The following is a 72,089-nucleotide window of genomic DNA, read 5'->3' on the forward strand; positions in this document are numbered from 1 at the left end:
TTGACATGCAAGGTATCTGCAAAGTTGGTCACGATTCACTTAATTTATCATGTTTATGCATTTTAAGGGTAGACGAGGTATTGTTGGTCGAAGCAACCTAAAAATCGATTTTCATTATCTATATCAATATATTTTTGAAAATTGACACCTTGATGTTTTGCAAAAGTTCATTCTACAAATCGTATACTTTGCAAACTTGCTTAATTTATTGTTTTTAATGAGTTATGTACATTTTACAAAAGTGTTGTTGTTTCAGCCCTCTTTACAACGTAACTCAAGAACCGCAGCACCTATAAAAGTATATCTGTGATATTTTAATTCTTCAACACGCTCGCTATGAATTGAGCAATGCAGTTTTTGCCAAAGCTCACTACCATTCATAAGATGCTGTGAACTACCAAATCACAACAGTTTAAAATAATGAATAACCTTAAATAATTCAATAAAAATCAATGCATGATTGCAAAATATTCATTTAGTGTCGTACCCAAAAGATTGTTGGTAGGCCTAGTTATGAATCTGAGATAACAATCGGTCGGTAGCGTGATTTATTTGGCCCAAACACATAATATTTTCTTGAAACGTTACTGCGTAATTTTAAGGTTAGGCCTACTATTAAAGCGGAACGTATGAGTATATAAAAAACGTATACTGAACTGTATAAAAATGAAGTTGTTTCAACAATAATAAACCCAGTGAGAACAGTTTTGGCATTAGGCAATTGTACATTTATATTTGCATGTGTATAATTTTCTCTTACAGCATTTTTATTCGTCATGTTTATGCATTAAAAGAGCTTGTGACGACTTTGTTCAAACGTGTGCCATGTAATCACGTCGTCGAGAGATTGCTTTCTCCGTTTACATCTAATTGTTACCCCTCTCCCCATACACATTTCAAGCAGTCAGTTTTCATTTTACAGTGGCATTGCCATTTCTAGAAAGGAACTCAAGTAACTTTTTGTGTTTCTTCTTATTTCTGTTTCAAAAAAATAAAGATTAAAAGAAATAAAAGTAATTATTTTCATAGAAAAATACCTTAGTAAATTTTGCGAAAATGAAACATGGTATATTTCTCGAAATGACTATAAATAGGATTATACAACAACAACTAAGGCATTTTTCTTTCAAGCTTTTGATCCGTGAACAACGAACATATACCTACAATTATACACCGACGTGTCGAAATTATAGGTATATATAATGACTGTCGAATATAATGACTGCACGTGACGATAGTAAGGCCAAAAAAAAATTGTTGTGTTGCCACCGCCCTACCCTAAATCCTGAAAAATCAGGGTCGGCATTTTTTAAAATTTTTATGAATGATGATTTTTACAGATTTGTTCAAAAAATCAATGTTTTTCACTTGAAATTAATATTTTATTGAAAGACTAGTCTTTAATTGATGTCTAACAGGTGTCCAGAAGTCAAAATTGACAAAAGTCCCTAATTGAAGAAGCATTATTTAATATTTGAGGGATTTTGAAAAAAAAAAAAGAAGGTTTTGGGAAAAAATGTCGATGATCAGAGTACCCAAAGTCATGTAGGCCTATTGAAGGTGGACGATGGGCAGATTGAATAGTTCATAATTATTGTGTACCTCACATTAACACCTGTACAAACATAATCTGATCCTGGGTCTGATAATTCCAAAGTTTCGAGTTGAATTATTGCACTAGCGATTTTGATATAGAATCACAAACGTGTTTCAAAACGGCCCAAACGGTCCGGTTCTAATAATCATCTCCCCTTTTCTCAAATGGAATTGATAGGCATAACAGTGCGTTAAAATAAATGTATCTTAATATAAAAAATATATGACGGCGTTATTACTCAGTCCGACATGAAATAACCCGAGGAAATAACAAATTTAAAGGAATGAACATGATAAATGGAAATAAAAAATTGTATCACGCGCCCTCGGAATTAATGTCGATAGATTTAACATATCTGACATGTCTGATGGGGCTCAACCCAAATTGGATTTTGCAAGGATGTTCGGAACAAGGAAAGTTCACTTTAATCATGTTAATGTCAGTGTTTACAGTATGGCTAGACATGATTAAAGTAATATTCGTGAGTGCGAGAATGCATCACAGAAAATATTAGTCATGAAAAGTGTTTTATTTGACTATTAATTAAAATATAATTAGAATTCACTATCATGGATGAGTTTGTAATGCAATTGAGATTACTAGTTAGTTATACATGTTATTTTTCATAGAAAAATACCTTAGTAAATTTTGCGAAAATGAAACATGGTATATTTCTCGAAATGACTATGAATAGGACTATACAACAACAACTAAGGCGTTTTTCTTTCAAGCTTTTGATCCGTGAACAATGAACATGTACCTACAGTTATACACCTATACGTGTCGAAATTATAGGAATAATGACTGTCGAATATAATGACTGCACATGACGATAGTAAGGCAAAAAAAATTGTTGTGTTGCCACCGCCCTACCCTAAATCCTGAAAAATCAGGGTCGGCATTTGTGTTTTTTATGAATGATGATTTTTACAGATTTGTTCAAAAAATCAATGTTTTTCACTTGAAATTAATATTTTATTGAAAGACTAGTCTTTAATTGATGTCTAACAGGTGTCCAGAAGTCAAAATTGACAAATGTCCCCTAATTGAAGAAGCATTATTTAATATTTGAGGAGATTTTGAAAAAAATGAAGGTTTGGGGAAAAAAAATGTCGCGATGATCAGAGTACCCCAAGTCATGTAGGCCTATTGAAGGTGGACGATGGGCAGATTGAATAGTTCATAATATATTGTGTTTTGTACCTCACATTAACGCCTGTACAAACATAACCTGATCCTGGGTCTGATTTCAAAGTTTCGAGTTGAATTATTGCACTAGCGATTTTGATATCACAAACGTGTTTCACAACGGCCCAAACGGTCCGGGTCTAATAATCATCTCCACTTTTCTCAAATGGAATTGATAGGCATAACAGTGCGTTAAAATAAATGTATCTTAATATAAAAAAATATATGATGGCGTTATTACCCAGTTCGACATGAAATACCCGAGGAAATAACAAATTTAAAGGAATGAACATGATTAATGGAAAGAAAAAAGTGTATCAAGCGCCCTCGGAATTAATGTCGATGGATTTAACATCTCTGACATGTCTGGTGGCGCTCAACCCAAATTGGATTTTGCAAGGATGTTCGGAACAAGGAAAGTTCACTTTAGTCATGTTAATGTCAGTGTTTACAGTATGGCTAGACATGATTAAAGTAATATTCGTGAGTGCGAGAATGCATCACAGAAAATATTAGTCATGAAAAGTGTTTTATTTGACTAATTAAAATAGAATTAGAATTCACTATCATGGATGAGTTTGTAATGCAATTGAGATTACTTGTTAACTATACAAATTAGGCTTTTTCAGACCCATTTGTTCACTACCATCGGTCGGTGACACATGAGACAAGATTATAATTTAATTTTTAAATTTTTGTCACTAGCACAATTTTGTAATATCTATGAATGAATGTATGAGTCATCTACTGTAGATAGCACTTAACTCTGTCATTTACTAGCATAATTGTATCACTTCTTGTATAGCATAAGGGTCATCTACTGTAGATTCTATAGCATGTTCATATGCGTAACTCGCAAACTTAACTAAATGTCCGAATGAACTGATATTTTGGAAGACTGTTATTTTCATTGGTATGAACAGATCTATTGAACCATACCCTAAAAAGAGGAGGCTAAAATCACTAAATTTTGTGGCCCTATAAGTTGTGTCATCTATAGAATAATAATTACAGTTGTCATGTATACCGAAGGAAGCACACAATTGTACTATATTGTATAGATATTATCTACCGTCGATAAATGTAGCATTTATTAATAATCATCTACTGATCTTTAAAATAAAACATACTTTGCATTTGGTTTTCCTCTATAAGTTCATTTTGCTCTGTCACATCAGAGAAGATGAGAATTCTAGCCTTCTCTGGTCACGCTGCAGCGAACTTACTTTCATTGAGTTAAGGGATCTAAAATGAGCGTTTATTGCGTTTCGACAGTATTTTCTGTGGGACATGAAAGCACCTCAGACCTATCGAATTGCATTCTGAATACGAAGCATGTCTTTTTGATATCAAATAATTTTCATTTTTTTTTAATCACAATATAATACAAATTTTATGACAAATTATAAAAATTTGATATTTTTCAAATTTTGATATATAACAGTCCTCGAAGTAAATTATATAAATCTAATGATATATTCTTAAAGTGTATGTAGCAGGAGGAAAAGCCGACGGTCAATTGAAAATTTTGACCTTTCATATTGAAGATATGGATTTTTTTCCCAAAAAAACCTTATTTTTTTTTTGGTGTTTTGAGAAAAAAATCCATATCTTCAATATCAAAGGTCAAAATTTTCAATTGATCGTCGGCTTTTCATCCCACCTACATACACTTTAAGTATAAATCATCAGATTTATAAAGTTTCAAGTACTGTTAAATATCAAAATATCAATTTTAATGATTTGCCATAAAATGTGTATTAAATTGCGAATTTCAAAAATCAAAATTATTTGATATCAGAATGACATTCTTCGTATTTAGAATGCAATTCGATATGTCTGATGTGCTCTAATGTCCCAAATTAAATACTGTCCAAACGTTCATACCCCAGCCCTTAAGACACAGCTTATTTTGCTCTGAGCTTGTTGTCTTGTGTGCTACTGAGTTCCCCGGGCTGAGTTCTATTGGAATTTGAATATGTTTTTTGATCTATACAACATGTATTTTTTGCTGTTTGATTTTAGATGTTGTTGTATGTCCCTGAACATGCTGAAGAAGAAGTTTATCTGCTCGAAACGTCGGTTGTCGGTTTTTTTTCGCTCAGGTACACCTGAGTGAACATCCAGTTTAGACCTTGGAATAAAATTCAACCTTTAAACCTAAGTAGCTCCAAGTCGAGCTTCTTTTGCAAATGCTCTTGCTTTGTAATCACTAAAAATATTTTGTAGAATAATGCATGGTATCTCAGTAATAGAAATGCACTAATGCAGACTACTGACAGCTCCTAAAATAACCTCACTCTTCATGACATGCAGCAGTGAGATTTCTAGTTTGAGGTGGGGATAGGATATTAGCCTCATTCCACATGAAATTATTTATAAGACTGTGTTCTGTAGCCCATAGTGGAGGGTTTTGTTACCTGGGAATGATAATCAGTTTCAATATTATGGGTGTTGACAGATTGATAGTGTGGTGGTCTGGAAGTTGAAGTTGAAGTTAACAACAAGTTAGAAACTGTCCATGAACAGATTTTGTTTTATGGACAAAGTCAGCTAGCTAGGTCAGCGTGCATGGTCAATAATATACCAAGTTACCAAATGTCCATGAACTTCTTAAATTTGCATTGAGAGATAAGTAAGGTGTTCTGACTGTTCTGGATTTGCCAGCAGTGGTCATCTCATCCACACTATATACACAGTAGTCATCTCATTCACACTCTACACAACAGCCTTCCACAGCATCATCTTCAAGAATCAAGACCAACAGAAATTGGAATATTCCGCAGATACAAATTTTATATCCAGCAGCATCTTCAACGCCAAGAGATTGGAATATCCCACAAACACAAATTTATCAAGTTTAAAACATTTTGGGTAAAATAGCATCTGAAATAGAACATAGCACATTGGAGCTAAGGGCTTAAATTTTATTTTTTTTTGTAAAAATGATGCATTGGTGGTAAAGTGGTGTAATATTTAAATTGAATTGTATTATTTCAATCGTTAACATGTACAACTTAAAATTTACTTTTTATTTTCATGGGTAACATTCAAGTGCATAAGCCTACATGTCTGTTCCGAATCACTAAATGTGACATAAATGTTAAAGGAGTATTTCACAATCCTAGCATCCACTTTTTATGACATTTGTCAGTAGATATCCAGGAGCAAAAGCTTAAATCTCACAACTTCAGTTGATCAGATTGTTTGTTTGCAAGAATAAAATAAGCATGTAGGCCTACGCTTATCAATTAACATCAAAATTGATGAGTACTGGTATCATTTTGATACAGCCTCTATGTGTATTTATATGCCCCATATGCCACTTGCTGTGTTGTAATTTGGCGAACAAGTTTGACGATATGCTTGCTAAACGAATTAATCGGCAAGAATTATTTTATACAGAAACAGTTCTGCCAGAGTTTTCCAGTGGTATAAAAATGATAAAAATCTGAATATTTCTGTACCAGTGTGGATCACGGAATGCCCCTTTCAAATTGTGTTGAATTGATGTCCAAATTAGTGCACATCGTTGAAATTCCATACATGTTTGCAAGTTACTTTAGTATAACTTTGGGTTTACTTTTCATTACCATTTGTATATTACATGTACATGTTGAAGTATTAAAAAAAATCCAATATGGGGTGGGGCCTATACGTATACACAAAATAGACCTACGTACACCATCGAAACCTGTTTCTTACTTCATGTATGTTGTGTTATACTCTGATCAGCTCATAATAGGCGGGACTCATAACATTGTGGATGACATGTAGAATGGCGTACACACACAGCTGGGCGCAGCACCAGAGAAAATAAAGGTAGAGAAGCGACACTCTCTGCAAACTGCCTATACCGTGCTATACCGCAGCTGAAGACATCTAATACAGCAGAGTGAGCAGACAGTACATGTACAATGTGATTCTCTCATTTATAATTAGGATTACGTCATTGCCAGAGCTTTGTTTTGTGAGCGGTACAAAGCGTATAAGTCCGCCCACCGCTGTCAATCATTCTAAGGCCGTATAAAATTAATGTTTTGGTTCTCGTCCAGAGGATTTTCATGAATTGATGAGGGAGGGAGGTTTTTTTTTTTTTTTTTTTTTTTTTCAATGTAAAATTAGCATTGTCAGTAGTTTTCGTTTTTCTCCAACAGTGCTCGAGGAAACGATGAGGCCCTTTTTTTTTTTTTTTCAAATGTGAGATTCTGAGGGATAAACCCCTAGAGTACCACAAAAAGACTTGGAAGTGATGCTTGTTCTCTAATAAACTTATTTATATGTATGAAGATTTCATAAATCATTCCAAAGTCTAAAAAATTGAAAAATCTAAAAAAAAAAAAAAATCTGACAAATCCCAGAAATTGAGGAGGAGGGGACGAGAACCAAAATATTAATTTTACACGGCCTAATGAACAAATAAACAAGCTCTGGCAATGACGTAATCCTAATTATAAATGAAAGAATCACATTGTACATGTACCGTCTGTTGTACTAGATGTCTTCCAACAAGTGCCGAAGTGTCGCGGTCCTGGCAGCACCAACGCGAACTGTGCTTTGCATATTGCATGAATGACACATGCTTTTGTGAATTTACCCGCGGCGTAATTTGGAACTTTATTGACTTGCGCAGTAACAAAAAACGAATAAATCCGCCTATTAAGAGCTGATCATAGGCCTAGTATAAATATATAGAATAACATTAAAGCTATGGTACACTAGGACTACATTTTTTATAATAAGAAGTACATGAATTACCACCGACCTATATTGGACAATCATGTTTTCCAATCATGCCTGAGTACTCCCTTTTAAAGGGTTTTTTTTTATTTCTGTAGTTTAGTTTAGTTTGTCTGTATACGCGTCACCTGTTCCAGTGTACTTTTGGTCTGTTTTGCTGACCCTTGTGTGGGTTCTGGAATTGGTAATTTGTGGCCGGCATTGCCTTTTTTGTTTCTTCATTTGTTTGGTTTATCATGTCTGCTTCACAGTGATTTTCATCACTTGTTCCAGTACACTTTGGTATTCCCATTGACCCTGTTATTTTTGCAGGTTTAACACTTCTGTGGACCTTGGAATAGGTAATTTTTGGCTGTCGAACTTCACCTACTTCTGTACCTACATTTATTGTTGTTTTTGTCCCCTCTGTGTATAGGCTACCGTCGTCTGTATTTTACTTGCTTCCCCACGTCAAGTTGGTATACATTCTTCAGTATATTTGCTTCGTTAGCCGTTTTATGTTTGGTTATCACTATTAGAATTATATGACGGTTTTCTTACTCAGTCCGACGAGAAAAACACAAAGTAAAAAATTAAGATAGGCCTATATCATAAGCTATCATATATAAAAGACACGAATGAAAAAAATAAAAATAAAGCTCTACGGTAAAGTATTTGCGCCCTCGGAATTAAGATTTTCAATAAAATAAAGTTGGTGGTTACATCTGTTGGCGTTCTACCCACACATCAGGTTTTATCGCGGGGGGGTAAATAGTTGTGAGGTGTAGGATCATATTCAGGTACTATTTTTGCTTACATTATTTTTGCAACAAACCAAATGGACCCACCCAACCACACACCGTACATACGTCAGTCATAAAGGCTATAATGTTAATGTGTCTTTACTGTCAATACCCGGCACTAAAGTTAAGTTTCCTTGTTCTGGACCTCCGTGCAAAATTTCCAACCTGAAGTAATGTGATTGGATTTTAAAAATAAACGTACAGGCCTACACACCCCTACATATGTGACCATCCAGCACAACTGAGCCCTGAAGTCGCCAATCATCATTTATGAGATATTCAACCAAAATATTCTGCTTGAAATCAGCTTTAAAATGATGTATAGAGAGTTCCCGTGTTTTCAAGCGGAACGGACTACAATAGTGTTTATAACGTGATTCGAACCGCCGTATTCCTCATTCCTTTGATTTGGTCAATGACCCTATTGGTGCTACATTCTACAAAATAACATTTGCTAATTATTGCGCGAGTGTTGGTATTCTGAAAATTACGGAGTTTAGGTTTCCCTCCAAGATGGCGGGTAACCCAAAACACGGGAACTCTCTATATCATGTCTATTTTTGCTTGACATTTAAGAAGTGAAAAATCAATAAAACAGTCAATAAATCCTTTGTTTCCTATTGTTTATTGTTAAGTTCAATGGAGCATATCTCAATAGTGGCACTGGAGACATCCGGGCTCAGTTGTGGTGGATGGTCACATATATGCTGTAGGCCTATACATCCTAAACACACCCCGCATACACTACACGCCCTCCTATAAATACACCCCTGCTCACTCTTAGATGAAAAGAATTTCCAAGAATATGTAGCACAAGATACCACTCGCTCAGTAATAGGCCTATTACCCCACAGTTGAAAGGTACCAATAATAATTTGAAAACAATATGACACCATAGGAGAAGTCATCGGTGGCGTAGATTTTTTGACATGGGGTGGGGGGAATGGCGGTGAGATTGAAAAAAAAAACTCGGACATGTTATTATACATGCAACACGATATTAAATTCAACCATGTGATAAATTAAAAACAGTTGTGAAATTAATATTATAATTATACCCGATTACCTGTCAAAATCTGACGCTTAAGTTAACTTTCTCGGATCATTACATTGCAAAATTTTCTTATCAATCTTATATAGTTTGATAATTGCAAACAATCACCTCACACAAATCACTAATACGCACACAAAACCAAAGACAAACACTCACTCACTCACCCACGCCAATAACCCCTTGGAATTCTATAATAAGCTCGGAGTGGGCAAAAACTTGAAACAAAAACTATAGCTCAAAATAAGAACAATAAGCTAGTCATTTATTTTTAACTTTTTTTTATTATTATATAAATAGATAATAGTATTCAATGAACTGACTTGACTTTTTTAACATTTGCATTATGCTACTTCAACTATTGACTTTAATATACTTCCTGCTCTTCAAAAACACTTGTACTAAATGTCAAGAATATAATGAGCAACACCCCCAAGTAGCTCTATGTTTTCTGCATCAAAATGTTCATTTTTGTATTATTAGTGTAAAGCCCATATTCAGGCCAAGAGCAGGATTTATTGGGGGGGGGGGGTGATTTTGAAAAAGTGGACTTATTTTCAAAATTTGGACCTTTTTTTGACTAAAAAGGGCTAAAAACCTCAAGTGTCGATCGGTACGATCGCAAATGGGACTTTTGGGGTGAAAAGGTGACCTTTTGGCGTTTGGCGAGGGGAAGGGCGTCCCTCTGGTTACGTGCCTATATTACTCCATAAGGCCAAAAAAAAAAAGGTTTGTCTCAAAGCTGACGAGTGATCTGAAAACAAATGCGAAATGCGATTTTTTTTTTCCAACTTGATATTTTTATGGTGTGTCAAAATTGAAAATTAGTGTGGTGGCTGTCGAATTCAGCAGTGCCAGTGTTGTCTAACTTGTCTATACCCATCATTTCCAACACACAAGCTATCGGAGCACATGGATTCTCGCCGTTAAGTATTTCTAAAGCAACGTCTTTTAGTGTGTTCGTAGTTTTGGTTTTGTGTAAAACCATCCTTTCTCTTTATTTTTCCCGGATAATTTGATTTTCAAGATCACAAACTCGGATGCTGCTGCCGCTGAATCCATGATGACTTCGGGTGGGAGGATTAATACTCGCCATGTATTTAATATTTAAATTAAACAAACGTCATCGTGCGTCATAGTCATTCATATTGCCACGCACGTAAAATGACAACATTAAAAATGTTGATGAATATTCAGCGAGTACTCGAGTACATGGTGTACAATTAAGATTTTTTATAGTAGGATCGGTCTTAAAAAAATAGTATGATTTAAATACGCATGCAGGTGTGTCGTTCAGACTACAACAGTGTCATCGTAGGTGACTTTTTAGTTAGGCTGTTTTAAATTCTTGATCCAGGAGACGCACTGTGCGATGTTCGATGTTTTTGATATTTTATTTTGAGAAAAAAATCTGATTTTCGCCGACTTTTTCGGGAAAAAAAAAAAAAAAAAAAAATTTTGAAATAAAAAAAATTTCCGCATTTCTTTTTTTTCAAATCGCGCGATTTTACAAATGCGCGCGTCAGCTTTGAGACGAACCATTTTTTTTTGGCCTAATCCATATTTCTCTTATTATAGGCCGGCAGTGGGTCAATGTTATGCAACCAATCGGTTCATTCTCCTTTAAAGGGTTGAAAATAAAGCAGCGAATAAGGAACTAGAAAATGCACGAGTTTCTTACACCGGAAACAAAAACATCATGCAATTCTAGTGTTTCATACTTGTTTTTTTTGTATGAGCTGATGTATTAATAGGCGGCATACATGTAATTATACAAGTAAGGAAAACATGAACTTCCTTGTTACTGTGAATGTGTCTATTGAGTCGGCGACGTTTCAAGTGAATGACATGCATTCGTGTTTACATTGTTTTGGTAGTTACCTCTTACATGTCTTATAATAAAATAATACAGTTGAAAAATATCATTGCTAACCATATTATCGATACTGTATTAAAGTGAAGGCTGCACTTACTAAATATTTTACACATTTTGCTCTTAATCATAATTATGAAGATCTAACTAAATTATACAATTATTGGAATATTTCTTATTACACTGACATATTAAAATAGTGCTATAAATGGCCTTTACTACATTGCTACAAGAACAACAAACACCAGTGTCAATTGTACAGGTGATTCGAGATACATGAGATGTATAATAACAATATATCAATGTCATTATCAAAATAATAATAAGTCAAATAAGATTATAAACGTAATGGGCCCGCCCATTGAAAAGTTATAAACACCTACGCAACATCGCCATGTAATATTGCATTGTAAAACAAAAGAAAACGGTGATAATAACATGATACATTCAAAAATATTGTATTATAGAATACAGTACTGTAAAGACTAATACCCAATAATAAAGATGAATAGCTAAACGAATTATTGTACAAATATTGCAAGATAAATAATTAAAAAAAGAATTGCGTAATAAAATAAAGGGTGCTGTCAACTGTATAAAACCTTAACACGTACCCTTGGTAAAATACCATTTGGTAATAGGGGGCCTATTGGTCTATTTTTCACATGCTCTAATTCAATGTCCGTAAACGTTCGCTATGGCGCTATGGACTAGCTTGGCATAAGTGGAATTTTAGGCACAACCTGAATGTGCCCTCCCGTAAAATTCCCACCAGCAAATAAGGGCACGGACCCCCCGGGCACGGAACCTTAATTCTTGTTGGGATTCCAGAGGAGGTACCTCTCATTTGCACATGAAATTTACCCCAAAGCAAAGGAGCCCAGGTGAGCCATTAGGCGAACGTTGACGGTATAATCCTAACTATACTAACGAGGGTATAGGTCCACAGTATTTTGCGGCTGCGACAATATTTATATACATGATAAAACATTTGGTACGACCACTTAAAGGAACACTTCGTGATCCACAGTCACAGACCCCCCAACCTAATTAAAAAATGTTGACATTTTTATACCATAAACTTAGGGTTACATATTATTTGTGTGCATGACTTTTCTTGCAGACATTTCTGTCAACAGCCTGAAACCATACAACCTTATTGTAAAACCTAATCCAAAATCTGGTCCAAAATTGACCAAATTAGTTATGTCTATCCCTTTGTGGCCTGTTTTAGACCAAAATTAAGCCAAACCTCATTATTGGTCCATTGTAGTATTAAAATTACATTACGTTTCACTACCTGAAGAGAATTGATCAAAAATTGAATTTCCTCCTACATCACCAGGCTATGCAATATTATATATGGCACACATGGGTCAATGAGTTCGTGAGTTACATAAAAATGACCTTGTGTGGTATTTCGTTCCCAGGAAGTGAGTTTTGCCTGAGGCAATTTGTGGTTAAAAATGTTGATCCCTCACTACAAGAGTTGGTTGAAAAAGGAGGTGAGACATGATCAAATCTCTTCAGGTAACAAAACGTAATGATTCGCATGCAATTGTCATTCTAGTAATGGTTCTAGAACAACTTTGTAATTTTACCCGCTTGCAAATTTCGCCCAATATGCTACTGATTTTCAACATCATTAACTTTACTCGTCATTTTCGAAGGACCACTTCCCCATCCCCAACAATTTTTCCTGCGGGCAATGCAGTAGAAAAACGTGAGTATTGTTGATTGGTTCTTTGTTTTCCACTAACACTAAAAGAGCAATCAATCATATTTCGTGAGTAATTGCAGAGTTATTACAAAACGAATCCAAATATTACATGAAAGTCTATTATTATAGGAACTACAACTTTATGTGTAGGCCTACGATGATGACATGCGAACATGTTCGTGGGCATGTATACGTTATGTGAGGGGTGCATGCGTGGAGGGGTGTCTTTGGGATGTGGACGGGTGGTATACGGGTGCGTGGGGGTGTGTGGGCCTGCGTGGTCCAGTAACTTTAAATATCATTTTGGCACATCTAATAAAATGTCTAGTACTAAATAAACCATAGGTCTAAATTATCTGCAAAATTGAAGACGTTTCTGTGGGCCAACATAGTAGCTTCTATGATAATGCCGGCCGTATGAACAATTCGGCGGGTTGTCCAAACCTCATCATTTTGAGCGTGCAATGTGTCAGTCATTGAGACCCGTACCGTAATTGTTCCTTAGATGCCTTTGGTGGTCGACGGCGCTGCTTCAGTCTTTCGGACACCCAATCAGGGGCAATAGTGAACTGTCCAGTCGCAGATTTCTTAGTGAAGTTAAAAAAGCTGTTGTCATGGCGATAATCGTCAAGGATTTTAGGACGAGGCTGGTGTCGTGCCAAAGGTCGTGATCCACGGGGTAACACTTGAATTGTTGTTCGATCAAATTCTTGGGGTGTCACTCGGCTGAAAAAAGGTCATACAACATAGATTATTATGTTTCTATGAATTCAGTTGAAAAATTAACCGTGCTTTTTACTTCCAACCCAACGTGGGCGCAATAGGCGGGTGGATCAGCAGGGGGGGGCTATCAGCAACAAGGTAGATCACTTAACTATATACTCTGCGGTACCGGACGTAGCCTATTCTATACAGGTTTCTGACTTTGTAAGCCTGAACCTTGTAAGCCTATCCATTTTGCCTCGATCAAAGGCATGAGGCAAGGCATATATGTCTAACTGCAACGAAAAGGTTTACAGATTCAAATAGGGGCACAAATTTTGCCAAGATAGCTCAGAAAAAGCCCCGACGGCATCAATAATCCATGTATCAGAGGGGATCAGAAACGTGCATAAGATGTATGGTATGCATGGCCATTAGAAAGGAGTACAATATAGACCACTTCGGTAAATCCCGAAAGCCCTTGCAAAAGAAACTGAATCTATGTCATCGTGTGACGCGAGCATCGTTACTACGCAGCTCAATTTGCGCACAGCGGGACGATGTGCGCATCGACTAAGATGTACCGTTGCAAAGGTTTCTGTTCTGGGAATTACTGAAAAGGTGCATTAGGTGCAGGGAACGGATAAACGAAGAATATAGTATAAGCAGATTTCAAACTTGGGAAACATAGAAAAGACAAAAAAAATGAATCATTTGCTCATAAATCCAACTTACTCGTTAATGGTGTCCTCAATTTTCTTCATCCATTCCTTAGTTGTGTGGTCCCCTTTACCATGTCTGTTTGGTACAGCTTTTACCGGGGCGGGTGAGGGTGGTATGTACGCATTAAAAGTGTGGGTTGTTGGTGGGATGGTAGGTTTGTTCACGGGAGCTGCCCAAGTCTTGCGTGTTTTGCTGGCTGCTTGTCCCGCTTTTGGTTTAGTGGGTGTACAGTTGAGTTTTGCTTCAAGCTTTTGAAATTCTTCATCTGTTGGTTTTCTGCCACTGAGTGTGCTAAGCATGCTTAGTGCTACTTCCTTCTCTGTGTATATAATAAAGATGTGATTCGAATGTGAGTTATTAGTGTTTCAATATACGCCTTGACATGGTTAATTGACATGGTGCTCACAGGAGGGTCAGAGTTCATAAGAGCAATGTCAGGACCTTGGGTCACAGGAAGTGGGAAGAGATGATATACCACCACCACCATGACCACGGCGATAACGTTTCTAGTACATTTCGATTTAGACTTATGTTAATGTTCAACCCACAATGCAAAAGAAGTCACTATTGTTCTAAACAATGGAACGCGGTTCAACCGGTAATCGCCAGTCAACCGGCCGTCGAGTTTTGATTTCATCCCTAATGGTATGCATATAATAGCTTACTCATGTTGTGGTTATTTTGTGAACCATTGACCATGAATAGGAGCATTCAGACAACGATAGTTTAACATTTACCCCTACGTATTCTATCCATTCGTATAAAAAGATAAGAATTTCCATTTTCGATTTAGTCATTTGACATAACTTCTTGTACAATCGAGTTGCATTATGGGTTATAGATGTGATCCTTACCGTAACTTGTTGCACTCTCTATCCATGCCTGCATTCTCGGATGCATCGCCATACTTTTGGCCAGTTGCGGTCCTGCTGTCTTCGGGCGCTACACAGAAGAAAAATATGAAACAATATTACTTTCAAAAACAAAACAAATTCTCAAGCTACATGTATCTAAGCTATTAATTTACAAAAATTAAAATACAGTTTTAAAATAAAATTTAAAAGGGCGAACTTTTCTCAATTAATTTATATCAATTGAATGTTGATAGTTACGGACCTAATGCTTATTATTTACTTTGTCAGAACAAATGCTCATTGGAGCGTGATTTGAGTTCACTGGCATGTCATTAACGGAAATATCAACTTTAATGATCGCTAATAGTATCTATTCGATTATCGTTGCCATGACAATTTATCATATTAATTTACCATCAATAAATGAATCGATTTTACCTTTTGAAAGACGGTATTCACCCAACACTAAATTCAAGTGTTTAAGTTTCTGTAACACTTATTAAACATTGCTAGGTATTTCATTTTACGCAATAAAGGTATAGGATACCTAAACACCAAAGTAAACACATACACAAAGAGTAAACACATGAGTATTTAGATCTAAACATTCCACATGTATACTTTCATATTGTTCAGAAAGTAAATTCATTTGTAAACATTTGATGTTTTTACTTTCTAAACAATTTTGAAAGCAAACACGTTGAATATTTTACTCGGGGTGTGTACGTTGGTGTTTAGGTGTCCTATACCTTTACTGTGTAAATTAAAAATTAAACGTCTAGCAGTATTTAAAAAGTGTTACAGAAACTATAAACACTTAGATTTACAGTAAATACAAAATACTAACAACTGCTTCTTCTTCGAAAGGGAGTCTTATTACTACTAAAAATATGCGTCTTTTGAGCTTTGATGAACCACTTTCTTTTTGTTATGAAGATGGAATTATTATTGTAAATGGAAAAGTTTATATTATCAGATTAGCAAATTAGGTTAAGGTGCGATATTTAGACATATAACAATGTTATGGTTAGGATACAACGCTAAGTTATACGGTTTCTAAAGGAAATTCAAAGGTCAACAGATATTGTTGGAAAATATTCAGCATAACATAACTAAATATGATCTTGAAAAACTGATCATGTATTGAGGAATAATACCAAAATCATCGTGCTTTTCGGTCACGGTAAACATATAATTATTGGGATCGATGCATCTACATGTATTTTGATTATACCTGATTGTCATCTCCTCTCTCAGTAGTCATTGGAGGTATGTTTCCAGCAGATGTCGATGATGCGTGGTCACCGCCACAATGTTGCATTTCGTCCTAAGGATTGAGTTAGTTACAAACACAAGTGCAAGTATTATGTTAAGTGCAAGTAAATTAGTACTAAATTGAAAAGGCTGTTAACTAAGCTCAGTGAAGGTTTATACTATTTTGAATTCACGATTCATCTTCATATCTTTGGTATTTACATGTGACTGATCAAAGTGACCATTTGAAAGATCTGCTCTTCACTTATTAACAAAGATGTCCAGCTACAAATGCAGATTCGGTCTTCCAATTAGTTCAAAAAGTACCGTTGTACGGAAGTAACGTTGTAGTTAAGCAAGTATAAGTAAGTGCATGTTAAGTATTAGTAGTCACATGCAAGGTTAATCATGTTAATACTAATATAATAGAAAGATATCAACTTTGAATAATTCGCCCGAGTCTCCACTGACAAAAAGAAAGCATAACACAACCATGACAAGTTCAAGCAAACAAGCAAATGAAAATATTCTAATAAATACGTTCTTGTTCTGAATAATCAAATGGCAAATGGGGATCTGCCCCCACATACTAAATCTTGACCAAAACCCCAGATCCTAAAAAATAGAAAAGACCTATAGGCAGGCCATAACTATATTTTCTGTTGCTTGTTTTATTGTGAGTTGAGCACAACAATTGACAAAAGACTAGAAGCTTCTTAAACAAACCTTTTCCAAAAGAGGAGGTGACGCGGACTTGGACCTTGGTGTTGGTGGCAACGATTGTGCTCTTCTCATGTTGTTATGGACCTCTGCACTATATATTGCCGATTTGACTCGTCGACTGCTCCTATCAGGCGGCGTTGGTGGAGTGTGAACCCTCTTTGCAGATCCACTGGTGGCAGCGGTGGGATACGACTTCCGAACACTTGCCATCAACGCCGACTTCGGTTGAGTGTACTTGACTTGACAGGGAGCTGTTAGGTTTTCATGAAGGCCTCGTTTACCTGGTGTTGGTGGGTGAGCACGAGGCCAATGTAACCAGTGAGCTTTGTGATTATCACTCCCTAATTGAGGTGTGCGACTAATTCTTTGATACAAAGGGTTATAGTGCTCTCGTGAATCACTGCGAAGTATTTCTAAATGTTCTTTCTGGTCTGCGATGTCATGGTACACCTTTCCTGCCTGCTTGTCGCTGTTTCCCTCTGCATGAAAAATATAAAGTCATTTGAGGATTGTGCTCGCATTGTATGGACATTAATTTTGTGACAGCTCATCATAGATGCTTGATTTTAGACAAGTGATTTAAACAGACAAGAAAATGTAGTTTTACGCCCGGTACAAAAATAAATCAAATTTCTGTTTGAGACCCCACTACATTCACAAGGCGTGTACTCAGCCATGAAAAATGTTATTGTTTCAAATGGGTACGTGTCATTGTAAAGTGGAGTATTGTAGCTATCCATTGATATGCAACACGATATGAATATGTCACAAATAATTTGAGATACATATGCTTGAAAAAACTTTCCAAACTTTTGTTGAGGGGTTTATAAGCTTATAAATGATATATATAACATTTATTGAGAACTTGTTGCAAAACATTCTAACAAAATGTTATTTAAGTGTTGGCAAAATATTTTGCAAGAATGTTTGCCAAAAATATATTTTACAATCATATTTTGACAACATTTTAAAAATGTTGTTGTAGTGTTTTTCCATGTAAATGTTTTTAAAACGTTTTCATGACCTTCGTATAATTCGACATTTAAATGTTCAAAATGTCTTGTCCAAAACCAAAATATGTTTATATCATTTAAAAAATTGTGGTTGCCGGTCAGTATTTATTGATTATGGACAAGATGATAAGATCCACCAATATTTGTTAGATTAATGTGATAAAAGACTATAAACTAAGACAAGTCCTGGTTATTCCATTAGAATCCTATTATTTTATGTTGCTTTGAAAGAAGTAGGCTTTTCAATAAACACCAAAACCAAATAAATGGGTACCAATCATATTGATACAGTCTGTATATCGAAGAAAACGAGGTTTATGCTTACGTTCTCTTTTCAGAAGTGCCTGGTCGTCTTTTATGATTTTCTCCAATGCGTCTTCAGTAGGGTTGACATAATTCTCCATCATTTCTGATTCCCCCATGGTAGGTGTGTTGACATCAGGTGGTTGGATTGCACTCTGTCGAAGTGCACCTTCCCCGAGTGTTTTCCTGACTATCTCTGATAGTTGTGGACTGGTGTAATGGCCATTCTGGTAAAGTTTACCTAAATAGTCTTTTACGGCACTTTGGACATGGCTCTGAAACTTTTGTTGTTCGTCCATCTTGACGATATTTGTGGGTAGTAGAAAGTCCTGGAAAACGAACAAAATCATACTTGATTAATCAATGAGGAAAGATGATAGATATCTGTGTTCCAGGAATATATTCCATAATGTTATATTATATGCCGAACTTCAGCCGAAGTGGTTTTCCCTCTTAAGGGTAGACGAGGTATTGTTGGTCGAAGCAACCTAAGAATTGATTTTCATTATCTAGATCAATATATTATTGAAAAACAACACCTTGATGTTTTGCAAAAGTTCAGTCTACAAATCGTATACTTTGCAAACTTGCTTAATTTATTGTTGTAAATGAGTTATGAACGTTTTACAAAAGTGTTGTTGTTTCAGCCCTCTTTACAACATAACTAAAGAACCACAGCACCTATAAAAGTATATCTGTGATATTTTCATTCTTCTACACACTCGCTATGAATTGAGCAATGCACTTTTTGCCAAAGCTCACTACCATTCGTAAGATGCTGTGAACTACCAAATCACAACAGTTTAAAATAATTAATAACCTTAATCTTGGGGTCTCATCACCTGTCGTCCTATGAGGTGACGAGGGGCACGCAATTTTTTAAGTGTATTTCACATTTTGCTATATTGTTTTAATATTACTTGCGGGGCACCGGCCTTCTTGGAAATCAGTGGAAAGTTTAACTTAAATATGCCACCTTTTCTGATATAACAATGGGTCAGTAACAAGACACTAATAATTGTAAAAGTTCTTTCTCTCAAGATCAATGCGTGCGTGAGAGCGTGTACAAGGTGTCCCAAAATTGTATTTACTATTTTGAACTTCATATATCTCACAAGCATAATATCATAAATCCAAATATATATTAAGAGATGTAGCATTTTAAAATGGTAAATGAACTTTTGGGACACCCTGTGCGTTTGCAATTGAACGTCACAATATGATTAAGTGTGCCATTCAATGCATGGCATTCAGTCGATATTATTATATTGTATTATGTCGTACATTTTGGTATAGTACAGATACTTCACAATTGAATCTATTGACAGTTAATCTATAACCTTGATGCTACTCGTATATTACAGTGCATTTCCTGCTGTAGTCATCCAATTAAATGACGATTTGTCTACATAAATGGAACTCAACACCATGATAATAAATTATCCCGGGAAATTATCCGGCCGAACATAGGAAAAAAAAAGTTAAACAATTAATTACGAAAAAAGTTATAGTTTTCCAAAATCGAAAGAAATGAAGAAAATTTATCATAAATAATATCTTAAAGGAGTATTTCGTGATCCTAGCATCCTCTATTTATGTCATTTTTCATTAGATATCCACGAAAAAAAACCTATTCCCAAAATTTCAGTTGATTCCGATTTTGCGTTCGCGAGTTATGCATGATTATGTGTATTACACTGCTCCATAGACAATGCGTTGTAATTTCGTTCTGGTGCACCAGAACGAAATTCAAATTTCACGATATCTTTGCTAAAAGAATTAATCTGCAAGAAATATTTTGTACATAAACATTATGTAGGCAGAGGTTTCCAGTGATATAAAAATCTCAACTTTTTTTTGAGAAAAGTGGGGGGATGAGGCTGTGGATCACGAAATGCCCTTTTAACATTCTAAAATAACAATTGATACTAATATTTTTTTTAATCTAATCATTTCTTACCATGCATGGTCCTAGTTAGACCAACAGGTACGTGTATATTCAATTAATAATAATCGCGGTTCATGACCGTTCATCGTGCATGGCCAATTAAGTCAAAATATTGGTACATCTACCACCCAGTAGGCCTTCATTACATAATTTTTTTTATTATATGTGTGTTTACTAATACTAATACATGTCAACTCTTGTCAATGAACTCGTCAATGCACTGAACTCGACTGGAATAAACTGCTAAAACAGCCATTATTTAAAAAAATTTCTATGGCGATAAGTTAAAACACCCTGGTTAAATCATCGTAGAAGGATAGCAAGATGAAGACATATGTATAATGCATTTTTTTAAAATATTATATACCAATAATGGCAATATTAACATTTTGCGAAAATTGAAGTCTACATATTAATCATATGTTATTGTCACCTTGTCAAAGAGACCTTACAATATATAAAATCATTATAACGTGGCATATATTTGCTAATCATATGCCATTTTTAAATTTTATGTTGTTACGTCACTTTACCGATCTTGGATGTGGGTTGTTCCTCCGTAAAGCAGAAGTTGGTCGTAGTCCCATTTGCTTGAAGACCGGTTTCTTTCCATTATAATTATCTTCATAGTCACTAGTATCTATTGCTGCATATCTTTGTCCTCTGAAAATAAGTCCTTTGCTAGGCATGATGAAATGTTTTCCGTGATCCACGAGTGTCTCAAAAGATTCCAGTTAATTCCAGAAGAGTACCTCTTCTTCGAGTGAAGCTTAGAAGACTGGCTCAAACAGAGACATGCGAAGTAGACTCTCAGATAGGACACTTGTTGATAGCCATTACTGACCAAATTCAACTATTCATATTATTCCAAAATACATTGACGTTATTTGAACACAGATCTGTGATATGAATGTTAATGTAGATTTTCCTCAAATAAACTTATGGTAACAACAACACACACGGACCAAGCCATGTGTTTCACCAAACGTTGTCAAGCAATCGAATGTCCTTAGCTCCCTAGCGACGCTCTCTTGGTGGGTCCGTCATGTATCGATCGGTATTTACGGGGAGCCCTCTTATTTTAACAATAGGCATTGTTATAATGTTTATGTAGTCTTTATTCATGTCTCGCACCATTTGTCTACATATCCAAAAATAAAGAGTTAAACAGTTTTGATAGCGTATGCGGAGACTAGTATAGTAAAGTTGAGACTCGGGGTTGAGGGTTTATAACAACTTGAGTTTTCTTAATGTTTTATATAATATAACAAATTTACTAATTATTTTATTCGGAGTAGGCCTACATATCTTTTTAATGATGGGTGTATTTTTTACACATCTTTCCCGGTTATAGGCTTATATAATTTAATAATTATTTCATTTTTGTGACCGACGCAGTCTGCATGTTCATTTACGCATGGACGTAAGAGATACCATGATTAACGTAAACATGTTTAAGAAATAAGAGCCCTGTGAAAATGAAACCATGATTATTGTATATTTAGCTTAAATTTTGAAGATAGTTTTACCATGGAGGTATATATAATAAATATAATTTATATACAGCTGTACTTCCTTGGTTTTACCCTTGCATCGTGCATGCAATTTAGCGTTTACTGGTAAGAATATTTTTTTCAACCACTAACAGTGACTAAGTTCCAAACACTATCCGCTGGATATCAATTTTTTTCGAGATTATTTAAAAAAAATAGTGTCTCTGTACAAGAGATATTTTTACACCCTGTTAAAACTACATTAAAATGAAGAAAAAAAGCAGTCTCATTATGTTTACAAAACAGACGTAGCTAAGAGCACTATATTTCAGTATTTGTACGTACGCTGTAAATATTTGCACTAATAAAACTTAAGTAAATGGTGAAGTTAACTACGGTCATAGTGCACATTCTGTTTAGTGCTTTGGTTACTGAATTTAAAATAAAAACGACACAAATGTCGAAAACTTCATTTCAATTATAATATTTCAAATTAATAACAATACAAAAATAAATACAGTTGTCAAGATATTTGGTTCCCATGTGTAGTACTTTAATAGAAGACCCGACAATGACAGACAAATGAACAAAAAAGAGGACTCAGGAGAAAAAGAGGAAGAAATATTATGTAAGTAATCTGTTTTATATATTATAGGTAATTAAGGGCTGGGGTATGAACGTTTGGACAGTATTTATTGTGGGACATTAGAGCACATCAGACATATCGAATTGCATTCTGAATACGAAGAATGTCATTCTGATATCAAATAATTTTGATTTTTGAAATTCGCAATTTAATACACATTTTATGGCAAATCATTAAAATTGATATTTTTGATATTTAACAGTACTTGAAGTAAACTTTATAAATCTGATGATTTATACTTAAAGTGTATGTAGGTGGGATGAAAAGCCGACGATCAATTTAAAATTTTGACCTTTCGTATTGAAGATATGGATTTTTTTTCCCAAAACACCAAAAAAAAATTAGGTCTTTTTGGGAAAAAATCCATATCTTCAATATGAAAGGTCAAAATTTTCAATTGACCGTCGGCTTTTCCTCCTACTACATACACTTTAAGAATATGTCATTAGATTTATATAATTTACTTCGAGGACTGTTATATATCAAAAATTTGAAAAATATCAAATTTTTATAATTTGTCATAAAATTTGTATTATATTATGATTTTCAAAAAATGAAAATTATTTGATATCAGAAAGACATGCTTCGTATTCAGAATGCAATTCGATAGGTCTGAGGTGCTCTCATGTCCCACAAAAAATACTGTCGAAACGCAATAAGCGCTCATTTTAGATCCCTTAAGATGCCTTTAAACTGCAGAAAACAATGACATTATTTTACTGGTTTCAATATCAATGTTTTACCAGATGAATGAGATCGAATCTATTACACAGTTTGCTCCCTGATAAGTTTAATATTTCTTTTTGAGTGGCGGTTATAAACAAAACCATGTCCATTTAATTAAATACACATCCAAATTACTTTAGTCAATCAATATAGCATCCACGGTCATGTACCAACCAGTTTAATTAATTTTCGATTTCAATCTGTTATGATATCACATAAAAAATAAATTATAAAATAAATACTAATATAATAATGAGATAAAAATATTATCCTACCTTATATTAACAACGACGCAGAATTTTCCACAAAATTATTGAAAAGTGAACCTGGAACCAATACACGCTACCTTTACTAGCACCACCATCTAGAAAGGAGCCATTTAATACAATGACAGAGAAAATGACTGAGTACAGTAGCTTGGTTTCAAAAGAGCAGGCCTAAATGATATCTTTTCTGATATTAGTGAGTGCAACTCCATGGAAACGGTTTCTATCGACACAATACACAAGAGTCTCGTCATTTTTGCATCGTTTATTTTCACTTTAATATTGAATATAAAATTGATCGGCAATTGATCAGCTCAACTCGAGCTCAGTATGAATTTAATTTGGTGTCCAAATTTATGTTAATTTGAACCACCATGGTTACGTTGCTTTGGCAGAAACAAACAAATCCGATGTGACAATAGATTGCCCAATGACACTGAGGACAAGAGTCTTCAACCCATGTGTGTTACCTATACAATGACCTATGGTTATGAAACCTGGGACAACCAAGTTTTTGAAACAAAGTATAAACACAGCATGCTGTGGAAAGAAAAATGCTATACATATCACCATACGTGACAAAGTAAAGAATGTTGAAATAACAAAACAAAATATTAAAGATATCAGTGAATAACGAAGACATGTTGCATCAAATATTCTATAGATGGCAAATTTCCTAGGTGCGTCAGTCCGAAAATGAAAAACACTGCGCTAAGCATGCGCTATGGTCCGAAAGTGAACCCTCTTTTTAATCTGCCAAAAATTGCTTGTCGCCCCCTCTTGTCTTATCAAAAATATCTTGCCCACCATGCCAAAATATTCTCGGCCCTCCTCAATTGCACCTCCTCAGGGCTCATAATCATTACACAACTCCATATAAGTTAAAATAAGTTAAAATACATGGCTTCCTAATAACTTTTCCATCTCAATTTTATCCGGAGTTTTATAAGTTAAAGTGATTCTAGTAATAAACAAAATACGTTTTCCTAATTCACCAAATTCTAAACACTAAGCGCGAGTTTCTCGACCGGAGTCTTAGTAAGGCTTACTTGAGGCTACTAAGCCTAGCCCGCTCTCGAAGCCCGAGTTTTAACTCTATTCGGATTTCTTAAAGGACATATCTATTGCATAAACAAGTGTATCTCCATTCGAAGAGAATAATAATTATTACATTACAAGTTGACACTCGTTGCAATTTTTTATGCGTATTTCTCCTGAAAAAAAGAGAAATTGTGTTGATAGAGTTCGGGCTCGTACGTGTTCTTCCACTGTTTGAAGCGAAATTAATTTTAAAGGCAGCGGGCTGATGACGTAAGTAAATCAAGCGGATACTATCATGCTCTCATTTACTTGTGTGATACAATCACAATCACTTTGACAAGTTTGACATTAGCAACAATGAGTTGTACTATTATTTACCATAACAATGCTGCATAACAATATGCAGACTATTGTTCTCATTTGGGAAACAAAGCCTCACACAGTATTGTTACTATGCATTTGCTTTGTAATATTTCATCCAACTGATACCATAATACCTATAGCATTGCAATATCGCACAGGGAAATCAGATACATGAGTTTGTGGACTTAACACGATTTGGAAATAAGCTCTTCATATACTAGTCTCAGATTGATCACGCTGAAGCTCAAAATATTTTTTTATCTTTCAATCCAAATATTTCTCATGATATTGATATACATATGAATTGTAATATCACAATTTACTAATATATATATATATAAAAAAAAGAAGGGGCTGATTTTATCCATATGTTTAAAAACCATTAAATTTGAAATACTTAATTCAGAGTTTTTTTCTGAGAACAACAACAGTATACGTTCTGTGCATTGAGAATGTTTATAGTCCCTTCTCTCAAAGCAGGTACATCTCATTTCATGACGTCAAACTTTTTTCTAGGTTAAATCTGTCTTGTTCGAAGGACCTCGTCGCTTAAGTTGGTTTTTGCGCCCAGGGGGGCCACTGGTCATTGACCAGGGGGTATCATGCGTGGCCAAAGATTCAAGTAAAAAGGGTCTTTTTTCATGATCAGGCACTGTACTTAAGTATCGTGAATAGGGTATCTAAAACAAGGAAATTTGAGAAAAAGGGTATACCTTGTACAATAAATCAGTGTTTAGGGTACTTTGAGACAAATGTAGTATTGTAATAAAGGTTAAAAGTTATGAATTTTTGAATTTGTATTTTCCCAGTTATCATAAAGGGTTTTAGAGTCAAAATATGACTGATTTACTTGCTTCTAATGGGGGCAAAAATAATGTCAATACTTATTTAGGGTATGAAATTGCACTTGTCATACTTGTTTAGGGGTGCATTTTCAGACCTCGTAAATCTTGTTTAGGGTGCTATTTGAAACTTTGTGGCCACGCATGATACCCCCTTGTCAATGACCAGTGGCCCCCCGGGTTTTTGCGGAATATCAATTTTAAACGTCTTATTTTCTCAAAAAAGGAGTCATTTTTATTGTCCTCAAAATATTAGCTTGCCAATGATATGAGTTGTCCGAGCAATATATATGACCTTTAAACACAAATTCAATCTAGTCTTAGTGACCTTGCAGGCTTAATGCCTGACAACCGCGTCACTTTATACCAGCGACTTAATTGTATAGGCAATTGGAGGTAGATGTGCATATATATTGCTGTTGTCCTTCACGGTTTACCGTACTAACAAGGTTGCCGTCTCATTATCGCAATGTTACCGGCGCAAAGACAAGCCTAGACCCGCGGGCTTATACCGTACACAAGTTGATGTAAGACTATTCTGTTTTTGTGTCTTTTATGTATTATTTTATTTCCACTTGACTTTATTATGAGTCCTGCTTGTATTATTTCTTTGCATCCCAAAAAAGGGTAAAACGGTATTAAATCCTACATGAAAAGAAAACGTGATTCCCCTAAAAAGTAATGCAAAAATTGTTTCACACTTCAAACAAATCATTCGAATGTTTGTCAAAAGTAAAACATTATTTAAGGATATTTTTGGTGCAAAAACATAACCAAACATTATTTGACAACCATCGTGCTATCTACTGATTGAAATAGACCAAGGCTTACGACCAAAGATCCGGGCCTAAGATCTGCTCTGAGACAGGGCCAAGAAAAGCCGCCGCAAGACTGACCTAACAGACTTGTGTAGACTGCGGCTACAGAAGACTGATTTCGAGAAATGCAAATTTTACCGAAGGCTGGGGCTAAACCTACACGCCTGGCCCACAGGCTAACGAAGCCTCGAGTGAAGTGCAACAAATGGGCGTGAACTTTTTAGGCTAAATTGTAACTTTTTGTTTTGTTTTTGAGTTTTATTTGAGGGAAGTATGCCGGGGAAGTATGCAACATATTTAATACGTTGAAGGAGCAGTAGCAGTTCATTTTAAGGTATAAAGGTTCTCTAAACCAGAATCGTTCTTTGATTAACCAACAAGGGTTCTTTGAACTCAAAGAACTTTTAAGGGACTATTTTGAGGGTTCCGTAAATTGAGAACAAAACATTCGAATCTTTATTTTAAGAGTGTATGATCTGCGGAAACCGGATCTGTTTACAAACCCAATATGCAGAACTGTGACTTGTAAACATCATCGAAATATCCTAGAAGCAAAAGTTAATAGTTCGAGTTCCATTAAACCGTTGTTTATAGGATGCAATGTTTAACTGTGAATAGAAATGACATGTCCTGTCGGTCAAGCATGTTAAGGCTCGTGACATTTCCCGGGATCTGTGAACGCTTATGTTAGTTCTGATGCTGTCTTGGCATACATTTTGACACTTGTATTTGCATCAACACTTCTGAAACGCTTAAGCCGGAACCTTGCGACTTCTTAAATGATTTGAAAATAAATTGGCCGTGGTCATGCCCGATAGGCTTAGGGATGAAATCAAAACTCCACCGTCAGTTGACCGGCGGATACCGGCCGTTGAACTTGAACCGCGTTCCATTATTTAGAAAATAGAAACCGGCTCTAACCTGACGGAACCGCCCGGAACCGGCGGTCGAGTTTTGATTTCACCCCTTATTTGCTTATGTTGTTCCAGCTATCACAAGCCGAACTTTGTGAAAGGTCGATTCCAGTAAGTCACTGGCTTTTTCAGTCTTTGCGTCATTATCTGTATTATGATGATGAGGTTTTTTAAAGCTAATTCTCGAATATTGAGCAATGAATTGCTAAAGGTGTAATAGCATACTCGGAATTATTTTATGAGAATCAATTAAGCTATCTAGTTTACTTAGTAATTAATTCCGATAGCTTCCAATCTTAAAGGAAGTCTACGCCAATCACAACATTATGCCTTAAATGTTTAAAAATAATTATCAAGCACGAGTTACATAGCTTTATTTAAAACAAACTCATATTGATCATAAAAACGAATAAAAACAGCCGTCTCTCAACACGCGATTTTCAAAATTCCCGGGCGCCGAAATTGTATGGGGCAATGACGTCTCAGTAATACAATGAAGACTGACGACAAAGACAAATAATGAAAAATGAATAAAATAAATATAGCAACAAAAAAACACACAATTATTAAAAGACATTATAGTTTAAACAGTGGTGGATCAATCCATGATGGTTCGGATTTGGAACAATATAAACTAAAAGATGTGCACAGGACGATTTTCATAAGATTATTCTGAACGTTCTTAAAAGTTTGAGTTGTACCAGAGAGATGTATAAGTGACTTAAGAGTAGATGTATTTTCAGGAGATAGGTAACCTCTACTACCAATTTCAAAAGCATGAATATTGACTTTGAGCCCTTTTTCGGTAAGATCATTTAAATATGCAAGTCTTGTTAAAACAAGACTTGCATATTTGTCGAGTTTCCTCTGATGGGCATCAACAATGTTTGTTTCGAGGGGTATGGTTAACTCAATAATACAAATCTTGCTGAGATGAGGCCAATGAATGACAAGATCAGGGCGCTGGGAGGTAGGAAGAACATCAGGTGGAACTGTTGTGACTGTTTCTCCTTTTTTACCTCCGAGATCAGCATAAACATGATAGTCATTAGTATTGTCAGAGTTCTTAAAAAGAGACACCAAATAGTTCAAAACCGAATTATGGCGCCATGTGTACCTTCCTTGATCAAGTTTTGTTTTGCAAAAGTTCAACACATGATGGAGAGTCATGATGCAGTCATGTCTACAGTGGAATTCATCTCGACCTTTGCAGGACTTAACCCCATTAAAAGCTATTAAACCAAGATAACACTCATTGAAACAGCTCAACTGATTAAATCGGATCTTCTCTGGTTGTGCACAAGTGACTGTTTTCATGTGCGATATCGCAATAAAGCTGGTATTCATAGCTTCAGTTGGGTAACCGATTATAAAGGAAACGAAAGGAAACAATGTTATGTGTGGCTTTGTTCACGAAATCAGACAATGGCGTGCTTTTTGTAAACCAGCATTCTTGAAAATGAGCAACATAATTATTTTTGACTTAACACGGTTTGGAAATAATTTCTTCATATTTTTGGTGTTATCTGTCGTTTACATGTCCTTCCTAAAACACAAAAGTACGACCCTCTCCAAACACCTAAATTAGCTAAAAATTTAGGACATGTTACAAAACTATATTGTCTAGAATTTTAGAAGAGTACTTTTAATATTGGCCGGTTATTTTTCACACAGCGACGTTAACTAGGCAATGTACTATTACCTATAACATTAACTAAAACATCAAAGTACGAATATTTCCAAACATCTAAATTAGCTAAAATTTAGGACATGTTAAAAACTATATTTTCTAGAACTTTAGAAGAGTACTTTTTATATTGGCCGGTTATTTTTCACACAGCGACGTTAACTAGTCATATCCCCATACTGTTAACGTAGGGCTATTTGTAAAGGTCACGCGTCAATGGGAAAGAGCACTGTGTATTGTGTATAGGAAAACGGACAGTAACTGCAGTATGCTTTGGCTGTTTTGACACAAAGGGCATTTGACATTATTAGCTGAAGTACGACGTACAGCCCTCACTTTGGAGCAGCTTTCATCATTTTCATTCAATGATTTTAAAATTTGACATATTTGATAAAAGTGTTCACAGGGGCGTCGCCAGCTTTCTTGGTCGGGACGGGTGGGGTCAAAATTTCGGGGGCAAAGACGAAAACAATCCCGGTTGCATCATCATTTCGGGGGCAAAGATGAAAACAATCCCGGTTGTATCATCATTTTGACCCGGTATTATCGGTGGGATATATACGCTCGTATACATATACAATTTGTTTTGTAGAGAGATTGTACATAAAGTCAAAAAGGGCTTTATTGGGACAATGTGCGCGCGTAATTTAGTATTTTACATTATTTTGGCCCATGTTCGGGATGAAGTTTGGTGCAAAACGGGCTCCTTGCCCCTTTCCTTTTCCTTTGTCTTCTCGAATTTCTTTTTTCATTTTTTTTGTCAGGGGTTACTCCATAGTTTAGATTTAAAATGTTTATGTTGCCCTCATCAGTGGTGTGCCTGGACTTTTTGTCGGGGGGGGGGGGGCGAAATGCCCAGTGAGTATTAGTTTTGCCCAATTTTACCGGGATATCTGAGCGCGCAACGAGCCAAACTGTTCAGTTTCATACTGTTTTAACCAAAAGAAGTTGAAACCACCGCGCAACCTATAACACCGAGCAACACCAATGATACATTGGGTTCAAATGTCAATTTTACATTATTTTATAAACCCAAATCAAGGTGGAATACTTTCTTTTTCTTTTGTTGCTTGAGTTGCTGGGATTCGCCCCTCTCAGGTTAGGTACACCACTGGTTATCACCTACCTGTCTCGGATGTGGCCGGTTAGCCCGATAAGGTGACACTGGACCAGGTAAGCATCCTAACATATCCACCGACATGTCCGATGAGACAAGCAAAGCGAATTGAACTTCTTTATTTCCAGCAAATGTGTTTTTGTTTTATATGCTTCTAGAGATTTATTCCAATGCCGATGTTCTGGCTGCCAAGGATGATCTGCATGAAGTGCCTTGACATACCTGTATACTGTGATGTGCCACATGGTAGCCTATGTACCGGTAAATACGTCAGAAAAACACATCGAGAACTATCGATATATTAAGGGTACGGGTAATATTTGGCGTGATGCGTTCATTGTTAAATTCAACATCGTGAAAGGACATCCAGTATTTAACAACTAAGTAACCGAGCAAATATATGTGACAATGTAAAAAAATTAATTAATGTAATCAATAAATTAATTAAAACTAATTGATTAATTAATTAATAAATTTATTAAACAAATGACTAAATATCCAAAATATAATCATATAAACCGTTGCGTACCTTTAACACCAAAGTGGGTGTCCAGGCAACTAAACGTCTTACTGTTTTAAGCACTTCATAATTGCATTGGTTCCTATCTTACGTAAATTAAATTGACGTTGAGTAGATAATGCTCATAAATTTGATAAGGCAGATGGGTTGGTCGATTTTATAGATAGCCGCTGTCATAGTAACACGCTTTCGATAACTTGGAGAAAATATATTGGACAGAATCCAGGCAGTTGGGTAAGTATAGGTACGGATGTCCAGAAGAATATCCGGGGGACCCTTTATACATAATTGATCATCGATTATAATAGCGCCAAAGTATTGAGCAGATTCAGTGGCGTCGCTAGGGGTTGTGGCGCCCTCCCCAATCCTTGAAACAAGTGTGCGAGGAGCGCACGAAAATGTACACAAATAGGGCCTATCACTCATTAATTTTAATAAAGAAGTTGAATATCGGTCTTGAATTTATCTTTCAAATGATTTTGTGCTGTAATGCGCGAGAAGCGCGCGAAAATGTTGACTTTCATCGCTTAAAGGGGGCGCAGAAGCGATGCTGAATTGGTCAATTTGGCGCCACATGATCACATACTCCTCAAACCTGAAGGACAAAGCCGGTTAAGGTTCGTTCATACTACGCCGCTATTGCATCGCGATGCGATGCCGCACTGCGCATTATACTGAAAATTACGGCATTGCGATATTGCAATTTAAATAGGCCTAACTTTTAAATTGGAAATGCGACGAGTTGCGGCAAAAAGTAATCGATATATAGGCAAGTTTTAAGTCCGAATCTCGCGATCACGAGTTCCAGACTTATAAAGTCAGGATCTCGAGATCACGAGTTCCGGGCTATATTTAAAAAAAATCTTTATAGTGACTAGGGACAAGCATAACAAGTTACAACTGAATCATATGGTACTAAATCTTTTCTGAAATTTCAAGATTATGGTGCACCTATTTACTTAAAAAAAAGTTGCCAAGTCTCTGAAAAGCAGCCCTGTGATATTTCCTAAATAGCGCCTCCAAGAGAAACATCAAACCAAGTCATAGACCTTCTCGTCATCCGTCCTGGTGGTGACAACCATTTTGCGCCTCCTTTAATATGGCATAAGAATCCCGATCAATTCTTTGTCGTAGGATTGTTGAGGCTGCTGATTTCCGTCTTAAGAATAATACTAAATATGAACAAATTCACGGGAAATTTGATTCATTTTCCTTCACTAACTGAGACATTTTTTTTCCACCCTTGACATCAATTTTGTTTTTCTTGGTCTGAGGTGGAGGGTGAAGCAAATTCTTTTTATTTTGTTGTTGCTCAGGTGGCGAGACAATATATATATTTTTTTCGGGGGGGTAGCGATTACTCATTAGTGGCTATGGTTGACTAGTTTATATTATAGATCCCAAATACAGGCAGAACTTTAGTCGACAGCTTCTTTTGTTATGCATAGTCGCGCTAAAAGTCCATCGATACATGTTAAAATCAGCACAATTCAGAGATACACCTTTTTGCTCAGTTTTTTCACGGCAGTGAAATGATGCCACTTGCACCCATATCTCATATGCACAGTTTATCCCTTACATATCATGTGTCTTGAATAGCTACATAGCACACCACCCTGTGGTTAAGAGGCTAGGAAATAATTCCTAATATCTTATAGTTTGTATGCCTTTATCTAATCTTGCCCCACTGACAACTTACTATTTAACACTTAACCTGTCCAAGAGTCTGTCCAGCGTAGGAATTTTTTAGCCTTTTTTAAAAACATGTTTGCAATTGGCTTATGGCCATCACATGCTGACAATACACATAACTGATTGGTTAATCAAAACTAGCAGGGGTTAGGTCAGGCCTCATCACAAAGTAAACATATCATTCTGTATAGAAAACTGTGTAGCAGGTGATTTACTTCAGATACAGTTCAATATAACTACATTGCACAAAACTAAGTCCATTATCTATAGTTAATACACACCTATGACGTCGCGCTATTGTTTTACCGCTCCATTATTTTCCACGAATGGAGCGATGATCACAATAACACGCCATTCGTAAATGCCTTTCTCTTTTCTCTGAAAAGCAAATACTTTCAGGGAAAAAGTACTGGCATTTACGAATGTATGTTAATATCAATTGCACTTTTGAAAAGCAAGTATTTGCGAAAAGTGCGGTATTGTTATCATCACTTCATTCATGCAAAACAATGATACGAAAAAACAAGAAGAAAATGATTTTCATTAAGGGGGTACTACACCCCTGGCCAATTTTGTGCCTATTTGTGAATTTTTCTCCAAAATTATAGCGCTTTGGTGACAGGTAAGATATGTATATTATAGGGGCAAAGACTACAACTATACTGCACTGAAAATTCAGGCAAGTAGTTACTGATTTATTGATCAAATATTGGTTTTCCCTCATTTTTGACTGTAACTCCACAACTGTTGTCTGTGCTGAAATCAAATTTCCAGTGCAGTAGTTGTAGTCCTTGCCCCTATAATATACATATCTTACTTGTCATCAATGCGCTATAATATTTGAGAAAAATGCAAAAATATGCACAAAATTGGGCAGGGGTGTAGTACCCCCATAATTTTTTTAGTGTTTTGAGGAAAAAATCTATATCTTTAATAATGAAGGTCACAATTTTCATATGATTGACGGCTGTTCAACCCAACTTCCTACTATTTACTGCATATCGTTAGATTTATACAATTTACTTTGAGGACTGTTAAATTTCAAAAATATCAATTTTTAATAATTTGCCATAAAATGTGTATAGTATCGCGAATTTAATAAAAATCTAAATTATTTGATATCAGAAGGATGTGTCTGATTTGCTCTCAGGTGCCACAAAAAAAATACGTAAAAACGTCGCTATCCGAGCCCTTACAATGCAATCTGTGAAAAGCAAGTTAAGATCAAAACGGGCAGGTTAAATTGTTGGCTAAGTTGTACTTATTATGCAAGATGTATTTTTACCCTCACTTTGGAAAATGCTTATTTAGGCTTTACTTCGTAGGCCCTTTATTTATTTATTTGGACCTGTCTTTCTACGCTTACTGTTTTTTATAACATTTTTTTTTCTTCTTTATATTTTTATACGTTTTCAGTGGCTTAGGCCCTACATATAATGTGTCATATTTTGGGCAATATTGCTACATATACATAATACACATTCTGTATCAATGTATTTAGGCCTATGAATCTGTTTATTTTAAATCGTTCTCTTCGGGCATGTTTAATAATGATAAAAGCCACAGTAGGTCTATTTTCTGTATAATTTTTTATTTGTCATTAGTATATCTGATGTTTCATCTGATGGTATTTTGGCATGCTTGAATATTTACATACATCGATCAGTAGGCCTATCCGATACCGTAAAATGGGGTAACTTTGGGCACTTTTCGGAGTTTTTAAACCACTGCTTCCAAACAAAACCAAATATATTTCTAATTATCTCTTTTTTATGACATTAGGGTTCCCTTCTAGACCTTGAAGTTGAAAAAGATTTTTGAATAATTTTGAAAGGGTGCCCTAGGGGTTGAAAATAGCCTGACCAAAGTTACCCCGCATTTGGGGCAACTTTGGTCAGAGTATTACATTCCATGAAGAAAAAAATGAAAAAATTGATCTTCGCTGTATATGGGCAAGGTTTTGTTTTTTGTGACATTTGACCCCTTGCAAAATTAAGCAAGCACGCATCCTTGCTCACAAATATCGATTTTTATTTTGTCTGAAAAAAATGTAAAAAATGCTCATTTTTGGTCAAAAATGCCAATATTTTCGTAACTTTCAACGAAATTGGACATGAGCGACTTTTATTTCTTCCAAATATATTTCTTAACAAATTGAGACCAAATATGACTAAAAACAATATTGCTGTACGGAAATATGACCATTTAAAAAATATATTTGAACGACCAAAGTTACCCGCTTACCGAAGTTACCCCCATTTAACGGTAATTAAATATTACAATGTTAGGGACGATCCATTTGATTTCGGAAGGGGGACTGGAGGTTGAGGTGGCTTTTATTTCTCGTCGAAGGCGGCGAAGTTTGTTTTGTTTTTTGCCGACAAAGTTCAGGGACATAGGCCTAATAGGCCTAGGTAAAATGTGTTGTAGTACATTTAAAATTTTCGTACCTTTTCGTACCTGATTTTGGTCCTTCTGCTGCGAATCAACGATATATATCCTCGGAATGATTCAAACACAAAATTATCCAAGATAAACAATAGTGTCCATAATTGCATGGTTGTTCCAAAATCGAACACTCGATTCACAGAGAAGAGTATCATTGCTCAGGTATAGCGATAGGTGTGGCTTTCTTGAGGTACACAACTGTAATGACCATTTCTTATGAACCTATATGACCTTTTTGCCCATTTTCCTTATTATGCAAAATAGAGACCTAAACGCAACTACTTCAATAGTTAACGCATTAGAAGTGGGCATAAAGAACTATTGATTGTCTAATCACTTGGATGATTTTACGAATCTACGTTTATTCAATTTGTGTAACAAACATTTTAAATCTTTATAATTCAAGAAGGTGGTTACGGATGATTTGAACTAAACACCTGGATCGTGATATGATGGGTATTTCTATAGAAATTTTACATAAAGCTGAGTTGGACTATTTTTGCACTCGCACCTAAAATTTAGTACGATCATTATATTAGTGAGTGTATTGTCCGGCATCAATGAGTAATTGATCAATTTGTAAATAACACTCCATTCGTGAAAAATAATGGAGCGGTAAAACAATAGCGCGACTTTTATTTCTTCCAAATATATTTCTTAACAAATTGAGACCAAATATGACTAAAAACAATATTGCTGTACGGAAATATGACCATTTAATCCATAATTGCATGGTTGTTCCAAAATCGAACACTCGATTCACAGAGAAGAGTATCATTGCTCAGGTATAGCGATAGGTGTGGCTTTCTTGAGGTACAACTGTAATGACCATTTCATATGAACCTATATGACCTTTTTGCCCATTTTCCTTATTATGCAAAATAGAGACCTAAACGCAACTACTTCAATAGTTAACGCATTAGAAGTGGGCATAAAGAACTATTGATTGTCTAATCACTTGGATGATTTTACGAATCTACGTTTATTCAATTTGTGTAACAAACATTTTAAATCTTTATAATTCAAGAAGGTGGTTACGGATGATTTGAACTAAACACCTGGATCGTGATATGATGGGTATTTCTATAGAAATTTTACATAAAGCTGAGTTGGACTATTTTTGCACTCGCACCTAAAATTTAGTACGATCATTATGTTAGTGTATTGTCCGGCATCAATGAGTAATTGATCAATTTGTAAAGAGCAGCCTATTTCAATAATACTCCATTCGTGAAAAATAATGGAGCGGTAAAACAATAGCGCGACGTCATAGGTGTGTATTAAGTCGGTTAATGGCCGCGTATTAGAACGTGAGTGGATAAGAATGGCTTCGCCGCTCCGCGGCTCAGCCATTCTTATCCACTCACGATCTAATCCTTGGCCATTATCCTATACTTAATTGAATGTTTATTGACTCTTGTAATAACCCATGTGTAATAAACCTGTATAATATTGACAAAGACAAATATCACTGACCCACACCACTCCACGCCATACATAAATTCTCCCAGTCACATTTCCCCAATATGAAATTTTTTAAAAGTAAAATTTTAATTTTAATTCTTTTAAAGTTTGGCAGAGCCGGGGTTCGAACTCACGGCTCACCGCTTTGGCTAGTATCACGTATACCATACGTCCAGCGCCTTAGACCGCTCGACCACGAAGAACTTGATAGTGTCATCGTGAAAATGTATACATATAATATTAATAAATCGCAACTTCATTACTGCATCATATTTTGGAATTTTATCTGCTTAAGGGAGGTGTAATGAGCGTGAACCTGGTTTGGATGCAGAGGGAGTGTGCCTGTAACAGACACAGCCACCAGAAAAGGACCAGCTCAGATCGCGCGCCAAATAAGTTTGCAGTCCAGAAATTTCATTTTTTTCTCAGCCTTGCAAAAAAATAGGCAGAGGTGGGAATCGAACCCGGGACCTCGGTGTTGTAAAACCTACTGCGTTACCACTGAGCCAACTTACAATCAGCTATGAGAAGTTTGATAGTAATCCTTGATATTGCTGAATAGAATAAATCAATACTGATAGGTCTATTTATCTAATGTACGATGTTATTCAAATTGGTCTATAAACTAGGAATATAATGTGAAATGACTATCAATCGATCAATCAATCAAGTTGTCAAGTTATCAACAATCAATAATAAACCGACGTAGACCTATCATGGAATATTACTAACTAGGCCTACTAACTAATACCAAATAAATAAAATAAATAAATAAGTCAGTAAATAAATAAATAGGCATAGGCCTAAATAAATAAATAAATACATAATGCAGAATGCAGTTAGTATTTTAGTTGCAAAATTCCAAACATTCTATTCACACATTCTATTATAATTGTCTGCTATACACGCAAAGGACCTGTGCCTTTAATATGTCCGCGCCTAATCAATAATGAGTCTTTCACCATGCTCACACACCATGTTAAACTATTGTATCCCTGCAAGTATAGTACTGACCAAGTCCTAACACCTCAATGAAATGGATGCTATAACGTACCCAATCAAGCGAACATATCAAGGTCATATCAGGGCGTTATACAAAGAATGGTCAAAGGTCAACGTTTCCAAAGAAGTATAGTAATAGATGTAGACACAAGCTTTCGTGCGGGAAACATAAACACATAGTCGTCAGTCGTGTGGTTTTTATGAGATTTGATACGGCGCTGAAGTCTATTGGCTGTCCCAAAATCAGTACCAGACCCGGTTTCCAGACGGCAATGTGTGTGTTGTTACAAGGAATGCAAACTCATTTTATCAATGAGTGAACCACATAGAGGAATTCGACATCTATCGTGAGCCAATCTGCATTCTGTTGCCTGCAAAAGCCGACGATCAGGTAAAATTTCTAAAAGCAGCGTGACTAGATATTTGCGTTAATTTCATGATACGTGTAAAACGCATTGAAAACGCCAAATTGCAGTCATAAAATATATAATATTAGTAAATCACCCAATCGAATGTTAACGTAGGTATGTGGAAAAGAACTGCAATAACAATAACAAACTATGTGCCCAAAGAGTTGTCTTTGGCATGTCGCTTTTGAAATATGACCAAAAATATCAAATTTTGGAAAAACGCCCCAAAATTTAAAACAAACACGAACCTTCCAAAATAAATATATATTAGCACTCGGCGGCCCATTCACTACCTGCCGCTGTGATTTGGGGTAACTCATTGCTTCCCCTCTCCAGATACCGGAACTTCAAGGTCGCTCATACCCCAGCCCTTAAAACATTAATGTATATTATAATAAAGCTACCATTATTTATATTGTTGAATTCTCAAGCGCATAGAGACAATTAATACGAGGGTCCTATGAATAGGCCTACATACACAATACATAAAATCGATTTTGATATCGGCCATGTGCTCTGCTGTGCATGTGGTTTCCCGCAGTGGCGGAAGTTGTATTACGAAGTACATCCGAACTCCATTTTGAAGCAAATGATTTTGACAAGGCATTGGATTGTTCCAGTTTGCATCCTAAATCCACATTAGACCCCTAATTTTATTTACAAAATCAAAAGATTAGATTATCATAACAACAAAACGGTAATCTTTTGTCGGGTCTAATGTGAAAATTACATTAAAAAATACAGTTTTACAGAATTAATTTTCACTTAATTCCAAAAAAAAAAATGGCGTATATAAGATTGAAATAAATTATCTACCTTCTATACTAGATCAATTGTGACGCAAGTTGTTATCAAAAATTGTTGTGATAGATGTACAGTTAATATTCATATATTCCATTACCTATCTGATGGTACAGTTTTTACACAGAAAATATTTATTTGAAAAACCTGCCACTCGGCTTTTTCCGGAAAGGTCACAGGGTCGCCGTGACCTGTGCAATAATTACAATTAAAATTTTTCTTATTCTAACAGCAAGCGTTTCTAGAATATATTATGGCGAAATGTGGTGTATCACTGACCCTGACAAAAGCTAGCAAGAGTTAATAAAGATTCCTTTAAAAAGGAATGGGGCGCCCAATGTGAGCTTGGTCGTGATGTGGTGAATTTCATGGTGTTTAGATTTGGTATTATTATCTCTTGCAAACCCGGTGACACCTCATTATAGATTTTAGACCTGTCGATAGGTTGTAAGAGGGGATAGCCTTTTCCAGGCATATATAAAGAAAGTTTTGCTACTTTGCAATGCAATAAAAACCTAAATGCAAAATGAGATCCTGTAGGTGGCTCCCGAGGTGGCTTAAAAAACTACTTGAATGCAAAATGAGGTTTAAAAAAAATTGTTTTCCAGAGTCAAGACGCAGGTATCATTATTAAGCCTCATATCACTTATTTAGTGTCAAATAAGTGCAGAGTATGTTAGATATGAATATGAAATGTTAGATCAAAGTAGCTCAAAGTACATGTACTACATCTACATCTACACATCTACAACAATACTTAGTAAAGTTGCCATAAAGGCAATATCTGACTAAGAACATGATTGCCGACCACCGGTCGTCAAAAGACACGGCTCAGAAAAGGTAATTAAACAACAAATTAAAAAGTAATATTACAGAGTCCTGCTTTGAAGAGGCTCAACTTTGTGCAAACAAGTAACGAAGAGGGCAGATCATTCCATTCCGGTATTGTGCGAGGGAAAAAGCTGAATTTGTAGGTGTTGGAGGATGGACCCATGACACGAAATTTAGCAGGATGAAACTGACGAGTGTGAGTGGCAGATTGTCTTTGTATGTAGTTTGGGATTGGAACAGATATTTCTTGGTGCTGAATCTTGTGCATTGTAATGAGTCGTGACGCTTTTCTTCTGTGCTGTAGTGTTGGCCAATTCAATTTGTTGAGAATATCTGTGACAGTGCCGGGGTGTTCCTGTAGTTGTTGGTGCAAAACCGCGCTGCTCTTCTTTGTATCATTTCCAGTTTCTGTATATCTGTTGCGGTATGAGGATCCCACACTACGCTACTATAATCTAGGATAGGTCTGACAAGTGCGAAATACATTTGTTGCTTGATTGATGAAGGGCATCGCCACAGGTTACGTCTTACAAACCAGAGAGCCTTGTTGGCCTTAGTTGCAATATTATTAATGTGTTCAGCCCATTTGAGATTATGAGTCAGTTCGATTCCAAGATATGGGTGGTGTTTTACGGTTTCAAGGTAATCTGTAGCCATCGAGTAAGTATGAATTACCGGGTTTCTTTTGGTGGTGATGCGAAGTGTTTTACATTTATTAGTATTAAATGACATTTGCTGCCCAGTCCACAAGGGATGAAAGGTCTTTTTGCAGAGTGTCTGTATCTCTTGATGAATGGATGGCACGGTATAATAAACAGTCGTCTGCAAAGAGCCTGATGTTTGTTCCGCTGTCGATTTCATTTGCAATGTCATTAATATAAACCAGAAACATAAGCGGGCCCATAACGGTTCCCTGTGGGACGCCCGACTTCACATGGACTGGGTTTGATGTTTCCCCATCAACGACCACGCTTTGAGTTCTTGATAATAACCAATTTGTGATCCACACCAGGATGTTTCCACGGATTCCATAATATTCTAGCTTCTGTATCAGCCGTCGATGGGGTACCATGTCAAATGCTTTTTAAAGTCTAAAATAAGCATATCAGTTTGCTTGCCACGGTCTAAGTTTCTGGCCAGATCTTCCACGGTTATTAACAACTGTGACTCACACGAGTGATTTGCACGAAACCCGTGCTGGAAATGAGATAAGATGTCATGTTGTTCTAAATGATCCATAATGTGACTGAATAAGATGTGTTCCAGTAATTTGCATGTCACGGAAGTGAGTGATACGGGTCTATAGTTAGCCCGGAAGCTCCCCTGAGTGTAGAGAATGAGCAAATATTTTGGTTATTATAGGAGCAAGTTCTTTACTGAAGTCCCTTAACACCTGGGATGGCACTCCATCGGGTCCGCTAGCTTTTTTAATATTGACATTTTTAAGTGGATTTTCAACACCTTCAACGTCAATAGTAAGCTCCCCAATTGTTGGGTAAGGGCGTCCACTCATGGATGGGATATTAGACAGATTTTCGTCAGTGAATACGCCATAATATTGCTTACTTAGAGCTTCAGCTTTACCTTTGGCATCTTGGATCTCACAGCCATCAACAACCAGTGTACCTACACCACTACCATTGCTTTTCATGGACTTAATGTAATTCCAAAACTTCTTATTTACACTAACATTATGATCCATGTTTTGATTAGAATGATCAACTGTATTGGTGTCCCTTTTACACTTTTCTGAGAGAAGACCCATGAGGTACTCATTCTTTGCTTCGTGCATTTTTCTTTGAACAAGTTTCCGGAGCATTTTAAACTTCTCTTTATTTTCAGGGGTTCTATACTTTTGGGTGATATTGTACACACGATGTTTCTTTCGGATCAATTTTTTGATATTTTGAGTCATCCATGGAACGTCCCACTTTTCTTTCACTGTTTTCTGTGGAACATGATCTTGCAAAAGATCATTAATCTTTGTTTTAAAGTATACCCAACTTTCATTTACAGCTTTGAAACTTACAGATTCATTGATATACTGTTCTTTGAGATCGCATACTGTATGTCCTTTTTCATTTGGTTGATATCCATTTTTCTAAATAAGTACACTTTCCGAGAAGATTTCTTATTTGGTCTAGGGTTCACATTGATCTCTGCAGTGACAACGGAATGATCGCTCATGCACTTTGTCAACCAGGTCTGGATAAGTTGCAAAGAGGAGATCAAGAGTATTGTCTAGACGGGTTGGCTCGTGAACATTTTGTTGAAGACCATGTTCTTCCACTATGTCAAGCAACAATCTGTTCACTCTGTAGCCATATTGGGGATTTGGCTTTACCTTATAATTGACCCAATCTATATCAGGGAGGTTTATGTCACCTCCGAGAATCACGTTTGGAAGTGCGCCATTTTTAGGCAACATACCAAGAGACTGATTGAGGGCAATAAGAGGATCGATTTTGTCATTGGTTGGTCTGTAGAAAGACGCTATGAATAGTGGTTTTGACCCTACAATGCTGATCTTACACCATATTATCTCGCATTCAGTATCCAAGAAGTATTTTGTTGTTGCTACATACCTTTCGGATATTGCTATACACCTGATCCGTGAACTTGTCTTTTTTAAAGACAAATTCTTGTTTGCTATGAAATTAATTTTCTCGGTGAAATATAAAGCAATATTTTTTTCCTTCAGAAATGTCAGTTAAAAACATAATGCTTGGATATGCATTAAAAAAAATCCTGGTGTTAAAGTAAGCATGAAATTGTGTCTTTTAGTGTAAGATTTTTGTTTGATTTCTCTACTTCATTTCTAATATTACCAGCAGAACTAATGGATATTTCTATTGTGGCTTGCAAAATAATCCATTCATGGGTATATTCGCGAGTTGATTTTGACAAAATTGGTAGTCGAAATTGAAAAATGGTGCAATTAAAACCGAAATTCTGACAAAACTATGAATATATAGCTCACGGTGATGTGCATTAGAAAGTTTGGAAAAATCCTTCATTAGCGAACTATTATTTAAAAAGCTAAAAGGTTGATCCAAAAAAGGTCGCGTGCCAAGTTGAAGCTATCAAAATCGAAAATCTTACACTGAATGACTGAATTTCACGCCAAAGTATTACTAGGAGTTGGAAAAAAAAATATAAACTGCCTTTTTAGGATTTTCAGTCTCTAGCGGTTTACATAATTTGATAATAATTTTCCATTTGAACAATGTTCAGATTATTTCTTATATCAATATGTTCCCTGACATCACATCGCAATAACCATGATAACAATGGTTTAACCACTCATGGAAAAATGAGTTATGTTATAATGTTTTGGTTCTCGGTCCCCTACCTCCACAATTTCTAATTTCTAAGATTTTTAATTTTGGTATAGATTGTTCAATTTTTTTAGACTTTGGAATACTTTAGAAAAACTTTGTACATGTAAATTAGTTTATTAGAGAACGTGGATCACTTCGAAGATTTTTTGTGGTACTCTAGGGGGGTTATCCCTCAGAATTTCGCATTAAAAAAGGCCCCTCCTTTCCTCGAGCATTGTTGGAAAAGACCGAAAACTACTAACAATGCTAATTTTACATTGGGAAAAAAACCCCAATCCCTCATCAATTCATGAGAACCAAAACATTAATTCTAAACTGCCTACAACGTTGGCAATACTGCATTTAACTAGGCAACAAGGGCGATGACTACAGCAGTGATCGCCATACGCCAGAGTTTCTAGAATGCTGCTAAAATAAGAAAATTTTGAATGTTAATTTATTGCACATTCTAGGGAAGTGTGGCGTGGTTACCTTTTTGAAATCGCCGAGTGGGAGGGTTTTCAATGAAATATTTTTTGTGTTAACACTGAAGCATAAGTATATGTATAAAAGAATATATGAATATTAACTGCACATCATATATAACGATTCGTGATACCTAATTGTGCTAAAATTTATGTGGTTTAGGAGACAGAGATTTTTATTTCAATTTTATATACGCCAAAATGTGACGTGTCATGTCAAAAGGAGACACTTTTGGGCAGGTTATCAAATTTCAGGTTTTAACATATCTTAAATATAAAGATATTTTGCTCCACAACGCCGTTTTCCCCAATGAAATCAGACATTCCAAAGCGAAGATATTGAGTTCGCAAGGTATGGTATTATAAAATTGGAAATTGAGATATCGGCCTTTAAAAATATTATTGACAATGTTGATAGTAGGAATTACCTTGAAAAATGTCTCAAAACATACAAGACGCCAGTTATATTCCGGTCTGAAACTATCAGACAATATTTTTAGCATTAATAATATTACAAATTTGCAACAAACCCAAATTGTGAAAAAATCACCCCCATACAGAATTTTGGCTATTACTCCATTTACGATCCTGCCCAAAAGTGTCTCCTTTTGACATGACACGTCACAAATATTTTCTGAATTTAGTCAAAATTAACACTCAATTGATGGTGAAAATTTTATGTAAATTTTGTAAATTTTACGTAGGTCCCGACTAAAGATTACTTTTTCGTCTTTATGGGAATTTATTCTTTTAATATCTGAAAGAAACTTTTGGGACCTACGTGGACTTTTCCCTATAAATTGCACAAATTCAGACCGTCTTACAAGAAAAATGGCAGGCTGACTGGGCTCCATACCTCGCAGCCGACGCGATGTCCTGCAGAGCACTTGGCCGAAATCAAAATCGATTTATGTATTGTGTATGTATCATAGGACCCTCGTATTAATTGTCTGTATGCGCTTGAGAATTCAACAATATTAATAATGGCAGCTCTATTATAATACACATTAATGTTTTAAGCAGATAAAATTCCAAAATATGGTCTTTGCTTACCTTCATGGTTGAAGTAAGTGAAGTTGCGATTATATGTTTAAATTTTCACGATGGCACCAACAAGTCTTGTGGCCAAGCGGTCTAAGGCGCTGGTGATATGTCGATACTGTATACAAGGTAGCGCCGCAGTACAGCGTGGGTTCGAGCCCCACCTCTGCTGAACTAAATTTCCTTTCTTTTCGCCAGCCCATTCGGGGCTGGTACCTGTTTCAGGTTTGGGGTCAGTTTACTCAAGAGATTATATTTTAGTGGTATTGGAATGATTTTTTTTTTTTTACTTTTTGTGGTTAAATTTTTTTTTAAATATTTTAATTCGATTTGTTAGGAAAAGTAAGTATGTTTTGCCGTTTCAACGAACGAAAACGAGTGAGTATTACCAAAGTTATGTTTGAACTAATTAATTATGACTTTAAAAGTTTAAAGGCCTAAATGTAACAATAATAGTTACTATATATAGCATCATATGGTCAGCAGAAGAAAATCTGACATCACCTATGATGTCATATCAGTGTCCTTGACCGGGGTCCTTACTCCTTGACCACTGAACAGCGTGATATCACGTTGATACCAGATCTATAGAATCAAAATCTTCATCATATCCCCGGATCATATCACAGATTCTCAACAATCTGTGATCATATGAAACCATATTGATGTGAAAGTAGTTATCTATCATATACTGTGTTGTTTTATGGATAAAAATGACTAAAAATGTTATTGATGAAATGGTTGCTATCATAAACATCAGTTTTGTCTTTTCAACGGAAAAATCCGATGCAAAATAAAGTTTTTAGGGCCTAGCTATAATATGGGCATAATTTATGCATATAGTATTGAACAATGTACCCCATTTGACATGCACTTATAGATAAATAAATTGTCTTACTTTATTAATTTAATAACTTCTTTATTATAAATAAAATGACACATAACTATTTGATTCATAAAATTACATTCAACAAAATGATTGAAGAGAAAACACACAAGGCACTAGGCAGACTGTTATAGAATGGAGTATGTAAGATGCCATGTCCATAGCTTCGCAGGAGTTTCCGACTAGCAATCAACGTGATCAGCACATTCAGAAAAACACAGTTTAAGAGTGAAGATTTTAGTGAGTAACCAGTCCTTTATAAATGTGCTGGCCACTATCTATTATAATATAGTAGGCTTAAACTATACATTGCGAATTAATTAAGTTATTTTAAAATAAAATGTACATGTAAGTTAACTCAAACCGGCAGTGTATATATCGAAAGCAGTGAAATCGAGTTCGTAAGTTCTGGTATTACAAAATTGGAAATTGAGATATCGTGGGTAAAAAGCTGAAAAGACAAAAAAAAAACAACGACAACAACAACAACAACAACAACAAAACAAACAGACCAGAACAATTTGGAGTACATGTAATGAATTAAAAGAGTTGACATGAGATTAGGAATTAATGTTTTCTGCTGTTTCAGTGTGCATGTTCTCATCGTTGATGGTTTGGTGGACTGTCATGTAGATGTAAGCGTGATCCTAAAAATGCCTTTCACATTGACCAAAACTAATTACAAGACCTCTTCTACATTGAGGCTGGCTTTCCTTTTAAAGGGAATTTTATTTTAATTTCATATTATGTTAGGGAAATGTGGCTGGGAGAATGTATAATGACGAAGAGTGGTGTGGGCGATGACCAAGAATCCCTGGCCAAGCAGTCCAAATGTGTCAAGGACGTTGGCAATTCTACACCAGGTAAGACTATCTGGGCAACGAGGACGATGGCCAGGCTGCCTACGTGACAAATAAAACATCATAAAATTGGAAAAATATAGACTATAGACTAAACAACCTAACTTGATAATGCAATTAGCGGGTTAAAAGTTAAAACTTTATTGCATCATGTTTTATTTATTATTCCATGCAACTATTGCTTGCTTTTGGTTCACTTATTTATTCAAGTCGTAATAATTATTCAATGCAGTTGCGGCAACAAGTACCTCAACAAATTATGATTGAACAGATTCATCAGGATCGGTATAGTAAACTGGTTAACAAAGTTATCTGTATCTGATCCAGAATGTTCACTAATTGTGTACGTTTCAACAACACCTGTTGTCCTTATCAACACTTGATGGGAATTGACCGATATTGGCAACCGACGCTAGAAGTAGTTCCAGCGTTGATCTTGGAGTTGCCAAGTTGGTTTTTCAAGGGATTTTTTTTTATAGATCCCTGTTTCAGAAAGTCATCATATATGTGAGATAGTTGGTACTCTCCTTCGTCTCTATTCATGGTGGTGCCCCTCCTCTTTCTTATTTCTATAGCCTCCTTTATCCAGCGAGTGGATTCTGGATCAGATACAAAGAACTTTGTTAACCACTCAACAAATTAGGTAAATAACGTGAATAATTTAAAAAACTCACACGATATAATGCTATAGAGTGATCAGCTCTTAACATGCTTAATAGGCGGGAAATGTTGGGCTTTTACCACTACGCCGAAAGTAGACCCACGTTAAGAGTGCTCTTAGTTGACTTGTCTGGTCTTTATTTTGTGTGTGATAGCACTTGAATTAAGGGTATACGATGTACCGGGACGATGTATTGTTGGTCGAAGCAGCAAAAAAAATGTAGTTCACAGCATCTTGCGAATGGTAGTGCGCTTTAGCAAAAATTGCATCGCTCAATTCATAGCGAGCGCGTAGAAGAATTCAAATATCACAGATATACTTTTGTAGGTCATGTGGTTCTTGAGTTATGTTGTAAAGAGGGCTGAAACAACAACACTTTTGTTAAACGTACATAACTCATTAACAACAATAAATTAAGCAACTTTTCAAAGTATATGATTTGTAGAATGAACTTGTGCAAAACACCAAAGTTTTATTTTTCAATAATATATTGATTCAGATAATGAAAATACCTTGTACCGGGTGTCCCAAAAAAAGGTTACATGTAGATTTTTAAAAAGAATCCAAGTTAACGTTAACAAATATAAATTTACTTTTCATGACATAATCTATGTACCCTTTACTAGTACCCCTTTGAATGTCAAGTTCACAACCTACGTACTTAGCCCGCATTCCAAACATTCCTGACCAAGCTCTTTAAATGACATAATGCAACACGAGGTTCATTATACCACCGTCACAGCCACCGTGCATTTGGCGGGGCACTTGAGTAGGCCCAGCCATAGCATGACAGATGCAGTATTTTATTCTGATAAACAAAGAATAAAACTTGTTCAGTTTTGTTTCAAGAGTTCTGTTAGAAATGTAAACATAAACAGTAGTGATTTGAAGACAACAAAATTCAATCACGGCATGTAAAAATTATTATTCATTTCACTATTTTGATGACATGAGATACAGCGTGCGGCCTGCTTTCACCGAACACATGTTCTTCTCTAATGACTATCTTCCTTTATTTGTTACCACAAAGAGTCAAGAAGGTCTAAAACTGATTTATTTTCAGTGTACAATATTTAAGTTTCCAATGTGTTTTTTTGTGCAATGAGTTCAACAATGAAAAATAAAAGAAACATAAAAAAGTAATAAAGAAAAAATCTGAAAACATAGGTGTGCTTGTGTTCAACTTTCGTTGTGCGATATTTTGATGGTAAATACACCCCTGTAATCTGGCGCTCATAAGTTAAGTTGCTTTTAAGATACGGAATTGAAACTTAACAAATAGTTACAAGAAGGAAGAATAAAGAATATCTGAAAAAATGACATTGTTTTGTGGTACCATCACACAATGCGGTTCATTTTGTACATGTAACCTTTTTATGGGACACCTTGTATAACCTTAATAATTCGTGATGCTTCTGGCGAAATGTCACAAGAAAATTCTCAAAATGAAATATTTTGATATTAATCCGCGATGTTATAAGGCCCGCCGATTACGAGCTGGTCAAAGTATAACTTAATTTGCACCACTTCTAAGAATACAATAATTTTAATGTATCGTAAGTGGCAGTTATTACAAGAAACAAGTGTCCATCATTATAACAGGATTCGACTCGGCGATAAAAGCGCGTGTAAAATAAACAGGGACCTGGACAGACACATGCTTGAACATGTTGACGCGGTAGACTAGATTTCTGCCGCAGTTACGCATATCTCGATCTGCAAAACGCATGGAATGATCTTTAGCACCATTTGTGATGCGATCAAGCAAAATCAGTCAGAACTCGGAAATATTGATTTTGAGATATAGCCAGACAAAGGAAATATTTCATTTTGTTTCCTGTTGTTTTGGAAACACTTTAATTGCTCATATCCAGGGACAATTGATTTGTGCGGAACTTTTTTTTCGCGCAATCTCCGCGCAATTGGCTATTTTTTTCCTATGGGCAGAGATACATGATTTGCACTGAAAAAAAGTTCCGCGCAATTGGCTATTTTTTTCCGCGCAAATCACTTGTCCCTACTCATATCATTAGAACTGGTTGTTCAATTTCAATGGGGTTCTCTGAAAAATGCAGCTTTGTAAATGCTTTTTACTATCCTATAAGAAACTGAAAATTCAATATTTCCGAGTTCCGACTGATTTGCTTGATCGCACCACATTTTCAAATCATATGTATACGCAGCATTGCCTAAACATCTTCTTTTCACATAAAGTTCAGCGTCTGATGCTGACAATGAGCCCAAATATATCGGTTGTTGCTCTTCATTAGTCTTATCATCACTCTTATTTTCAGAACTGTGAATAGTGAACAAGTCAATTTTGGATTAAAATTTTAACAAGATTTTACTCGTAATTCTTTATGATTTAAACTGTTACTTCCAAGGCATTTGTAGGTTTTTTTTAGTTTCTAGCAGCTTATTTAATTTGTTATTTACCATTCGAACAATGTTCAGATTTTTTTCTTTTCAAGATGTTCCCTATTCATCACATCGCATCGCAATAACCATGATAACAATGGTGTAACCATACATCTGTGACCATACATGGAAGAATGAGATGTTATGCTTAAGGCCGTATAAAATTAATGTTTTGGTTCTCGTCCCCGAGTACTTCCTCAATTTGTGGGATTTGTCAGATTAAAAAAAAAAAGATTTTTCAAAAAAATTTAGACTGTGGAATACTTTAGAAAAACCCAGGGAGGAAAATGTTCATGTTATAAATTAGTTTGTTAGAGAATATAGATCAGTTTTTGTGGTTTTATTCTTCAGAATCGCGCATTAAAAAAGGTCCTCCTCCTTTCCCCGAGCACTGTTGGAAAAGACAAAATACGGAGCGATTGCCGAATAGGGTGCAAATGTAATACGTCTTTTGGAATTGGTTTGTCGCAGACGTATTGGGCTTACTTATAAATTGTTATCAAGTGCATAGGAGATATTAAACTACAATTGTTTTAATGCGTCTGTGACAATGTGTCACGATCATAGTGTGTTGTGTCTATGCGTCAGCGTCAATGTGAAAAGATCATACTGTGTTGGGTCTATGCGTCAGCGTCCGAAAATGCATAAGAGATAATTGCTTGAATGCGTCTTGTTCTGGGCAATTTTGTCAGTGACGCATTGGTTTTTATAAAGGCTGCGTAGATGTGTGCCAAACTGACGTATGCATGTGAGGCCTATAGGCCTATGTGTGCTGAAAATCTGTTTTGAAATTTTTTTGTCAGTGACGCATTGGTTGTACATATCGCCACGTGTTATTTCTCATAAATGGTACAAAGGCTCCGTAGATGTCTGACGCATTGACGCATCCATTGTATGCTATTTATTTAGTTTGTGACGCTGACGTATTGTACTTATACGCCTAAAGCATGTTTTGAAATTTTTGTCAGTGACGCATTGGTTTTACATATCGCCACGTGTTATTTCTCATAAATGTTACAAAGGCTCCGCGTAGATGTCTGACGCATTGACGCATCCATTGTAGGCTATTTATGTATTTTGTGACGCTGACGTATTGTACTTATACGCCTAAAGCCTGTTTTGAATTTTTTTTGTCAGTGACGCATTGGTTTTACATATCGCCACGTGTAATTTCTCATAGGCTAAATGTTACAAAGGCTCCGTAGATGTCTGACGCATTGTGAGATCTGGATGTGTGTTATAAATATTTGTTTTGAAACTAATGACGGTGACGCATTGTAGGCTATTTATTTTGTGGAAGTTTCATGATAAAGCGCCTTATAATTTAACTAAAACTAAACTATTTACATGTAACTACACACTTTTAATTCATTTCAATACATTGTAGCCATCACACCGAATCGTTTCCTTAATTTGAATCTGAAATGGCGAAGTAAAATGCATGCATTTTTCATACAAAACATTCTAAACAGAATGTTATTTTGGGGTTGAAAAAATATTTTGCTAAAATGTTTGCCCAAAATATTTGCAATAACGTTTTATGTTGCATGACCTTTATATAACCCTACATTTAAATATTATTAAAACGTTTTGCGAACATACATTTTAAAAACATTTGGAAAAAATGTTTGCAAAAATAGTTTACAATAGCATTTTAAAAACATTTTAAAAGCATTGTTGTAGTGTGTTTTCATACCAAACGTTTTAACGTTTTGATGACCTTTATATAACCCGACATTTTAATGTTATTAAAACGTTTTTACCTAAACCAAAGGCCAAAATATAACTTATTTAAAACGTTTTTAAAACGTTTTTGTGTTTGCTGGGTATATCCAACAAGTTTTGTGATCATACAACAGTTTTTAGTAATTTGACCTCAGATGACCCCTGGATGACCCAAGATGACCCGAAATGACATTTCAAAAATTTGACTAAATAATGACTGTACCCACAGCTGTATTATGGGTAGCGGCCCTTTTTTTATTATGACTAGCGGTCCTTTTTTATTATGACTAGCGGTCCTTTTTTGTTATTATGACTAGCGGTCCTAAATTTATATTATGACTAGCGAACGTGTTTCTCTATTATGACTGGCGGTCCTTGTGTTATATTATGACTAGCAGCCGTGAATTTTTTCATTATGACTAGCGGTCCTTTTTTTTATTATGACTAGCGAACCTCTTTTTATTATGACTAGCGATCCTCTTTTTCTATTATTTCTATCGAACCTTTTTTGAACCTTTAAACCGTTTTCGACATCTCCGACCCATAATTCACACTTTCTTACTTGCCCTGCGGGGCTGATATATTGGGGCCCACTTGCAGCATGTTGTCGAAACTTTTGGGCTGCGGCATGTATGTTCTGTATGTTCTTAAAAAGAAGGACAAAGCTTACAGAAAATACAATTATGAACCACTTATGAAATCTCCGACCCAGGAGTTCACACTTTCTTACTTGCCCTGCGGGGCTGTTATATTGTGGTCCCACTTGGAGCATGTGCTGGAAACATTTGGGCTGCTGAATGTATGTTCTGAAAAGGTCGCACAACACTAAATGATCAAGAACGCGGGTCGCACATCACTAATCACAAATTAAATTTTCCCCGGTTTTACAATTATGAACCACACATGAAATCTCCGACCCAGAGTTCACACTTTCTTACTTGCCCTGCGGGGCTGTTGTATTGGGGCCCCACTTGCAGCATGTTCTCGAAGCTTTTGGGCTGCTGCATGTATGTTGTTAAAAAATAAAGACAAAGCCTACAGACAAATACAATTATGTACCACATACGAAATCTCCGATCTATGAGTTCACACTTTCTTACTTGCCCTGCGGGGGTGATATATTGTGGTCCCACTTGGAGCATTTGCTGGAAACATTTGGGCTGCTGAATGTATGTTCTTAAAAGGTCGCACAGCACTAAATGATCAAGAACGCGGGTCACACATCACTAATCACTAATTTAATTTTCCCCGGTTTTACAATTATGAACCACATAAGAAATCTCCAACCCAGAGTTCATACTTTCTTACTTACCCTGCGGGGCTGTTGTATTGGGGCCCCACTTGCAGCATGTTCTCGAAGTTTTTGGGCTGCTGCATGTATGTTCTTTAAAAAGAAAGACAAAGCCTACAGACAAATACAATTATGTACCACATACGAAATCTCCGATCTATGAGTTCACACTTTCTTACTTGCCCTGCGGGGCTGTTATATTGGGGTCCCACTTGCAGTATGTTCTCGAAACATTTGGGCTGCTGCATATACGTTCTTAAAAAAGTAAGACAAAGCCTACAGTAGGGCCGTCGCTAGACCATTTTCTCAGGGGGGTGTAGAGAAATAAAATTTCCTGGTATGGCCAGATTTACCTTTTGCTGGCACCTGCGCAACACGCCACCCTAGCTCCTCGGATAGAAGACACTCCTCCCACAACTGTAACACAAATTTGTCCACTCCCCGGAATTCCTTTACCGGGAAACTAAGGAACAAAACTTTGATAAATTGCTATTTCAATGTTAAAATTCAAAGGGAGATGTACCGGAGACACCGAGCTAGGGGGAAATGTCCAAATTGTCCCGCTGACCTGCTACTAAAAGAATATTGCTGGGTTTAATGCGCGCGAAGCGCGCGAAAAAATTGCAATTTCAATGCTAAAATAAACGCAACGATGACAATTGTGTCCTAAATCGTGCTAAAGGAAGACGCATAGGCCTTTTGGTTTAATTTTGGTTAATTAAGTCCCGGTATTTTGACCCAGCTCATGAGCTTTATGCTTAACTTATTAGACCTGTATGCCCTACTAGTAGCGCTCATATTTATAATTTACATAATAGAAAGGATGGATTATTATAACTGTCATTTTTGAGACTTCCAATTTCCAATGTCTCGAAGCTTCGAAGCCTTTGGGCTGCTGCATGTATGTTCTTTAAAAAAGAAAGACAAAGCCTACAGACAAATACAATTATGTACCACATACGAAATCTCCGATCTATGACGTTCACACTTTCTTACTTGCCCTGCGGGGCTGTTATATTGGGGTCCCACTTGCAGCATGTTCTCGAAACATTTTGGCTGCTGCATATATGTTCTTAAAAAAAAGAAAGACAAAGCCTACAGCAGGGCCGTCGCTAGACCATTAAGGGTGTAGAGAAATAAATTTTCCTGGCATGGCCCGATTTACCTTTTGCTGGCACCTGCGCAACATGCCACCCTAGCTCCTCGGATAGAAGACACTCCTCCCACAACTGCAACACAAATTTGTCCACTCACTGGAATGTCTTTACCGGGAAACTAAGGAACAAAACTTTGATAAATTGCGCGTGTAGCGCGCGAAATTTGCTATTTCAATGCTAAAATTCAAAGGGAGATGTACCGGAGACACCGAGCCAGGGGGAAAATGTCCAAATTGTCCCGCTGACCTGCTACTAAAAGAATATTGCTGGGACTAATGCGCGCGAAAAAAATGCAGTTTCAATGGTAAAATGAACGCAACGATGACAATTGTGTCCTAAAATCGTGCTAAAGGAAGATGCATAGGTCTTTTGGTTTAATTTTGGTTAATTAAGTCCCGGTATTTTGACCCAGCTCATGAGCTTTATGCTTAACTTATTAGACCTGTATGCCCTACTAGTAGCGCTCATATTTATAATTTACATAATTTTACATTTACATCGACAGGCATTTATGAAGCCATTCACAAAGATACCATGGCGCTTACAAAAATAATACACAAAAAGTCAAATAACAAGAGAACAGTTCAAGAAAACAAATGTGTCTTTAGCATAGACTTGAACGCGAATGTGGTCGCAGCAGATTTTATGTCCACGGGTAGTGTTTTCGCCAGTCATTATGTGGCTGCGTTTGGGAATAACAAGCCGGTTAGTGTCAGAAGACGCAAGGTACGAGGAGGAACATAAACGGTAAAGTAGTCTGAAATGTAGTTGTGACGTACAGAAGGATTTTAAACAGTACTCGTTGGCGAACTGGAAGCCAGTGCAAGGTCTCTAGGAGATTGGAAGCGTCAGTTCTACGACCAACTGCAAAAACCAGTCTCGCAGCATTGTAGGCGTTGTAGTCTTGTAAGGTCTTTGCCGAATAATGAAGTGAAGAGTCCGTTGCAATAGTCTAGACGAGATGAAATGACGAATACGCCAGAGATTTCGTAATTGGAAATTGATGGATCTGCGAAGGAAGTTGACATGGCTGGAAAGAGTCATTGTGGGATTGAACATGACGCCGAGGTTTCGAACAGTCTCAGATGGCTTGATCTTGGCTGTGCCAATGGTGAGTTCAATTTGGGGCAAGTGTTTAAGATTGTAAGGTGACCCTGCAACAAAGAACTCCGTCTTAGAATCGTTCAGCTTCAGACAGTTTGATGACGTCCAGGTTTTGATTTCATGGATACAGCGAGTCAATGTAGTGAGGGCACGCTCCATATCACCGGGAATGCTGGGATTAAACGAGATGCAAAGTTGCGTGTCGTCGGCATAGATATGATATCTAATTCCATGACTGATGGCAATGTCACTTATGGGACGAATATATGCGGTAAACAGAAGTGGGCCCATTACAGAGCCTTGCGGCACACCAAATTCGCTAGTTATGGGATCAGATAAATGACCTGCAACATTAACTTGGCTTTTCCAGTCACGTAGATAGGAGGTGAACCACTGAAGAGCAGTGTTGGATACAGCAAAGCGTTTTTCAAGACGGCTAATCAAGATGTTATGTTCTATAGTATCAAACGCCGCTGATAATCGAGGAGCGCTAGGAGGACGACGCATTTTGAGTCAATTTCAGTCAAGATGTCAGTTTGAACTTTTATGAGTGCAGTCTCAGTAGAGTGACAGGCCCTGTAAGCAGATTGCAAGGGATCCATTAGTTGGTGCAAGCTGAGATGTTCAACAAACTGTGTCGCAGCACACTTCTCAATGATTTTAGCAGCGAAATGGAGGTTGCTGACTGGTCTGTAATTCTTCAGATCATCCTTACACAAAGAAGGCTTCTTAAGGAGAGGAGAAACCACAGCCGAATGTGCGTTTCTTTTTATCTTTTTTTTATCGCCAGGGGATGTCGCACCCCTACACCCCCATGGTGACGGCCCTGGCCTACAGACAAATACATTATTATGAACCACATACGAAATCTCTGACATATGAGTTCACACTTTCTTACTTGCCCTGCGAGGCTGTTATATTGTGGTCCCACTTGAAACATGTGTTCGAAACATTTGAGTTGCTGCATGTATGTTCCTAAAAAAGAAGGACAAAGCCTACAGACCAAATACAATGAAGCACATACAAAATCTCCGACCCATGAGTTCACACTTTCTTACTTGCCCTAGCTGCGAGGCTTTTATATATCAGTGACAATGCGATAATATCACATAGTTTAGGCGAATACGTCAGTGTAAATGCGATAATACCACATAGTTTAGGCGAATACGTCAGTGTCAATGCGATAATACCACATAGTGGGCGAATGCGTCAGTAGCAATGCAATAATACCACAAAGTGTGCGAATGCGTCAGTGTCAATTGCAATGCGATAATCCACATAGTAGGCGAATGCGTCAGTGTCAATGCGATAATATCACATTGTAGGCGAATACGTCAGTGTCAATGCGATATTACCACATAGTGGGTGAATGCTTCAGTGACAATGCGATAATATCAAATAGTTTAGGCGAATACGTCAGTGTCAATGCGATAATACCACATAGTAGGCGAATGCGTCAGTGTCATACGATAATACCATAATAGGCGAATACGTCAGTGGCAATATCATTGATAATATGTCAGTGGTGGAATGCGTCAGTGTCAACTGTAATACCTCTAATGGACTGAATACGACTGAATACGTCAGTGTCATTTTCAGTTCAGAAGGCAAGGTTATAGTTGCACCCTATTCAGCAATTGTACCCAAAATACTAACAATACTAATTTTACATTAAAAAACCCACAAAAAAACCAAAAAAAACCCAAAAAACTAAACAAAACAAAAACAAAACAAAACAACAAACAAACAAACAAAAAAACCCCCAAAACCGCAATCCCTCATCAAATCATGGAAATTCTCTGGACGAGAACCAAAACATTAAGTTTATACGGCATAAGGTGGGATAGAAAAGAAAACAAACAAACATTCAGTCCCCAACGTCTCCTGGACGTTGGCAATACTGCATTACTAGGCAACGAAGGCGACGACCAAGTATCCCTGGCCAAGCAATCTAAATGTGTCAAGGACGTTGGCAATACTACATCAGGCAAGACTATCTAGGCAATAAGGACGATGGCCAGGCTGCCAACGTGATACTTTAAAACATGATATTAAAAATATAGACTAGTATAGGCCTATAGACATGATAGACTGAACAAAATGTTGCACAACCTAACTTGATAATCACGATAATGCAATTAGCGGATGAGTTGATAATGATATTGAACATTATTTTTATAAAATAAATATGACTATAATTAATGGTTTATTAAGCGAAGGGGTGTGTAAAGGGCAAATTGGTACATGGAGAGGGGAAGACACGACCAACCCCATTTTTGATTTACCATGTGCAATATATAAATTTTGTGACTGCATTTTGACGTTTTCAATTATCTGGCCACCATCGTCATGGTCGTTGTCTAAACTTGCCGGCTATTTGCCATTGCGCACGCTATACTGATCTCCAGGCTTTTCTGTTAGTCAGAGTTTGTGTGTCTATACTTTTTCACGCTCCTCGTATTCATCTCGGTGGGTCTTTTAAAGATAAAAAGACCCCTCCTTTTACCGGTACGTCGTCAGCTGCCAAAGACCCAGACCTCAAAATTTCAGGGGAGCATATATACCAACAAAAATGTATTTGTGCTTTCTCCCATACCTCTCCCCGGAAGCTGCGCTCACTGAGATGCGCACTGACGTTATTGTATCATCAAGACCAGAAAAATTATTCTATATAGAGAGTGATAAGTGAAGGCGTGGCGTGCAGAGGCATATTGTGCAAATGAATGATAAAGGTGAAGTACTACAGAAAGTTGACAAAACCATGATGAACTCAGGGTGCGTTAAAACGCCTTGTATGGTGATTACAACAGCAAATGTGACTGTGTGGATACAAAAAGATCAAGATACACGACACTTCACCATCATGTGTGAACGTCATGGCCGGGCGTCATGTCATGGTAGGACGTCATCAAGTAAAGTTGCCGGTAAATTGGCAATCTCAGTAAATGCTCCGGATCAAGAGTGCATAAGATCACCTAAAACATCACCTTGGTATGAATTTATCTGTAAAACATTTCAAATCTAAGCAGTAGCACATTTTTATATAAACTCCTCAAAGTTTGGAAAGTTTTTTCAAGCATCGGTATCTCCAATTATTTGTGACATATTCATATCGTGTTGCATATCACTGGATAGCTACAATACTCAATTAATTTACTATTGTTAATTGGGATAAAATTGTAATTTGTACCTGTAGTGATATCCAATAATATAAATTTAGCGTTAATTCTGATTAATTAGTTGATAATTCATTAATAACAAGCATCGAAGCAGCATCGACGGTCGATCCAAAGATCGAACAAATTTGTCTCTGGTGCCTAACCTCAATAGCGGGTGGAAAAAAAACAGGCAGCCACAATAGTCAGGCACCTTCTCCTCATGCTGCCCACCGACCTGGTTACACGTTACTGTGTGATGGAATTCCATTCTTCAACAAGGATTCGTCGTAGGTCATTCAATGTGGTTGCATATGGTCTTCTCGTTGACTACCGTGGCTATGTGGGGCGAGCGGTGTCATCTTGGAGGATTGCATTAGGTCCCAGATTGTGAAGTTATGGGATTGCAGCTTGCTGCACAGAATAATGGTCAATTTGGCAAATTCTTTTTGAGACCCCACTATATTCACAAGGCGTGTACTCAGCCGTGAAAAATGTTATTGTTTCAAATGGGGTGTCATTGTAAAGAGGAGTATTGTAGCTAGCCAGTGATATGCAACACGATAGGAATATGTCACAAATAATTTGAGATACAGATGTTTGAAAAAACTTTCCAAACTTTTGTTGAGGAGTTTATAACACATCGATGCTCATATTTGGTGAAATGTTTCGTAAATGGTACAAATATGAGTTACCGTGAAATGTTTCATATGTAGCGATTTTTTGAAAGCCTCACTTAATATTGGGCATAGATATGATTTATAAAAAGATCAGAAAGTTGATATACGTCATATATCGTGTAACAGAAGAAACAGTTTAAAAAGGTTTCCATTTCGCAAGTACGTAAGTTTCACTTGTATATTGTATGTTGCTGTCGTTTTCAATGTAGAGCCTATCTCAAAAATGGTGTGACCAAAAACGGCTGATTTGTACTAAAAGTTGTAGATTGGTGTAATTTGTTATGATCACGGTGTAATTGTTATGATCACGGTGTAGTTTTTATTTTTCTTGTGATTGGATCCGCTCCCTGATTATCTCTGATTCGTCACATAAAATTTGCTCGCAGTCGTATCTATCTATCTATATATTATACGTTCCAGCTACGGTGACACCTCACGTCATCACTCTGGACAAATTCCATTAACTGTCATAAGAGGTTCGTGTGTGTGAATGCAATGGAGCAAATAGATTTGCAATAAACACAGGCTTAATTTGCTAGGAATTGAACGGACACATGTCTCATCAAACCACTCTAATACTTCTTCGAAAGTGTCAGAGGTGTCATCGAAGCTGGAACAGACAAGGTACGTCATCCAACATCAGTGCTGAAGAAGTAATGCTGGGATGAGCAACGACAAATTCACTTGTGAGTTGAAATTCCTTTTTTACTTATTGGTCTACATTAGTGTTTTTATATAAAATGCTAGAGTGAATAATAGCCCACGAGGAGTGACACAAGTCAAGAACTTATATAGGCAACTAGGCACTATAAAAGATAACCGCATGGGCCAATCAGTGGTTCACAGCAGCTTAGGAACAACAAGAGTGAAGGGGTACAGTAACTTAAGCACCAGACACATGAAATGAGATGCGTATGCACTCTGACTACTCCATCTGGTAGGCTATTCCAAACGTGAACTGCAGTGTGGATGAAGGTCCTGACAGTAGATATGGTTCTAGAAACTGGTACTGTGAGAGCATGGCAAGGCATGGGCAAGCTGGAGCGGGTAGCTCTTCTGACTACAAATGGTAGCAGTGCCTTCAGATCTGGTGGGCACAAGCTGGTGTGCATTTGGTAGAGGACTGTTGCTGAAGCAACTTGACGTCTTTGATGTATGAGATGTGATGTTCAGCTCGGTAATTGATTCCTCTTAGCTTCGCTCACACCTATGATTAGAAGGACATTCCTCTGGATAGAGTCTAATATTCCTAAAGTGGTGGCGGTGGCACTCATCCAAGACAGTGAGGCGTATTCCATCACACTGCGAACTTGGGCCTTGTAAACGGTTGCTCTGCCTCTCACATCAAGTTTATTTGCAATGTGGAGATGTGCTTTGTCCAGGTCAGCTTAATGCTGTCAACTATGACTCCCAGGATCTCCAGCTCCTCCTTCTAAGTCAGTTTAGTGGTACTAAACAGAAGATCTAGCTTGGTTGGATTTCTCTTTCTTGATATTGTCATTGCTTTACATTTTGATGGCTCGAAGGTCACCTTCCATCTGTCTGCCCAGGGTTGTCTCTAGATGTAATCTCGCAAAAAGGTGGAATCATCTGCGTGGGCCCAATATTGACCCCTGGGGAACTGATGTATTGATGGAGGAAGTACTTGATGACTAGCCAGATAGGACAACTTGTCAAATGCTCCCTTGATGTCCAGGGCAATCAGGCGCACTTCGTTGCCTCTGTCCAGAGAGTTGGACCACCCTTGAGTCAGAAGGGTGAGGATGTCAACTGTGCTGTGGTGCGGCCTAAATCCAAACTGTCTATCTGAAATCAGCTGGTTTCCAAGGAGGTTTTGTCACGAACATGATAGGATTCTGTGAAAATTGCAATTATACAAGTTCGTGCTTCGCCTTAAAATTTACATCATTAACCTAACTTTTATATTTAAAAGATGTTGATACATGTTATAGTGAACGTCGAGAAAATAGTACGTTGAACTGTGGTCATGAAGGTGAATCACCAACCGAAGATCCACCTTAAAGTTCGTCCTTGCCTTACATACAGTTGACTTGAGATCTCTTTCGATAAGGAAGGGCAATGAATCTCAATTGTACTTACAGCAACAGTACTATGAATAACATTTTCTTCTAATATCGACTTGCCTGTCTTCCTCATGCATTGCGACATTTTCGAAATAAGTGAGCTGTGTGAAACCCTTTGACAAGACAGAGAATTGTAGGACTGGGAAGTGCCTGATGGACTTACTTAACTGACTTAAAGCTATCATATACGAGCTTTTGAAATAAATTAAATTGAAGCTTGTTTTCAAACTTGACTATTTGGCATAGCTGTAATGTTTGTGCAATCCATATTCCAAATCAGGCAAATTTGTTATTTGTATATACGAAAATTAATTATTATTGTTATTGATTCGTTTCACATCCCCACTTTCTAGGATCAGTTGATAAAATGTTTTACGTGTACTTGTCAATTAGTTAGCAGGAATAATTTACGAATGTTTTTGCGGAACTCTAAGAAGCCCGCATAATCTTTAATGTCAGTCTGAAAAAAAAATCTCCTTCCCTCTTCAATTTCCAAAAACAGAGACGTGAAATAACTTAATTTAAGTGACCTTATACGATAATTAGTTCCTTCCTAGAGCGTTGTAGTTAATAAAAGGTCAAAGTAGTAGGTGAGTTTTCTAAATGTTGTAAGGTCAATACTTTTATTATGATGGTCGGCCTTTCATCCCAGCTACATACACTTTCAATCAATCAATCAATCAATCAATCAATCAATCAATCAATCAATCAATCAATCAATCAATCAATCAATCAATCAATCAATATTTATTTAATCCAATCATCAAGCAACAAGCAACACTATTCATCAAGCAACAACATATGAGTTGCACAATTGTGAAAATAACAAATATAAATATAATAGAGTTGATGAAAAACTTACATGAGCAAAATGAGAACACTGCTAAACGCAGAGCGTAAGGTCAGTGCAATAAAAATCATTTGATATCAGAAGGACACTCCTAGTATTCTGAATGCAATATGATGTGTCTGATGTGCTCTCATCAGGTCTCACAAAAAATACTGTGCCCTTTAAGATACATAGCTGAGGAACAATTCAAGGTGCACGGCGGTCTTAATTAAGAATCCCAATATGGAATGGGGATTTGTTGGAAACGCTTAGTTAAGAAAATTGCGACAATTTTGCTACAATTTCGCAAAGGATAGTCATGGTTCTCATATCTGGATGAGCGATAATAGATATAGTTGCCATTCATGATACACGGGACTATGCCAAACATTATCAAGTAGGTTTCATCAGATTAAGGTTAGCAACTATTTTCATATAAAAAGGTTTGGCTACAAAAACGATTCTCTTATGCATCTACGCACAGTTTCCACCTCGATACACCCGATTACACAGATATTTCCAAGCACAGCTAGTCTAGCCTCTACGCAGTCTGTGATTATACCACACGGTTGAGCGCGTAGCATCATAAGAGCTATGTGAGATCTAGTGGAAATAGGAATCTGTGATTGGTTTTTGTCAAAACCTCAAGTGTTTCCTTCATCCAATCAGATTTTTAAAAATATCGAACGAAAGCCAACACTTCCCCTAAAACACCTTTTTTCATTACGTCAACAGATAACGCAATTCAATGATTATAGCAAGGTGAATGTGGTAAATCTGTTGAAAACGGCCTATCCAAGTACATTTTGTAACCAAAATCAAAACCTCAAGTATTACCTTACAATATTTTTCAAATTTTATGTCATTAAATGAAAGAGCACACTTATATTGTCCATGTACAAGCTTCATTTCAATGAGTATTGGTCAATTCTCTTTAAATTGCAAATCTTGTTCAAAAAGTTATTACTTTCATTTAACCTGCTTTGACGATGGTCCAGTTTTAAAAGTGACCTACTGGCCTATTCAAAACTTCACTGGTAAATCTGGTTTGAGAGTGGCGAGTGGCTAATTTATGCGTGCCTTTAATTGAAAACAATAGGAACAAAAGAAAACTGAAACAAAAGAACTGACAAATAAAATGAAAGTTATGAAAAGTACAGAGAAGTAAAAACTGAAATAAAGAAAACGTTTAGATGTCGGGTTATATAAAGGGTATAAAACGTTTTCATAACATTTTGTGATACTTGCTGCAAATATTCTAACATAATGCATAATGTTATTTTTTGTGTTTGATGGGAATTAGATCCATTACACAGTTACAACAAAACAAATGATATGGCATGATGCGCAGAATGGAATACGATAAACCGTTTTGGAATAATGTTCAGGGGGTTAGTTTCTTTTTTTTGATGGTTTTATATATTAGGCGTTGCAACGTATCAAATCACTCCAGTTTTTGCAAAGTGTAGTCTGTTTTCAATTTCCTCGCTTTTGTTGGTCATAAATCAATCTCCTTAACTGTTGTAAGATATACAAACATGTTGACAAAACGTGTTTACCTGTCGATTTGTGTCAAAGAAACGATAGACTGTCAATGCATGTCGGTTGAACATAAAAAAGAATCCATGATACTTTACCCTTATGTGCGCACGTCATGGTAGAACGTCATCAGCTAAAGTTGCCGGTAAATTGCCAATCTCAGTAAATGCTCCGCGCGGATCAAGAGTGCATAAGATAGTAAAACACCACCGTGGTATGAACTTATCTTTCAAATATTTCTGACTATAAGTCTGGGTAGTAGCACATTTATAACACATCGATGCTCATATTGGTGAAATGGTTTGTAAATGGTACAGGTATGAGCTATCGTGAAATGCTTGAAATGTAGGGATTTTTGAGAGCTTCACTTAATATTGGGGCGTAGATATGATTTATGAGATCAGAAGGTTGATATGACATGCGTCACAGATCGTGTAACAGAAAGAAGAGTCATTCTAAGGTTAATATAGGTCTACTGCTTCATGCTTTTACTAATATTAATAAGCATGCCATAGCAAACGTGATACATATTTCCTTGTTTAAGTAGAATGTCAATCTGTTTCAACATGTTCGAGTATTACATATTAATCCTTTTGAGAGATATACACAAGCACACACTATGCCCCGGATTTTTTTTTATGGTGACACTTACCCGTTCAGTATATCCTTATCAGTGCTTATGGGGCCGTGTTTAGCTTGGCGGGACAAAAGCCACGTTCCCATATAAATATGCTTAAAACTGACCTATTGGACATACCGTGTGAACACTGGTGAAGCCCACATCATTATTTACTCCTAATTAGCATGATTAGGAGCAAGTCTTCACAGGGTATGCCTCATGGGGACCTGTACCTTGTGGGGACATCCGACATTTTGTTCTCGGGGATTGTGGCCTAGCGGTTAAGGCGTGGGACTGTGAATCCAAGGGTCAAGGGTTCGAATCTCAGGTCCGCCTGAGTTCGACTGGCTCTCCTTGAACAAGGCACTTCACTCTACTTGCTTAGTGCTTCGGAGGGCACTTTAAGCCGTCGGTCCCGTGTACATGTATTTCTGACATTAATGCAGTGTGCACGTTAAAGAACGTCACAGGTTATTCGAAAAGAGCAGGGGATCCTCCTGGTACTATTGACTGCACTTCAAAAATACACTCATCTACTCTAAGGTTCCAGAGTAAAAAATAAGTACAGCTTATCTGTATGCAGTGCGATAATACTCATACATATGAGGGAGGCACTTATAAGGAAGAAGAAGATAGTACAGAACTTGTCCCGTCCCTACCCTACGATACAAGGTTTACACACTTACACCACACCATACAGTCTATGCTTACACACACTTGGTCCCCATCGCACAGCGTCAACACCAGCTAAATAATTATGTTTGTAGGCGAAAAATAATCAAATATGACATGCAGTGAATTATGTGCCCTGCTATCTACACCGCCAGATCCATTTGCAAAATAAGCTGGACCTTCGTCTAATCAAAGTATTCTGGTCTAATCAAATGCTTGTAACTTTGTTTCTTGAAGTCACATTGGATTCAATGTGGTGTCATAATGTGCAGGATTAGGTAGTGCATCTATTAAAAAAAACAAATTTACCCCAATATGGTTCAGTTTTTAAATTGTGATTATTTTTCCAAGTGTAAGGATACTTTTTTTGCGCAGTATATTATAGCCTAAACATAATTCACACCATTATTCCAAATCAATTAACTGAGCAGTATTTTGTAGTATATCACTGTTGCATGTTTCGGACATTTGAAGTCTCACCTACGGTGGGGAATATTTTTTCATTGTATTCTTTACTTATTTTCTCTTTTATTTGACACCACCCGGGGGGTCATACCTTCTCAACATTTCGATATATCCCGGTATATAATATGAAAAGGACCCAAAATAGGAGAACATTTAGGTCAACTTGTCCGCTATTTTGGCTTGAACCAGTTGCTGCGTTTTACAACTTGCCTGCCAGCATATCAACTAGTCATGACATTGTTGATAAAATCAATCATGTTTATCATAAACACCTCTAAATGGCAATTAATTGCCAAAAACTAAAGAGTCAGGAATCTCCCTCACTTTTTGCTCAAATTCAAATTTCCGTTAGTCAAACTGTTGTTTGTATATTCCTAATTTTGGTGGCATGGTAGTGAAGCTTTTTCAATTTGCCGTTGAACTAAAAAGTTCTAAATTTTCGCCACTACTGCTGGTGTTTCTTTGCAGATGCAATTTGACGCTTATGAATAAGCTTTTTAATATGGGGTGTTAGTCAAGGTTTATTATTGTTGTACACTTTAGTTGAATATTAGTATTTGTGATTGTTTGAAACAATGATAATAGCAACAGAAACAATAAAATCAGCAATAGCGATAACATCAGCAATTCCAGTTAAAGGAAAAAATGACAACAACGGCAATCGTCTTTCTTCTTCAGATTGGAAGTGCAGATAATTAACTCTTTCTGAAAAATTCTGGAAACAACGCCGCTAGTCCGAATCTGAAAAGCACTTACTTATTCAGTCCGACACGCCGCTAGTTACTTATTTACTTATCTAACAGTGGTGATCCTTATGCAGACTGTGATATTTGACACCCAAGTAATATGCTGTAAGACTTGATCTTTTGATACTACAATATATAGTTCAGTGCTAGTGTTTGAACATTAATATTAGGAAAAAGGTTAACAGTTAAAGGAGGATTTTGTGATCCTAGCATCCTATCTTTATGACATTTTTCAGTAGATATCCACGAAAAAAGCTTATTCCCAAAATTGCAATTGATTCCGATTTTGCGTTTGCGAGTTATGCACAATTCTATATATTACACTGCTCCATAAGCCACTGTGGTATGCCAGAACGAGATTTAAATTTGACGATATTTTTGCTAAACGAATTAATCTGCAAGAAATTGTTGGTATGTAAACATTATGTAGCCAGAGGGATTCCAGTGGTATAAAAAAGAAAAGTGTGTGTGTGTGTGTGTGTGGGGGTGTGTGGGGGGGGGGGTGAGGCTGTGGATCATGAAATGCCCTTTTAATTCATATCAATCAAGTTAATTGATACTAACTCTGTTAATACTAATACTTTTAAATATCTAAGTCTGATAATTGGAACATTTGCCTTTCTTACTGGGTTTAAGTTCTAACAGTTGCTTGCGACTATACTTCATTTAGGGGTTCATTCATATATTTTCATGACTAAACGATTGTTTATGCCCGAGGGCTTTAGCCCGAGGGCATAAACATAGAATGAGTTATTACCAGTCATAAGTCAGAATTAACTCATTAACTCTGTTAATACTAATACTTTTAAATATCTAAGTCTGATAATTGGAACATTTGCCTTTCTTACTGGGTTTAAGTTCTAACAGTTGCTTGTGACTATACTTCATTTAGGGGTTCATTCATATATTTTCATGACTAAACGATTGTTTATGCCCGAGGGCTTTAGCCCGAGGGCATAAACATAGAATGAGTTATTACCAGTCATAAGTCAGAATTAACTCATTAACTCTGTTAATACTAATACTTTTAAATATCTAAGTCTGATAATTGGAACATTTGCCTTTCTTACTGGGTTTAAGTTCTAACAGTTGCTTGCGACTATACTTCCTTTAGGGGTTCATTCAGATATTTTCATGACTAAACGATTGTTTATGCCCGAGGGCTTTAGCCCGAGGGCATAAACATAGAATGAGTTATTACCAGTCATAAGTCAGAATTAACTCATTAACTCTGTTAATACTAATACTTTTAAATATCTAAGTCTGATAATTGGAACATTTGCCTTTCTTACTGGGTTTAAGTTCTAACAGTTGCTTGTGACTATACTTCATTTAGGGGTTCATTCATATATTTTCATGACTAAACGATTGTTTATGCCCGAGGGCTTTAGCCCGAGGGCATAAACATAGAATGAGTTATTACCAGTCATAAGTCAGAATGAGTTATTACCAGTCACAGTCTGGTAATGAGTTATTACCAGTCACATCCGGCGTCCCACAGGGCTCTATCCTAGGGCCCTTACATTCTGGTATCTTCATCAATGACCAATGACATACCATCCTGTGTCTTACCTTATTATTATTATTATTATTATTATTATTATTATTATTATTATTATTATTATTATTATTATTATTATTATTATTATTATTAGTGTTATTATTATTATTATTATTATTATTATTATTATTATTATTATTATTATTATTATTTATTATTATTATTATTATTATTATTATTATTATTATTATTATTATTATTATTATTATTATTATTATTATTATTATTATCATTATTATTATTATTGTTGTTGTTTTTTTTTTGTCGTTGCTGTTGTTGTTGTTGGCAGTCTAGAATCTCTTTCAATAAGATGTAACTCTATAAACTAGCAAGTAGAAACCCGTGTGAAATTGCCCATGAAACCGATATTTTCTATGGTACGTGTATGTAAATATGATATCGTCAAATCGTGCCACAATCAAAATGGCCCTGTTCTGATCTATGAGACCATGTAAATGATCTAACTTTTCCTGTCATCTCGCTGATGGCGTCAATCATACTATATAGTTACATACTTGTAAATATTGATATAGAATACCGTAGTACACTAGAACATGTCATTTTTACATTATGCATATATAACTGTATCAATTAATGTAAACAAGACATTTTGTCAATATATAAAAAAAATAGAATATTGAAATAGCTCAAAACGTAGCAAAAGCAAGATATATATAAATGTATAATTTTGCAATCAATGGATTAAGTTACATGCGTAGATTTATGTAAATGGAGTAACAAAATACAATCAAAATATCCATTACCTCTTTAACAACTTTAAGGATCGAGTGACATTTGTCTTTTTAATATTTTAAGGTAAAACGAAGTAGTCATTTCGACTACATCTTTGGCCTTCCTACAAACGTTGACGCGAATAAAAGGTATTCTTTGGTGTTTTTGTGCTGTTTATCAGTTGTGTACCTGTACCAAATTGACTTCTATCGAAAGCTATTATGTGTACCTGAATGAACACTGTGTTGAAAATGTTCCAGTTTTTGACACCGATCGCTGACTTACAATGCAAAATTTTGCTAAACTTGTGAGCTCCTATGGTGCAATAATTAACACTCTACACTGCCCCTCGCTTACATCATAGAGATGACTATAATATATTCCTGTGTATCCCATCATGAACATGAATGCTTGTTCATACATACTCACTATATAACGACGTTTCTGATTGGATTTGGGTCGTTTTTTGACCAGTTTATAAACAAGCTGCGTCACGCAGCGTTGGAACCCAATTAACGTGATCCACGATTTGCTAGTGTTGCGTACACGCGCATGTCACAGCGCCCATCTCACGCGGACGATAGGCGGGCATAAACAACGTTTATGCCCGGCTATCCGGTCATAAACAAGCCGCGCGAGAACTGATGGACGCTCGCGAGTATGATATTGCCGTGATGTACGCGATGGCCAATCTGCCCTCCAAATAATTGTTGAACCAGGCAAGGAGTGAGCCACCGATACCTGCATACCTGAGCTTCTCAATAAGCTTGGAATGGTTGACCGAGTCAAGCGCCTTTGAGAAGTCCAGGTACACAACATCGGTGTCACACCCCCTGTCATAGATAGATGATTATGAGTAAAATCAACAAGTAGCGTAACACAAGACCGATTTGGCATAAAGCCGTGTTGTCCATCGGAAATAATTGGCTTCAGATAGGGCAATATTTTTTGTGAATGCAGCGTTCAAGAACTTGGGACGGTAGTTTTCAACACAAGTGTTGTCACCTTTCTTAAACACTGGGTGACATTTGCCAACTTCCATGGGACGTTGCCGTGCTGCAGAGTAGCATTAAACATGTTAAAGATGACAGTCAGGGAGTGTGACAGTGTGACCACATGCCTTGCCTGGATCCAATGCTCTCAGAATGCCAAAGATGTCTGTAGCAGAAAATATAATAGAACACAAGCTATTGGTATCATCACTGTTATCAGATACACAAGCAATGTCAAGAATATTTTGTCTCTGAACGCACTGTGAAAATATTTGTTGAAGGTACTGGCTTGTTCAGCTGGAATGCTGGTAGTAGAATTATTGTATGTAACTGAATGAGAAATTTTACCTCATATAATCATGTTGTTTAATGGTAGGCCTCAATCTAAGATAGAAAACAGAACGTGAAATATCGGACCACGCTTCTTTAAGTACACTTGTACTACATTTTCTGCATTGAATAACTTCTCAGTCATGGACTCTTCAAAATACCTAAGAACAATCATACATATGTCATATGGTGATGACAAGAAATATCATAAAATGATCAAAAATGCCAATTGCGTTAAAAGCGACAAGCACAAGTTGGTATCTATATATCTCCCCACGCACTTCTCCTCAATTCAAGTAGGTCAATTAAATCAGCTAGATGTGTTTAGATGTGTTTGTAGTCTATGCCATGATTGATTTTTGATAAATAAAAATATATTTTCAATCATGATGAACGCATTCAATTGAACTCGAAATCATACAGTTGTTTATTTAATATTTAGTTGTTTTTTGAATAAAGTATTCAATAAATGGTCATAAAAATGGTTTATATCAGTGACAGTAAAAGTTATGTATACGTCAATGCAACATCTTGGCATAATTATAACAAGCTTGGTGAGCTAACAAACAGAGGGAGTACGGTGACTAAAAGGATTAGATTACAAAATGTATGTAAAATGTAATAGCCACAGTATGCACAATGGGCAAGTGGACTACGGATAAGTCTAAAAAGATTAGACTGTTTAATGTGTTTGTTGCAGCAGTACTGACGAAACCACATTGAGATTGCTTTTTGCTTAAAAACCCATTCGGTGATCCCAGCGCAAGTGTAAACAAATTAAAATTGTTTATAACTTGCTTAAAAGTGAAGGATAAGTCATTCAAATTGTCATTTGGTATTTTTGAAGTTTGGCAAAAAACGAAGAAAGCAGCAGTACTGACGAAGTTGAAGCCCCATACATGTAGCTAATTTAGATACTGTCAGTATCTAAATTACAGATTCGTGTAAAATGTCTTATTTTGCCTTAAATACACGGCTTTCGGCTGAACACCTCGCAGGCTATGTTAGCACATCTATGACAATGACAAAAGTACCAAAATCTGAATTTTGATGATTCTTACGATCGGCCGGATGAGCAAATCACTGAATGGGCCTTTAAGGGATGTGAAGAGAGCGAACCGTAGTTTAGATTTCAGAGGGAGGGTGTCTGTAAGAGGTACAGCCATCAGAAAAGGACTGACTGAGATCGCGCGCCAAATAAACTTACTGCAGTAATTTTACTAGTCTTTTTAAAGAAAATTAGGCATAGATGGGAATCGAGCCCGGTACCTCACGATTGTGAAGCACGGGATAGAACCACTAAACCAACTACATATCTGCACTAAAACATGTGATATTAATCCTTGATAAATGCTGAACGGAATCAATCAATACTAATGTACGATGTCATTCAAATAGAAGTCCCACAACTTAAGTAGCAACCAATCAATCATCACTCAATCATCACGTCATTCAAATAATCAATCGAAAAATAAGACAAATAAATAAATAAATAAATAAATAAATAAATAAATAAATAAATAAATAAATAAATAAATAAATAAATAAATAAATTTAAAGTATAGACCTTTGGTAAGGCAACCGTTACTAATAGTTTCACGGCATACCCTTACTTACGATCATTGGGTATACCGATCATCAGACGGATAATTTGTCATGATTTCAACTGAACAGGAATGTGTATACAAGTATACACATTCTGTGGTGTCAAAAACATGACAAACCAAGCCAACCAGCACAGCCTCTACTCCAAAAGTAGGCGAGAGTGCTCAACCACTATAATTAGTGGGGGCGTAAGTTAATATTTCACTTGGTTCATTTTGTCGTGGTAGGGCAGTATACCTGAAGCCATACTTATATATAAAGTTCATTGACATGCATCCAATCACTGTACAATCAATGTATACAAAGAAGTATAGAATTAGGCGTAGGGAAGTATAAAACGTGGTCGCCACTCGTACACTTTTTTGAGATATTAATACAGCACCGAAGACTACAGCTTTTTCGAAAGCAGCCTTGAACCCTGAATTCAGAGGTAAAATTTGGGTTGTTACACGGAATTCAAAGTAATTATATCGCGAAAAGACACACCGAGAGGAATACGATACTTATTTAGAGCCAATCTACATTCTGTTATTTGCAAAATCCGACGATCAGACAGAAATTCTAAAAGGAGCATGACCAGATATCAGCGTTAATTCCACGGTAAGCTTAAAACGCATTGAAAACGCTAAAATACAGTCACAAAATTTATAATATTATTAAATCACCCAAACGAATAATATTGTAACGTTTGTATGCAGAAAAGAGTTGTATTTACAATTATAACAAAGTATGTACCAAAAGACTTGTCTTTGGTATGTCTCTTTCTTGAAATATCACCAAAATATCAAATTTCTGAAAAAACGCCCCAAAATTTAAAACAAACATGAACCTTCCAAAATAAATGCACATTCGCACTCGGTGTCTCGATCACTACCTGGCGCTCCAGTTACCTGTAATTTAAGTTTGTCATTACCCCAGCCCTTAATAATGTGGTTCGTAATTATGATAATTGAACTGTATTGCTTGAGGACTTATTGGTTTTATTTGTAAATAATACACATAATTGGCGTAGAATCTCAGTGGCGTAGAATGGTACAAGGGCACTTGAGATTTATGTGGAAAAGTGTGTCACTCCAGCTGACTCCCCTCTTTCTGTGTAATTTACAAATTTGTGTCGAGATAAGCACTTCAAATTTGTACAAGGTTGCTATATAGCCTACTGGTCACATTAAGGTATGAATTATTATTGAAAATTCAAATTATGGAGCCCGATTTTTGTTATGTTGGTTTGGATTTTATTCATAGATCCTTTCTATTGGCTCTGTTCTGTACAATTATAAGTACACTATTATAAACAACCGAAATCAGAACTTTGACACCCAGAAGTTCCACAGCATTACTTTCGAAACATACCTGTATTGTAAATTTTTTTGTCAAAATTCTGATATTTACATGATTGTAATGTACATTAATGAACTAATATACGCTGCAAAAATAATGCCTTTCGATGCTGTATTTGGGACAAATCCGATATTTTAAATAAAACGACGAGTCCCGTCGTTTAATTTATACGATCGTAATACATGCAGCAAAAGAATTAAGGCACCAGTTATTTTTCACCCATGTATATCCTAAACGAA

General features: G+C 36.3%; 1 protein-coding gene across 3 annotated transcripts; it reads right to left on the reverse strand.

The window, feature by feature from the left end:
• Positions 1-11,750: 11,750 nt before the first annotated feature.
• LOC140158817 (uncharacterized) lies at positions 11,751-30,483 on the reverse strand. 3 transcript variants are annotated; one of them, XM_072182043.1, is made up of 6 exons: positions 30,394-30,483; positions 18,546-18,852; positions 17,211-17,686; positions 15,231-15,318; positions 14,389-14,695; positions 11,751-13,677 (listed from the first exon to the last, which is right to left on the reverse strand). In XM_072182043.1, exons 1-6 carry the CDS (start codon positions 30,466-30,468, stop codon positions 13,425-13,427), a joined length of 1,506 nt encoding a protein of 501 aa, XP_072038144.1. In that variant the 5' UTR covers positions 30,469-30,483; the 3' UTR covers positions 11,751-13,424. The 3 variants fall into 3 exon arrangements, with proteins under 3 accessions (XP_072038144.1, XP_072038145.1, XP_072038143.1); XM_072182044.1 differs by lacking the exon at positions 30,394-30,483 and adding an exon at positions 23,612-23,705; XM_072182042.1 differs by lacking the exon at positions 30,394-30,483 and adding an exon at positions 21,005-21,482.
• Positions 30,484-72,089: the final 41,606 nt, after the last annotated feature.

The sequence above is a fragment of the Amphiura filiformis genome, chromosome 8 (genome assembly GCF_039555335.1).
Source record: "Amphiura filiformis chromosome 8, Afil_fr2py, whole genome shotgun sequence".
NCBI lineage: Eukaryota > Metazoa > Echinodermata > Ophiuroidea > Amphilepidida > Amphiuridae > Amphiura > Amphiura filiformis.

Coding starts and splice junctions, on each gene's coding strand:
- LOC140158817 (XM_072182042.1), bottom strand. CDS start 21,160: ATGCCTAGCAAAGGACTTATTTTCAGAGGACAAAGATATGCAGCAATA. Junction 18,853..21,004: donor ACAACCCACATCCAAGATCG/GTAAAGTGACGT, acceptor TTCGTTTTCCAG/GACTTTCTACTACCCACAAA. Junction 17,687..18,545: donor GGCACTTCTGAAAAGAGAAC/GTAAGCATAAAC, acceptor TTTTTCATGCAG/AGGGAAACAGCGACAAGCAG.